The sequence below is a fragment of the Poecilia reticulata genome, linkage group LG17 (assembly GCF_000633615.1).
Source record: "Poecilia reticulata strain Guanapo linkage group LG17, Guppy_female_1.0+MT, whole genome shotgun sequence".
Classification (NCBI taxonomy): domain Eukaryota; kingdom Metazoa; phylum Chordata; class Actinopteri; order Cyprinodontiformes; family Poeciliidae; genus Poecilia; species Poecilia reticulata.
In genome coordinates, this window is record NC_024347.1 from 5,312,731 (window position 1) to 5,384,819 (window position 72,089).

The 72,089-nt window shown below is 39.5% G+C and overlaps 3 protein-coding genes across 4 annotated transcripts; all 3 read left to right on the top strand.

The window, feature by feature from the left end:
• Window positions 1–8,816: 8,816 nt before the first annotated feature.
• Window positions 8,817–30,564, top strand: rgs18 (regulator of G protein signaling 18). The gene is made up of 7 exons (XM_008433247.2): window positions 8,817–9,187; window positions 22,276–22,344; window positions 22,480–22,607; window positions 22,990–23,094; window positions 23,345–23,406; window positions 25,319–25,485; window positions 28,590–30,564. Exons 3-7 carry the CDS (start codon window positions 22,486–22,488, stop codon window positions 28,842–28,844), a joined length of 711 nt encoding a protein of 236 aa, XP_008431469.1. The 5' UTR covers window positions 8,817–9,187; window positions 22,276–22,344; window positions 22,480–22,485; the 3' UTR covers window positions 28,845–30,564.
• A 9,188-nt stretch (window positions 30,565–39,752) lies between these two features.
• On the top strand, window positions 39,753–43,100 carry rgs1 (regulator of G protein signaling 1). The gene is made up of 4 exons (XM_008433242.2): window positions 39,753–40,570; window positions 40,815–40,899; window positions 41,559–41,725; window positions 41,816–43,100. Exons 1-4 carry the CDS (start codon window positions 40,361–40,363, stop codon window positions 41,990–41,992), a joined length of 639 nt encoding a protein of 212 aa, XP_008431464.1. The 5' UTR covers window positions 39,753–40,360; the 3' UTR covers window positions 41,993–43,100.
• A 14,203-nt stretch (window positions 43,101–57,303) lies between these two features.
• LOC103479039 (regulator of G-protein signaling 13-like) lies at window positions 57,304–59,006 on the top strand. Of its 2 annotated transcripts, none has more exons than XM_008433248.1 (5): window positions 57,304–57,443; window positions 57,548–57,610; window positions 57,699–57,760; window positions 57,857–58,023; window positions 58,135–59,006. In XM_008433248.1, the coding sequence occupies exons 1-5, from the start codon at window positions 57,304–57,306 to the stop codon at window positions 58,318–58,320; spliced, it is 618 nt and encodes a 205-aa protein (XP_008431470.1). In that variant the 3' UTR covers window positions 58,321–59,006. The 2 variants fall into 2 exon arrangements, with proteins under 2 accessions (XP_008431470.1, XP_008431471.2); XM_008433249.2 differs by having other exon boundaries at window positions 57,551–57,610.
• The last annotated feature ends 13,083 nt before the right edge of the window (window positions 59,007–72,089 follow it).

Here is a 72,089-nt window from a genome sequence, read left to right on the forward strand (position 1 = left end):
GAATAAATTAAAGAAAGGGAGATAAAACTTTCCACACAGAGTAACAAATCAGATTTGCGCTTGCAATTCTCCAAAGACGTCTTTGCTGTCTGTTTGTTGTTTCCATTTTTTGTCTTTTTCCTTTTCTCAGGTAAATTCATGTGTTTGTGCTCTGAGGTTTCTGATGCTTTGTGATGTGCTTTTCTGGTGATAGTCTGCATCTGTCTTGAATAAAGGCTGATTATTGTGACGCTGTCATCTCTGTGTGGTCTCAGTCCATGCGTGCAGCATTTTCTGAATCCGGGCATAGAGAGGATATAACGAGTCAAAAGGTTTTTAAAGTTTTAGAATAACTTTTCCTCTCTTAATACTAGTTATCTACCTACATATCTATCTACCTCGCTAGCCATTTGCCTATCTGTCTGCCTTTTCACTTAAATCTTTATTTTTCATCAAATGAAGAAGCAAGAGGAAGTAGAAAAATCCACATAGCTTTACATAAGCACTTCAACAAGTAGGTTAGAACATAAGTATACACACATATAAACAGCAGGAGGCAGCAGATAGCTAGCTAGTTACCTACCTAGCTAGCTATTCAGCTAGCTAACAACTTCGTGTCTGACAGCAGTGAAATCCTGTATTTTCATGTTGTTTTAATTCATGTCTTGCTCTGTTTTCCCTCAAATATTCTGTGGACATGGCAGACTATACGCCGTTCTGATTGGCCAGCGCTCTGTGCCTTTGTACAGACACCCTGAGTGATGTGGTTCTAAAGAGGCCCGGACAGAGTTCTTTATCATAGCTCTATGAGACTTTCAGAGTCTCTCCAGTAATCAGCTCCACATGCCAATAATGATGGATTCCTCTCTGCAGCGGCCCTACAGACGACGCGCACATACAGATCAGAATTTACATGCCCAAGTCTCTATTGATCAATAAACATTTACTCTTGAGGAGTGACTGAAAGTGCAGGCCCTGTTGTCATAATCAGATCCAACTTTTGTATCGATAAACGCGTAAACCGGGTGATGCTTCAGTATTTTCGTCATGCTGCCTATGTATGCATATATTTTATTGCTTTGGCTCGTTTCTCTCATGGTAAACATACTTGCACATCTCATAGGAAAAAAAAAATTAAATCTCAAGCAGCCAGGCATTTTGGCTGCAGCTGCCGGGATTATAGGCATGCAAAAGACATTGTTGTAAATCGCAGAGATCATTTTATGTAATTAGCTGGGAGATTAAGCCAAAGAGCCAAACAACAAATGGCTGTAATACACACATTTGATGAGGTTTAGCTCTTGCTGCTTCAGCTAAAAAAAATAATAATAACAATAATAAAAAAGTTCTCTTGAACAAGGGTGTTCGTAGACGCATCAATTCAGAACTTTGTCCACTTTTAATGTGGCAGTCAACCTGTATCGTTAAACTGAAAACAAATATCTGTGGGAAAAAAATGCAATCCTGCTCTCCTGTAGTTAAATAAAATTCATTTGTATAACACTTTTCAGCAACCAGGCGGTTCAAAGTGCTTCGCTTCATAAAAATGTCACAGTCTTCAATTGTGGAACAAGCAATAAACATGACATTTTGTCAAACGTCATCATCAAAATCATCAATACACAACAAATATGTCGATCAATGATAAACCTGCCACAAATCAAGAGCAAACCCAAACAGGAGGGTTTCTAGTATTCATTTAAAGGAGCTCAGAGTCTTTCAGCTGCTTTGGAGTTTTCAGGAAGTTTTTTCCAAATTTGGAAGACGAGGCCTCAAGGGTTTCTGGATTCATAGTCAGGTTAAACAAACTGCAGGTGGATTTTTTTTTCTTTCTAATTAGTTGACTTTTGAAGGCTGCATTCAATACATTTCATTTCGGGGCATCAGAGTAAAGAAGGCCAAGCGCAAAAGCTCTTCACCCCTTTCAGATTTCTTTTTCTGTTCAACGTTTTGAAAACCATCAGACTTTTTCCAGTTAACTTTACTACTATGCACTACTTTGTGTTGGTCAGTCAGATACACCCCCAACAAAACACATTCAAGGTAGCGGTTTTGACATGAAAATGTGTAGAAAAGTTAAAGTCAGAGTGAATCACTTCCGTGGACAACATCTACTTATTCTGGAAAAGTGAGAGATTTTCCAGAACTACTTGCTCCTACACCCATTGCTGGGTGTTGGAGCTAGCTAGTAGTACCACAGCACACAGTAAGTGGTGCAACACTGATTACATCCATACTGCCTCCACAGCCTTATCAGCACAGATGCGCCTCCTTTTCTTATTGGCTAAATAAGCTCAGGTGTAGCCCTGTAATGAGAAAAAAAAACTGACAGAGATGAGCCTAATTAACTGACTGATTAATTGGTTGATCCATTGTCGCTGCCGTCGACAATTTATTCATGGGATCAGTGGGACGGTCTGTCCTGACGTAAAACAATATGCCAGAACAAAAACAAATGTCAGAATCGAACAGTCCGGCAGCGAGCGCGATAACAATGATGGAGCTGATCTTTTGCAACAATGAGGAGAAAAGCTGTCTGACTGAGCGCACTCCGTGGAGCAAAGTAAAGACACGAGATTCAATGTTCCAGATGATAACATTTTATGATAACGGCTAGCATAATTGTGTCAATCTGTTCGGAGCGTGCGTCCAGCATTTAAATTGAAAAATCTCCTGTATTTATTTTCCACAGCTGGTACTGAAAGCTGTAGCTAGATTTCTAATTAGTCTGTCCAACTGTCCAGCTTATTGTGCTGATGACATCCAGCTTCTGGTTGTACTGTGTTTTTTGTTGTTGTTGTTGCCAAAATGAATCACTGGGTGGCGACATTGAGCCAGGTCAAAGTATCAGTCGCACAGTCATTCAAAACCACTTAGGAAACCCTGTTAGAAATAATCACTTCTTTCATAAGAGAGAGAGGTTGGCGTATCAAAAGAAAGTGTATTCCAGCAAAAATGTTTTGACATCCTTTGTTCTTAGAGCAAGTATTACCTAATTTGGTTCAGATGCTTCTTGTTTACATCTAGCAGTCTCTGATGTCAGTCTGAGGAAAGTTTTGCCTGCTCCTTACTTTAAGATGGGAGAGGCCTGAAGGGTTTATTTGTATGTACAGACAGTTTTAAGTCACCCCATAGGATCTCAATAAGATCAAGATCTGGGCTTTCCATTTCAAAGAAAGAAGCGAACCAGACGGCTTTTCATGTTAATTCAATATTTGGAGGCGTGGATAACACGAACTGAACAACTTTGTTCACTTCATCCGTTGAAATCGTTAAAACTACCAGCAGAATCCGATTCTAAAATGTCATCATTCAAAATTTCTCCTTCTGTTCAGTGATTGGTTGAAATTCTACTGGAGAAATCCAGGTAAATGGGAGAAATACCAGAGAAAAGTCAAGGGACATGAGAATCAAACTGAATTTCGTAGGAAGGCAATGGCCAGGTTAGTTTGTTGTCATGTTGTAGGATCCACTTCTACTTCAGCTCTAATCTTTACAGCATGACTTTTGTTTGACATAGAACCTACTTCAGAGGTTCTATGTCCTGTCTGGAGAACCAACCTACATTTCATCCTTTCCTAAAATAATGACCTAAGTCATGTTTTTGCCAAAAGTTTTTTTTTTTTTTGTACCTGAGACATTTTTTGGAAAGAAAGAGGTGGTGATTTTTAAAATTTTTTATTTATTTTTTTGTGCCAAAAAAATGATTTTTGTCAAAAAATGGCCATTATTTTAGGAAAGTGACAGTATCTGAAGCTTTAATGAGACAAAGTTTCGCTGACGAGTAATGGTGTCGTCATGGCAACCTGATGTCGTTTCCCTTTGTGTGATTTCACTCCTTTTACATGGGAATAACTGTAGTGAATATCTTAAAATTTGAAATTTATTAGTTATCCAAATTCTGAATTAGATTAAAAAAAAATTACAAGTTAAAAAAACACTCATATTATGTTCACTCTGCTGAACATAATATGTTCAGCAGATAAAACATGTTGTTCATTAGAAATCTATAAGGTTACAGTAAAGGAGCTTATCTTTTAATAACAGAAGTTTTTCACAGTGTGGTTTGGAAATGTTTATGAGAATAACAAAAATAGATTACAAAAACAGTTATTAAAAAAAAAGAAAGGTTCATTTTATATCAAGATATTTTTTGTTTTGCTTGCCATACCCTCATACTTTATTGTAAACAGCCTTCTTTTTATGTACGAAACATTTACAGTAACAGTGTGGTAATCATTCCTAAATCTATCGCTGCTGCATCAGCTCAGACAAGTCAACACATCCTGAATACGTACTTATGAGAAGTTACTCGTATCACAGCCATAAAACCACACATTAAACCAAACCGAGACTTTTTTTTTTCTTTTTGTGCATTCCCCATTCAGCCAGATGCTGTGAACCAGCGATTTTCACCAGAATGCAAGCGCTCGTTTCATGTGTGGAGACAGCACCTGGGTGACAACCAGAAAGGGAAGTGATGTCACAGGTGTTGCTGTTCACGGGTCTGCGTCCTCTGCTTCTCAGAGACACTAGCTAAACGTGGAAGTCGCTTCCAGGAAGCGTTGGGCCTTCCTGTAAGGCGGCAGCAGGGAGAGCCCAGGCCTGACAGCGAGCTGTGAACCAGCAGAGAGGTGTGAAAACTTTTTCAAACGACAGAACGCTCAAAGCCGCTTGAGAGGGTTTTATCAACCAAAACATAATTCGTTTGGATTTCACATTTTCAGACGTACGGCGGCGGAAATATACACCGCATGTAAATGTTTCTCTCAGGAAATGTAAAATTCACAGTTTGCCATCAGAACAATAACCAACCATGCATGTTTTTGGGTCACAGGAGGACGACGGGGTGTTCAAAGTGAGGCTCGGGGGCTGTTTTGTGACCCCTGGTTTGATAATATGTTGCCCATGACTTTATTTCGAGAACAATACACTGGAGGTTGATGCAGGTGGAGACTTTTTAAATTTAATCAGCTCAAAATTTTAACAGACAAATTAAAATCTTACAATAAAAATAAATAAATAAAAATTTGGCTACAAATCAAAGTATTCAACAGTCAGGCTTTGATGCACCCAGATCAGCTATTAATGAATTTATGAAACATGGCTATATATTTTTCAATAAAAGTGACTTAAATCTTGTTTTTAATGCTTAGCAGTGGCATATTCTGATATGGGTTACATGGGCAACCGCCCAGGGTGGCGTCTCGTGGGGGGCAGTCCCACCCCCACCGTGTGACAACCCCTGTTCTTACAATTGGAGGTTCTGATTGTCAATGCAAGCAAACCCGCCCCCCTCCCCATTCCACCACCGGAAAGGCGGCTCGCTCAGGGCGTTTCAGTTGAAACCTTTAAAAATGAGCAAAGTGAAAACCTTTTTTCATGAGCTAAATTTGCAAAACCTTTTTACATTTTGACTCTACAGTAATTTACACATCCCTTACCAATGACAACGAAAAAGATTACTTGACTCATTTAAAGTACTGCAGCTCAGTTTATTGTTGAGAGCTCAACAATAAACTTTACCCCTTTCTTTCTTCTTTTTTCTATTGTAATTTCTTTCTTTCTTTCTTTTTAATGGCCCATGAGTCCTTTTAACTTGACGATCTTGGCCCATGTCACAAAAAAGTTTGGACACCTCAAAGTATCTGTTGTAAAGTCATTAGAGCTTACAGGAACAGATGGACAATGCTTACTGTACTGTTTAAGCTGTTTGTTACTGGTTGGAAAATCAAGTATAATACCTAAACTCAAAGCAAACAAGCGCTACATTAGATGCAAAATAAAGGCATTTTGCTGAGAAGCAAAATGAGAAAAAATTGGACAGGCCCCAGGCGTTTTACCTTCGCACACTTTTCCAGATAGTTTCACCCATTTGGTACAGGCTGTAAGCGCCTGTATCACTACGCCGGCTGTCAGCTTGGATTTGTTTCTACACTGCGAGTGCTAAATTAATTTTACACTCACCAGAATGAAAATGTCAAAGGCACATTTTTTTTAACAATCTTACACTGCAGAATAACCCAATATCAGTACATCTTGCAGCTGATAACCCAGTCATCCATTTTCTCCTTGTCACATCATCAGACACTTCATTCTGCCTTCCTGACAGGGATACTTTCAAATAATTGTCTCGTGCTGCGCACCAGCGCTAATGAATGAAATAAATCGTGAATCCAACTCCAGAGTCCAAATTAAAGACGAGACAGAGGAACTTTTAAACTGAAGCCTGATCCAGTCATTTCCTGAAAAAACTGTCAATAACGTTTTAGTAAACCATGTAAAGATGAGGGAAGAGAAACTCCAAACACATAGTGTCGGGGCTAGAGGTAGAGACAACACTTGTTTGTTTTTTTTCATTGATGGTCATGAGATTAGATGGTATTGCAATTTTTTTTCTTCAAGGGTCAAAAATATACAATGAAAGTGCGTTTTTTTTTTCCACAGCTGATCTCACATTTACTCATGGTGGATTTAAGTAGTTACAAGCTTTATTTTCTAGGAACAGGAAGACATTAACTTTTTTGTGTAACAACTACAAAAATAATACAGAAATCCATTTGCACATGTGCAATAGCATTTAGTTTGTATTGTTCAACTTTATTTTATGCTAGCTTGGTGCTCCTGGGGGCCCCCTGGTGGTGAGGGGGCCCTAAGCAGCCACGTAACTCTCATATGCCGAAGGCTGGCTCAGTATTTTGTGATATTAGGACTGGACAATATATCAATATCAATATACATTGTGATAGACACGCGAATCAATAGGTAACAAATTTGATGCAATTTTCAGTAATTTCACTGAACAATCCAGAGCCTCACAGCATTCTGGGGAATGTAGGCAGAGGAAAGGCTTTAACCGCTCAACCTCTCAATGCCAGCTAAGAAACATTAGTGGCATAATGAACTAATTACCTCACTCTTTGGCTACCTAGCAACAACTTGAGTAACTTCTACCTAGCAACAACTTGATGAGCAACTTGCGCAGCATCTGTTTCATGTTTTGAAACGGTATAAAAACTGTGGATAAAGTATATTTGATATTTAAAGCAAAAAACTAATCAATTATTATCGACTGACATGAAACGCTGATATCGTAATACATCAGTCAGCCATATTATCCAGCCCTAATGATGATTATTCTTGATTATTTTGATGCTGGCATTTAGCAAAATGTAATGTTGGTTACTAGTTTCAAATCTTGTAATTGAGTTATTTATTTATTTTACATTCCTGCAGTCCAGCCAGATCAGAAATCTGTATTCTAAGAAATGACATACAATTCACTCTCTCTTCTGCTGTCAGGAAGTATCCTCCTGAAGTTCAAGATGTTCTGCTGCTTTGTTTTGTCCAGTTGACCACCGGGTTGTTATCTCTGCATCAGCCCTCGTCTCCGCGCCTTAATTCATAAGTTATATTTAGTCACCAGGTCTCCTCAGGTGCATAACTGTGTACTAGCTGTGTGACTAAAAACCAACCCTACGCAGCACGATGAACAATGGTGATGTTTCAACCATTGGTGAGTGACTTTAGTCTCTCAGAAGAAGTTCAACGCCCATGGCAGCACCATGCAGAGGATGTTTCTCTATTAGTTTAAGGGTAATTATGATATTAAATGCCAGGATTTAGTCTGCATACAGACTAACACTCGTGTGTTTATGGTTCACACGAGTGAGTATTTGAAGGTTATTGCATTCTCTGTCAAGCGGTTGGCGTAATGGTTATAACCACAAGAAAATGTGCACACACTATTAGCTTTACTCCGTTTACATCTTGCATATGCATCCTGCATGTGCATCGCACAACTGATTCATTCCATGCACAATGTTTGGTAAAATGCCAACATTTGGTAAAAGTGAATCTCAAACTTTTCTGGAAACCGAAAGCTTTGTGCATTACCAATAACCACTGCCACATCCCTTAGAGAGGCAGAAATTCATGCTCATTGACAATTCACCTTAGATCAAGCAACTACAAGTTGCCTCAGAAACAACAAAGATACAAAAACAAACAGGGCTGTTCATCAGTCACCCTGAGCCACTAAGGAAAATCCTTAGATGTTCCATGCCCATAATATTTCTTGGTGTTCCAGATGTGGGTACAAAGCATTACGGTCCAATCAAAGTCAAATGTGGGAAGGTGGCCTTTATGTACACGTTTTGGTTTTTCTTGATCCGTAAGTTTGTTGTGTAGCATGTTTAGTATTTCCTGTTTGTATGCATGTGTATTTATTGAAGGTAGGCCACTTGCCATATTGTCACCTTCCTAATAATTCTGTATGAATTATTTAATTATTATTTTGGAACTTATTATTTTTTGTGTTTATATGATATAAAGTACTCTAAACTCCCTTTTTGCTTAAATGTAGTATACAAATAAACTTGATTGATTGGATTAAAATAATGGGCTAAATAATTTTAGTTTTTTATACTTTTATAATTTTAGCTTTTTATATCACTTTTAATAAAAGTGACTTTTTAAATTTATTTATTTATTTTTGTCCAAATAAACTTTTGGCCAAAAAAACCCCACCTAGGTCATTATTGTAGGAAGGTGACAACATGAAACGGCTCTGAGCCAGAAACGGCCAGGACAGACTGACCAGGTTCTTCCCATCCACCTTGATGGGCGGTTGGACGAAACAGAGCATATTCTTTTTCTTCTTCTTCTTTAGATTTTAACGGCAGCTTGCATCCATTATTGTTGCACTACTGTCATCTGTTGGATCCTAATATATATACCTCAAATTCTCATAATGAGCCCAGTGTTTTTTTAAAAACAAAAAACAAAAAATCTTCTTTTTCCCCTTAATACTATTTAACTGATCAACCACATTCTCGAAATTTCAATTACGAACCAGAACAGCTCTCGAGTAGCTCTGTTATTCGGTGACGGACCAGCAGAGACGATACCGGTTGGCCATTGTGAGCAGCAGAGTGGAGTAGCGAGGACGCTAAGGACTAGTTCACCCCGGAAATCGGCAAATGGCGAGGCTGTAGTGGAACAGATGTTCCAGCAAAATCAGGTGTTAACGGGTTTTACCGTAACACCTGTTCCCAGGACTCGACGAATGGGCCGGACGACTGGATTCGTCCAGGCTGGAATGAGGACGGGAAGGAGAGGCTCGGAAGGGAGATGCCGGCGGCAGAAAGACTGAGCTGAGTCAAAAGCCGAGAGTCGAGCGCTGAGTGACGCCCCGGGAGGAGTTACGGTAAGATTTCGCGTCTTGAAGGTCGCCACTTTGGGGACTCTAGTTGGATCCTTAGGATCCTTAGTTAGAAAGTTGTTTTAGTAAAGGTTTTTGTTTGTTTGTTTGTTTGTTAGGAATGTCTTCGGGACTAGTAGTGACAAGAATGGGACAAAGAGGGGGTGGTAGGAGCGGGGGACATGCGGCACAGGAACTGAGGCCGGAAGTCAAACTCGGGACACCTCGTTGGGGTCACGACCCTCTTTTTATGTGGTGCCCACTATAACTGCGCCACGCGACTCCCTTAGTAGCTGTTTTATCATTTTATCATAATTGAACTTCTAACCTGCTTACTTTTCTATATCAAACCTGCATTTTTTATTTATTTAAATATTTCTAATCTGACTTGATGAGGTTGCTGGACAGTAGTATTTATTCCTGTTAAATGACTTAAAAATATCAGCACCACTTGGTCACCACACCAAAACCCTTCCTATCTTTTCTTCTTACTTTGACGTTTGTGTGACTAATGCGGAAAATTCACTTTACCGTCAATCAAGTTTACAGCTCAGATAGTTTCGTCGGTCCTTTACAGAAGGTCTTTGGAGGTGGCCCGTGGTATCCGCCGACTGAAACCAGCATCGCTGTGATTGTCTCTGCTAGCACAGTGGCTCTGTAGCGGCCTTGACCGTCTGGTTGCCAAACAGAACACGTGAATCGAGCTCAGTCCCCCAGACGGGCTGTTTTTATGTAAAACTAATTAAACTCAAGAGACAAGACAGGGCTCCATTTCACCCATCAGGTTATATATAAAATGTGTGAGTTTTTTTTTTTTTTTTTTCGGTTAGTATTCTCTATGCAGCAACCACCCAGCAGGAGTCATTAAACCTGCGCCGCCATCTGCGCAACTGCAAGCTAAAGCCCCCACAGCTGGATACGGACCTTAGCTTCCTGCAGTGGTGGGCAGTTTTCTCTGCATTACTCAAGCATGGGCCCATAAGTAAGCGGAGCACTTGTCCAGGTTATTAATATTAAATACCATCTTGGATGGGAGTGGTAGGGAATTGCAAATTAAAGTCGATTTACATTTTATACTTAAGAGCATGCCGAGTCTTGTTTAACCCACATGGTAATCAGGAAAAATCTCTTCCCTGATCAGTTTTTTTTTTTTTTTTTCCCTGCTAAGAGTCACAACTGCTTATTCTCATCACCGGCCCACATAAACAAGAATTTTATTACACAATTAATGTACATTTGTACCTTTTAATCCAGTCAAGCAAAACTGTTCTACAATAAAGTGTGCTTTTATCACATCTATAACTTACTTTAGACATTTACTCTTTTTTCCATATACATGTTTTACCTTTTAAAATAACATATTGACGACCTACATGCACATTACACGGGCACACAAGAAAACTTAACACAGATAGAGAATCTCTATGATGCAATAGATATACCACTCAATGCCCACTGTCGGAAACATCAGTCTGCTGACATGCAATGAATTGTTATGATCTCTGATCTCCGGTATTAAAGTCACATGTGATTCATGCCCATCTGCTCCAAACGGCACACTGCTCTCTGCACTGCTGCTGAACGCTGGCACAGCATATAAATCGCGAGGCGCATAATCGCCCAAAAGCAACATCATTCCCAGACTTCCTCTCACGCTGGTCATTTTTATTCTAATATCGACCCTTCTTTTTTTTTTTCTTTATCTCATTCCTAAATGCTCTCAGACGGCTCGGTTCACTCACCACCCTTCTGGCTAAGATCATTTGTGGCTACATATAGTGAAGTTTCTTTTTGTTCTTATCTTCACATACACAACATTATAACCACTGACAGGTGACGGGAATAGCAGTTATTATTTCAGCGTGGTGTGTTAGTGGGTGGTGTGTGTACATGAGGCAGTGAGTGAACCTTTTTGTCCTTAACAAACTGATGTGTTCAATGCAGAGAAAGTTAGCAAATGCTAAGATTTGAGTGGGTTTGACGGCAACCAAACTGTAGTAGCTAGTAGAGGTGTGCGATGCTGCCTTTTTATGGTATTAATTCAATTCCAAGTAAGTATAGCACCAGTTTAGCCTGTTCCGATCTCGGCGGTACTTTTATCCCAGTTTAATATCTTCAAACTTCTGACCCGTGTTTGTAGATTTTCCAATAAAAGATTTTGTTAAAGAATTCGACAGAATTTGGACAAAGTTTGTAGGAGTCTGCAAAATACTTTCATATCATTTTACAGGGTTTAACCTGGAGTATTACAAGCCTGGTGGGCCACCAGGCTTTACTTGCAACCCCACCAGGCTAAGCATTGTTTGTTTGTTTTAGTTTCTTTTTAACGTTTGCCTTTTCTAAGACTTCATAATTGGTGTTTGGGTTTTGTTAATGTCTTCCAGTAACACATTTATAGTTGCCTAGTCATAATTTCAAATTTCCTGTCAACTTTAAAAAAAATTTAGCTCAGAAACATGACTGTCCTAATGCCATTACCACCAGGCTTGGCCACTTTTCATGGGGAAACCCTATGACATGATGAACAGCAGAACAACAAAAGTGCAAAAAATGAGAACAAATTGAAGCAAAACCTTGGTTTGAGGTAGATTTGAAAAACTAAAACACAAAAATCCAAAAAGAAAATCTGAAACTAAAGTATCGATCGTTTCCATCTATCGGTCTGATACTGATACCGACTTGGTATCGATGTTATTGATATCAATTTTTTTAATCGATCCACCCATCTGTAGTGGCAGGATGGGTCAGAGTACGTCCAAACTGCATCTACTCGTCGTACGCACTGGTCAGTACCTATCAAAAGTAAAGATTATTGGTATGCAACTCAATGTTGACATCACTCTTGGATCAGATATGTGCATAAAGTCATATATCCACACAGCACCGTTTTGTCTCCCTGGAGGTCATATTTTAACAAATTTTATACAAGATGTCAAAAAAATAGTTGTGCTGTTAAATAAAATGCAATTCTCTTGAGTTGCATATAAACAAAGTATGCCAATAGATTATTATTGTTATCTGTTATAGATTTGGCAGATAGTTGCAATGCGAGGCTGCAGCCTGCTGTCAGTGGGCAGACTGCTGCTGTAGGCAGAGCTCTGATGCTCTGCTTTAGCTTTTGGAGATACATTATTGTCGAAAAGGAGAAAAGCTTGAGTTTTATGCAATACTTTCAAGAGGTTAACGTTAATTCAAATTATTACAGTAATAATAACTGAGGTGTGAACTCGGCCAACTGGAATTAGAAAGTTGCTTTATTGTTTATCTACCATGGAGCCTAGGGGATTTATTAACATTGGCAGACTGATAGAGGAATTTGATAGAGGGTATGGATATGAGATTTTTAATGGACAAGCTGCTGTTGTTCTAAGTGATGCTAAAAGTGCTAATGATGCTAATTGCTAATAAAAGTTGCTAAAAATGTTGTTTTAATTCTTTTGATTGAAATGGGAAACTATTTTACTGAGCTGCTTTGGTGGAACTTCTCCCAATCTGTTATGTACACACACTTACAGCTAAACAAGTTTATTAATAAACAGATTTAGTAGCTCTGAATGATAATATTAATATGGTCATGCTGTGGCTTATTGAGAATGATGAATATTGTAAATATTTAAACGTAAGGGCACAAATTGGAGCTGTGAAATTGAGAGTAATGTTTCTTCCTATATATCTGCTTACAATGCCGCATCAAAAACGCTAAATGTTTGTGTTCGGATCAGTTGCAAGAAATCCTGCACTGTAACACCTCTAATCATAAGTGTACCGAGGGAGAAACTGGGGTAAACAAATCGTGAGCAGTTAAGGCTCACTGGTTCTCATGGAGAGTGAAGGCTGGCCTGAACGGCCCAGTCCAAGGATCCACATCCACTGGAGCTCAAACTGCTGAAGACGTTAAGAGAGAAAAAATGCACAGAATTCAACACGAAAACACACACAAACATTTACCACACAAAGAACAGAACATTTAATCTGTTACTGTACAATCCTTCTCAGGGTTGGTGTTTACGTTGCGACTAGTAAGAAGTGATCATCTGAACACAGCATTGGTTAATTGGCTAATTTAACCTTCTTTTTAACTGAATCGAAACATAACGAGTTCCACAGCACATCTACATGTTGAGGTAGTCAAAGTCAAGCTAGCATAACTGACCCGTTTCCCTGCCTTACTTTAATTAAAACTTTTATCTGGCCTGTGAAATGTGACACCTTGGACCTTGTTCTAGTTGTCGTGGCGTTGGCGATCGGTCGCAAAGCACTTTCTCATGTCTTTCTTATATCACGCGTACAAATAAGCCGTAAAGCAGTCTGTTGACAACTTGACAGCTAAAATCAATGGTAGTCATCATTGGTGAGAAGTTTTTTTTTTTTGCACACTTGATGTCGTGTTGCTGTGTTAGTCTTAGCACATCAGAGTTGCAGTGACCTTTGACCCTTAAAATGTGACAAATGATTCAATTGGGGATCAAAATTGCAATGAACCTACTGGACTATCAGGCGTGAAGACAGCCTCAGGCATTAACTCGTAATGTCTTAGGCATTTGGTGTAAATTTGTTATTAACTGAGTGGCGAAACATGAGAGACATGCACTGCTTTTAAACTGGTGTCATTAAATGGAATGTCTAAAGCTGCAAATGATGAAAACGAAGAGCTTCCTCAGCCGTGTGGCTGATCTGACGGACGGTGCCCTCTGGAGAAGGATCAAGGTCTTCCCACTGCCCTGCTTCTCTGCTGAGTGCTCATCTAATTTCCTTTATCACAAATGCGTCTTACTTTTAGATAAAAGTAAACCCGCAGAGCCCTCCTGTCGCGCACATAAGAACACAATGATACGGCAGAAAACTCTGTGCATTTGATTGAAGTTTCCCAGCCTTATCTTTGTTTCTTTGTCTGCATGCGTTTGACGTTGCCTCTCTGCAAACCCCGTTGATCGTCTGCAGGGGAGTCCTTGATACACCCGACGTGACATTTGGCTTCATTTTTCTCTCTGGATTTCACCGGGTTTTCAGCCCGACTTTAGACGGAGCAGGCGGAACCAGCCTGCCTAAACAGATGTTTACAAAAAGGAAGTAGCTACTGCCCTCCTTCCCCTTCAACCATGTCAGCACTTTGCCGTTTCAACTTCATCACTTCCCCCTTTTTTGTTTTTTGCCAAGCAACATCTCAATCACCCTCATAAGTGTTTATTTGCATATTATCGCTGCTCACAGATGCACACTTCTGTTTACTGATGCTGCCATACAGGAACAAAACGGGGGTATTTCCCGCATTGCTGGAGCGACATGTAAAGTGAACCAATATGCATCAATCATGTGATTTTTAAATAAGTAGAACTGCTGCACGCTGATAGTAAAAGCCTCCATAGTTGAGTGATACTTCTGACAAGCAGATTATCCTGTGAGGAAAATTACTTTAGCACAAGCCTGTTTTGTTTTTTTTTTTGATATAGGCTATATAAATAAATCTATTTATTCCACTCTGTGCCAACAATGTGATTTGGTAGAATGGAGGGGGAAAAACACAAAGCTGGTGAAAGTTTGGAGTAATTACTAATGAATATTTTAAAATGGTGTTCCAATAATTAAGCAGGGTTCATTTTTAGAGCTCAGCCAAGGCAAAAACTGCATCTGCTGTTTTTGTCCAATCTGCTTTTTAAAATAGATTCAGTCCTTTTGTGATGCAGGAGTTTGAATAAAATACAAAATGTATTTATTCCACAAAAAAATCAGAATATTGTAAAGAAAATTAAAAAAAATAAAAAAATATTTTCACAGTGATGCATGTATTTCTATTAGATTTAAAGTGATGATGTCATTTCAATGTTACGTGAGTGAGTCATTATGTCTTACTCGGCATATTTAATATTGTGCTCGTGACTCTTGACATTTATTGTATGTCAGTCATAAACACATTTTGGATCCCAACTAAATTTTTTGTCTGCTTTAATTTCCCACTTCAGTTTGGTCTGTGTTCATTCACCCATTGGGAATACCGTAAGAAACACAGAATAGAATAAAAAGTGTGCACAGCAGCTTTATTGTGACATCTCCTGCAATTACTGAGTGAAAAATGCAAAATTATTTACAAAAACCTGCTTGTGCATTTGTATTTTTTCGCATTCTAACTTGGAAAAGTTCTCTGAATCCTTCAGATTCTGTGAGCATCTCTTCTCAATCTCTTCTTTTGGGTGACACATTGGTTTTGGAGTCTAACATTAAAATGTTTTTCTGCTGAGGCCTCTCTTTTGTTGATTGGATGTGTGCTTGGACTCTCAACAACAAAACCGCTGAAGGTTTAGGGTCAAAATTGGATCAGTATTTCACTTTTTTTTTTTTCTTGTCCAGCTTGATCAAACACTCAGCTGCATCTGAATTAAAATCACCCCAGAGCAAGACTCAGTCAGCAGATTTGGTTTCTTCAGACCATAAATTAATCCAAACCCTTGAGTTTTTCCAGTGGAGAATCCAGGAGACTGTTATGCAGAACATGACAGCACCTACCAGAACCTCCTGAAGCTTCTTCAGTGTCCCAGCCTCCCTGACCAGTTACTGTCTCTTTTGAATGTTTAAGTTTGGTAACATAACTGCTGTCCTGTTTTTCTATTTTTACTTTTATGCAGTTTGTTTTGATCCTTCAAATTGTCTTTGGCAAAAGGATTCAAACACGCTAATCTCTCTAGGCTAGCTGAACTTTATTTACAGCGAACCAGATTCTTTAAAGTAGATAGAAACGTTTAGCCTGTCCAGGATGTATGTTGCTGTGAAGGTAGAGAAAGTTATGAAATGACTTCTCATGCCGTCATATTTTTACATCAGGAAGAGCTGGCATTTCACCAGCGGTTTGTAGACGTTTGCGTCCACTGGATTTGTTCGTCCAGCATTGTAGAGCATGTGTTTTGTGGGGTAATTGGATCAGATTTGGTTCTTGTTGGGACTCTAATAGTGATGGCGGTAGCAGTTCGTCCCTAAATTGGTCGATTGGGTTGTCGGTTCGTTCACAGCTCCATCCAAATCTTACCTTTGTATCCTCGGGCGAGACACTTTGAGATCCTCTGAACATGATATTACCACTACTCTACAAGTTCAAACCATTTACCATATAACATCTGACCAAAAAAAAAAAAATGGTTTGGCCAATTTGATCAGAAGAAACCCATCCAACGCTCGTAAACAAAGACGTGACACTCGTTGGCAAGAAATGGTTAAGCAACCATAATGATTTGGTCATAATTTAAAACGCATGGAGGCCAGTAACAGGTTTCTAATTAATCCGATTTGCACAGAACCTGCAGTTGTACCACGGTGTTTAGCGGGTTTTAGGGATGACATCATGTTGTCTCCGGGCAGATCATTCAGAAAGGTAAGCAGACACGGAGCGTGCTCTGTATGTACCGGCAACAGGCAGAGACCAAATCCGGTTGTGTTTGGGGTTTGCACAAGGCCAGATGGTTGCATCGTGCGTTTTCTCAGCAGGTGTGGTGGACAGATGTCACAGCTGCGTGATACTGGAACCGACTGCAGCACCAGAACCCGCTCAGTCATCCAGCACTGGGATAGAAAGACTGGAGCATTGCACGGGGCTTTTTAATGTTTACCACACAATGTAACGATCCCTCCATGATGTGGACCAACGGAGATACTGTTTTGCGTGAGAACCAAATGATCAAAATCAGACATAATTGATCTGGGTGCCTGATTATTATTATTTTTTGTATTTTTTTTTTATGCTGCACATAAAAAAAATTGAACTAAACCTTTATGTTTGGTAATTATGAACACATTATGTACTTCTGATCATAAATGATAGATTTAGTTATGTAAATCTGATGGAGCATGTTTGTTAGAAACACAGACCTGGCTTGCTTCAAAACTGCTCTGTTTAAACGTTTTAAAGTTTTCTCCTACTAGCTCACCCAGTAAACACCCTGCGTTGTTTTTGTGATGTTACAGAAGAGAAAGTTAGAGTGGCCTGTGGTGCTGAGGTAAAACAGGGGCTCTACATGTAGACGCTATTGGTTCTCACCACATTCGTGAGGACCTCAGCACCTCTGTTGCTCATCTCTCTCCCCGTCTCTCTCTGCCCATTTCCTGTCTAAAGCTCTGTGATTAAAGGCCACCAGAGCCACAAAGTTAAAAAAATAAATAAATAAATAAAAAAATAAAAAAAATGAAAGTCAGAGAAAAGCTAACTTATTGCTGCCAGCATAAATGACACAATTTCTTTTTATGCAAACTTCACATTTTATGGGAGAGCAACATGAGTCAGAACATGAACAGTCGCATGAGAAAATGAGGACACCATGAGTTTTTATTTATTTATTCATTCTACCTACATATATTTGAACATGTGGATATTTAATACCCATTTCAGCAATACTGAGAGGTTAAAGTGTTTGTTTTTTTTAATGATCATCAAAAACTGAACAAATATTATTTTAAAGTTTTCTAAAGAATATAGTGTGTATTTTCTTGTAACGAATAAATGTGAAGATCCTGACATTTACACCAATTTTAAAAGGTTAAAATTACCTGCAATCGTATCACATTTTGTGTCCATGGTTAGAACATTTCATTATGCCTGGTTAGGGATTTACTGCTTTTGATATGAAAGTGCAAAGATGATTTGCAAGCCTAATTTTCATGGTAGGTGTGGAAGGAGGAACTCTTTGTTCTGAAATAAAGAGATGATAGCCACATTGACGTTTCCCTGAAAGAACCTAAACAAAGGCCAGGATGAGGGCAGCTAGCATCTCTGCAGATCCCAAACATCCTTGAGACAAATTGTTTAAACGTTTACCTCCAGGTCAGCAGTACAGAGAGCTGCTGGCAAACACCAGCAGCCACAGAGACGGTTTCCTCCCTCAGACTGTCTCTGATGAACACAATCAGCACCTTATAGTCAGAGTACGCAGCTAGTAGATGGTGAAAACATAAGCATATTTGGTCTGTAGCAATTCTCCTTTTTTATATAAATAAAAAAGGCAGGCAATATATGCACATATCCTTATTTCATTTAATCTAAATTTTATGTATTTACTTTGTGTGCAGTTAGAATTTGAAAACTGCAGTCAGATTTATTGTTTCTGCACATAATCTCAGCCAGTAAAGATTATTCTGATTTGCAAAGTAATGATCTCAGGACAACTGAGTGGGACATTTAATTGTTAAAACATCCAGATAGAGGACATGCTGTTAGTAAACCAGATGCAGCTCTCCAGGAAAAATGGTTTGGGGGAAAAAGAACACATCAACACATCTAATGTATATTGTCTCTTCTAGCTATTGTATATCACACATTTTTCCCCCATCAAGTTTTCTTTAAAGAAAACTTTAAAGACAGACAGATGACCAGCCTAGGCATGATAGTTGCTAGCCTATCCAATGCTAATGCTAGCCTACTCTTGCTAAGGGAAGATGGAGGAAGAAGTCAATTCAGTACTTGAAATAGGCACTGTATGCCTTGGTTGGTCGCCCTAGGAACATAATAGCATCTAGCTAGCAACTGGCATGTTTCTAGGCATGCTAGCTGCTACTGTGTTAAATAAAAAAAAAAACGACAAAAAAACAAACAAAACAAACACTCGTTGCTGCCAACGAGTTAGCTTTTATGGATAATGCTTTTCGTTATCCATGCTAATGAAAAGCAGAGGAAGATGGCAATGCAGTGATTGACCAGCCTAGATATGTCAGTCATTAGCCTCTCTAGTCGAGGCATGCTAGTTGCTAGCCTATTCAATAGTAATGCTAGCCTACCCATGCTCATGTACAGAGAACGTAGGCAGTTCAATGGGTGACCAACCTAGACATGCTAGTCATCAGCCTCTCTAGGCTAGACATGCTAGTTGCTAGCCCATCCAATGCTAATGCTAGCCTATTTGTGCTCATGTACATCATAGGGAGAAGGCAGCCCAATGGGTAAGCAGCTTAGATATACTAGTCAACAGCCTCTACAAAGCTAAAGCAAGTGATTAGTCTAATTTTCATTTGTGAGTAATGGTCACAAATGACCATTACTCACAAACCTTACTGACAATTGTCAGTAAGGTTCAGATGATGGCTTCATCATCTGAACCATGATTGATGAAGCCAGTCATCAATCAGATCAGTAGCTAGCTTCAGAATGGATATAGTAAGGAAGTGGCTGACATTACTTCCAAATTAACACTAAATTAGTGTTAATTTTGGCACTAATACTGTGCCATAAAAAACTACCAGGTACCAGAAGGTGCTTTATAAAAACATGAGACAGTAGAAATATAAAACCTGAAGCTGAACTGGACCTTCCAACATAACAAGGACTCAAACATCCCATTAAATCCATCACTGACTAGAAGTTTCTCACAGATGTAATTTGAGTTGTTAGCGGTTGGGTGTTTCTCATTTTGAATACACATTTTTGTCTATTTGTTGAATAAGTAACTAAACAGAATATGTGTAATTAAACCACTTTGTAATAAAAAACACAAGACATTGATTTTTTTTTCCACACGGCTATGTAATGCTTTGCCTTCACATCACTTTAAGGCATTATCTTCCCATAAGAATTAAGTGTTGGTGAATAAATCTCAAAATGTCATCCTTTTCATGTTTTATACATCTTAAGTGTTTTCGGTGTGTGTGTGTGTGTGTGTGCGTGTGCGTGTGCGTGTGCGTGCGTGTGCGTGTGTGTGTGTGTGTGTGTGTGTGTGCGCGCGTGTGTGTGCGTGCGTGCGTGCGCGTGTGTGTGTGTGTGTATAAATGCTCGCTACATCGCACAAAGCAGACCCAAGCTAAATCACACTAGAAAAGGCCACATCAACAAGAACAGCCTTTCCCATATATCACTTTAGCTTTATGCTCCATGTCTATAAATGCTTGCATATCTTTTCATATGAACATTTCAAAGGGTGGAAACTAATAAACGGAAGCTGATTGATGCCATTTTATCTCTTGTGGGGTTTTATTAGCTTTGTGTCAGCTCCTCTGTAGGTTGTTCAAAAGAAACCAATAGTTGTTGGAACTAAAGAAAAGCTCCTATTGACTTTCTCTAATCAAATCATCACAATAATTTATGATAAATCTATTACTTGTAGATTTTCAGTGGATTGTTGAATTTGATGCACATACACATGAGGTAAATTTAAGTTCATATTTTTAAAATTGATGCAATATTTTGTTCTTTTTGATGGTGCTAACAGTGTAAGGGGAATTGTTGAAGAAGCGCTTGCTCGCACTTCCTTCCAGAAGTCTTCACATCCCTTGAACTTTTCCACTTCTGGTCATGTTGCAGCCACAAACCTCAATGTGTTTCATTTGGATTTTCTTTGATAGACCAACACACGATATTGCATAAATACGAAGTGAAATGAAATGAGATGTGGTTTTCAAATATATAAATCTAGAAAGTGTGGTGTGCCTCTGTATTGTGAGCCTTTTACTCCAATTCCCCTTAATATAACCTGTAGCAACCAGGGAATAATTTGATCTCAGTATATATCCAGTTGTTGTATGAAGTCTAAAGCAGGTTTTGCTTATTTAACTGTGGGACATGTGCAGAGATTATTCAGAAACACACAAAGTTTAAATGAGGTTTCACATTTCCAAAGCTCAGTGGAATAACATGAACACGTGAGGAGGAAGTGTTCAGAGGGTGGTTCCTTTAAACACTCCTTCAGCCTGTGTGGCATCTGTCTATGGGCGTCACAGACACTGAAACACTCCTCAGTCATAGATGCAGTCTAATCCCGTGGTTATTAAACAGTCAGTGGACATATAGTAAGGCTGAGGTGGGAGGATTGGACTTGAAGACCTGTCCCAACCGATTCTCATCCAGATATCAGATGTGCAGTCACAATCTGTTGTGGGCAAGGGAGGGAAGGTGTATTCCGGGGAAATTGACTTAATCAGACACATGGAACGCAAGAGCAGGGAAAAGGTTCAGTGGATTTCTACTGGCAAACACGATTGACGTTCTGGTAGAGTTAGAGGAACTCGGGAGGGATTAAATAGTGGAGGGTACAGGTAAAACGGAGAGACAGAGGATTAGGCATGGCTGAATAAAACTGATTAGGAATGAAATACTTTGTATGGAGACATGAAAACATGAGCGACATACAGGCATGGCAAGGCAGAAACGCTTCATTACATTGGCATGGATTCCTTAGAGAATCTCTAGAAGACCATTGAAGGTTTTCTTTGAGGAAAACAGAAAAGCCATGAGGTAAGAACAGGAAGTATTAAGAAAGATTAGAGATTGAAACTCGATGCTATCATGTGGGTTGACACTCGGGTAGAGAACCATTTGGTTGCTCGTCAGTAGAGGTGGCCTTATGAGGAAGTGGAGACTCGAGGTTGGTGAAAAAGCACAACACAAACACAACAACAGCCCACAGTCAAAACATAATCCCAATGTTTGGACGTCTAACTTGTCAGTGTTTAGTCCACCATCTAAAAATAAAAAATCTGGCATTTAGCAAACACTACCAAGACATTACCATCTTGGTAGTGTTTACCGAGTCCTTTACCATACAAAGTCCTTCACTATTCTAGTTGTTCCTGGGAGGGAAATCATCCACACTGTTGATCTCTTTTTGGTCCCCTTTTCATGATTTCACCCAGTTATATCTTTATCTGCCGTGTGTCTGATAGTATTATTGTCACCTTTGGCGTTTCCCAGTCAGCTGGACGTTGGCAGAAACCGGTTGAGGACATGGAGATTACATAATATGGCCTTGCTTGGCCTTGAGTAACAGTACAGCAGACTAGGGAGTACAAATCAGGCCTTTACCAGAGAAGCAACCAAGAGTCCCATGGTAACTCTGGAGGAGCTGCAGAGATCCACAGCCCAGAAAATCTATCAACTAGATAACTTATAATTTTTGCACCCAAATACAAAACTCTTCAAGAGGCATAACTACTTCTACATCACTGATCATTCGCCCTATAATGTATCTAAAAAGAACATTTCCCTGAAATCACCTCAGCTATTTTTTTCACTGGCAAATAAAAAAAATGTCCAAGATGTTGCCTTCCCCCGAAAAAGAAGAAAAAAAAATTCTGTTAATTAGCGTAACCATGTTTCTTTGTCAAAAAGACTTTAAGCAATCTGTCGACAGGATGTTGAACCCGAGGGGATTTTCCGTGTCACTGATGGAGCTGCTGGCCCGTTACAGGAAGTGGAGCAGGTATGGGAAATTAAATGTGAGCAGGGTTTATAAAAGATGAGGTGGCTCATCAACTGATGGGTTAAACAGTTTTTTTGTTTTTTTTTCACGGCTCTATTTGTGGCCTACGGCTTTGCACGACACTCACACTGACAGACGAGCATGGAGACGCTGCTTTTTCTATTTCCTCAATTTAACTACATGGCCCCAAAGGAGGAAGCATATTTCAGAATGTTTGCTGTAGAGGACTTGCAGTCACCAGCGATGAAGGACGACAGCAGCAGGTTGGTGTCTGAACTCCACTCCTTTTCAGTCATCTAAAGACTAATTTAGAGCAGATTTACTGAAGATGTTTATTAATATACGTGTGGAACTGGAACTGCAAGGCAGCAGATTGATTTTAATCAACACTACCACTTTTACAGCTTTAAGTCGTTCCCAGCGAGCCTCTCTGCTTTTTATTAAGACTTGTCAGCTAACCTGACTTATCTTTTAGGTCATTCTTTACCACGAGCAAGCGGTGTAATTAATTGTGTGTCATGTCAACCACCGCAAAATGTGTCAGAGAGGAAAAGTCTCCAAATAAGTTGCTGATTTGCTAAATAGTGCCACAAGTGCGGCGCCGAGTGTTTTGGAGCTTGATGTATTTTCTGCCTTGTTTTGCAGACAGAAAGACAAAGAGAGGAAGAGCCGACTAAGCCTTTTTCTCACCAAGTCGGGCTCCCATGAAAACGTCAGTCCCCATAAAAAGACAAACACGACAACGAGCAAGTGAGGCACAATTCATTATTTTCACGTTACAGCCGCTATTATGCCAGGCGACCGTGATTCATTTTTAACCTCCCAGAGTTTCCAGCGGGCCCTGCGTCGACTCATTAGGCGGCATGCAGAAAACCTGGCGAGGAGACGGCTCTCTGAGAATCCCCACAAAAACATTGCTCGCTGCATCATTAGGGAGGATCTGACCGTTCGTCTGACTCTTTTGTCCTGTCTTTTTTTTTATTTTTTTTTTTATCTGCAGCATCTCACCAGAGGCAGCCTTGCAGTGGAGCGACTCCTTTGAAGAGCTGCTGAAGCACACAGGTCAGTCTGAGCCTCGGAAACTTTCACGGCAGCGCTCGTTTAAATTGCTGTCCGAAACAGTCGACTCGACTGTCAGACGCTTTTGCTTTATATGGGCTCAAAACTGGAACAGAGCGCTCGCAGCAATAAATAGACAATGGAGACGACAGCGGGAGTTTCACTACATCTTTTAATGTTTTGTCAGAACAGACAGCAATACAGAAACTGTGCAACTTCCTCCTAATCACAGAAGTAAGACTAGGGGCCACACTGAAACCCTGTGTGCTGTTTTGGAAACATTTTTAAAGATGCCTTTATAGTTACTTGTAGACCTGCTGTGAATATTTTTAATGTTTTTTACTGAAGTTACTCGCGTACATGGGGCTGGTGGTGGTAAATACCAAGGTTTTAAAAAGTTCCAGTTTGAAATTGGTAGTTTTCCATCATACCAGCAACAAAAATCACATTTGGTGAAAGGTATTAATGTTCAGAACATAAATATCAACATGGAAAATGTTTTCTAGAGATTGTTGAAGGACAATCACAGTTACCAGTTAATGCTTATTTATCACAGACCAACTAAAAGCTAAGGAAATTAGATGGACATAAACTCCTGATGAATTCTAATCTTAGTAGACCTACTTTCCACTAGTCACTAATTGTTGATGACGCAGTCAAAAGATGGTGCTATTTTCAGTAAGAATTAAAGTTGGGGTATGTAACTTTTATACAAAACACCTGTTTTACATATTAAAACTGTCACTGTGTCGTGATAGTTTAGCATGAAACAGATAATCTGAAAAAAAAATCAACCATCTCCCAGTGTTCCCTTATATGAATGCTAATGCTAATTAGCATAGCTTACAGATGACTGTAGGTAACTAGTTTTCCTGGAACGGTGAGTTGTTCTGCTGCCATTAGCACATTGAGCAGCGCGCACACGAGGTTGATTGACAACATTAAGACCCTCCTCCTGGATCTGATGGGTTGTTTCTGCAGATGGCAATAGTAGCTAAGGTAGGAGGCAGAGGATCTGTCTTAGCATCTGTCTTGTCATGTACCATCAGGACAAGGTGACAGTTTCACAAATACGTGACAAAGCATGGAAAACATGACATAACACATATTGTGAACATGATTGTTTATGACTGATGTCCTGAAGTGTCATTCGGTAAATAATGACACTTTTAATGCAAAGTTGACACTTAATGGACTTTTAATGCAACTTTTAGTACAACTTTGCATTAAAAGCATCATTGTTTACTGGTCTTGTTCAACTTATTTTAAATCAGAATGGGGAAAAACGGGTTAAGAATTACATTTCTGAGGTGTGCTGTGGTGGTGCAGGGGTTAAGCACAGTCCACATATGGAGTCCTCAGTCCTCGACGTGGCTGTCACAGGCTCGATTCCCGGCCTGGTGACCTTTGCCGCATGTCTTCCCATTCTCTCATTACCCACTTTCCTCTTAACTAACTATCAAATAAAGGCCACTATAGCCAATAAAACCGTTTTTGTTTTTTTTAAAGAATTAAATTTCAGAGAGAACAAATTAAAGAATCCACCAGCATTTACATCAGAATCTACTCAGGATTATGAGAAAGCCGTGTCATTTCTATTGGTCACAGAACAGGCCATGTTCTCTTACACCAGTATCTTTAGCTTACAGACCGCCGTGAACACCAAAGAGTTAATTGTTGGCCAAAGAGCTGACTTTTAAACAGGAAGTCACACTGATCTCTTTTAGTCAGAGTTGGGAAGTTTGGACTTTCTGTCATGCTAACATGCCAATATAATAAAACAACCAATACAGTATTTGACAGAATTTCCCCCAAATTATAGAAAAGTTGATCGACAGTCCCTGTATGTCCAGTAGTAGAACATCTCTCCTTTTACCACATGTTGTTCTAACAGTTTGTGTTTCTGTTTTTTCAGATGGGGTGGAAACCTTCTCTCAGTTCCTCAGGACGGAGTTCAGTGAGGAAAACATCGAGTTCTGGTTGGCCTGCGAAGAATACAAGACCATCGATTCAGAAACCAAGCGGCTGTCCAAAGCCAAATATATTTATACCGTTTATATTGAATCGGAGGCTCCTAAAGAGGTACGGTGGTGGCATCTTTATGTTCTCCAGAACTGCGCAGATTTAATGGCACGGAGCTGTGAACGCGCCAGTGACATTTAGCATTTTCTTAGCTTATCTGTCACTGAGGGCTGATTGAGATGAAATATTTATGTCACCGTTATAAAAATAACCGTGGGCGAGGACTAACACACTCCATAGACATGAGCCTGCGGCGAGCTGACCTTTGTGAACAATCATTAGGTGCAGCAGCTTGCTGAGGTCATGTGCATGCATGCTGCAAAAAGCAGGCCGAGTTATTTCTGTGTGTGAGACAGTTGCGGTTTCCAGACAATTTGCGCTTGATGATGCGACCACCATCTGATGCGCCGTTCAAAGCCTGCAGCAGTTCAGGCTGCTGAGGAGTCTGCTCGTCTGGTTTGAGGTTTTGAACTGTCTTTGCAAAGCTAAAGAGAGCATCTCCCACACACTTTCAGTCTAGAATGAGCACACATTTAAGAGGGTGAAAGGCTTTTTTTTCTCTTCTTTTTTAGCATGGCAGCTTGGCTGACATGAGCATTGTAGTTCCTGTTGTGGACGGTTCGTTTGCAGAAGAGATAAACTTCTACACCAGCATGTAGGATAATAATGCAAGATATGACGAGCGCATTTCACAAAGGGCATGTCTAAAATCATAAAAATGTACCAACACTCTTCCTCGAGCAAATGTGGGACTTCCCCCGTCTTTCTTTGGGGAACCTTTCTCAGCCCTTTATCTGTTGATGTTTTCCAAATTGTGAATCACAGAAATAACTTTCTGATGGTTTTACTACTCCTCACAGAGTTATTAATAGTAGGGCTGCAGCTCACGATGCTTTTAGTAATTCACTATTCTGACCATAAATAATCATTGGTACACTGCAGATTTTTCATTTAACCATTTAAGCTTATTTTATACAGACAAAGAAGGGTTATTTAATCAAAAATGCAAAATGTATATATTTTTTGTACAGAGCATACTCAGAGCAGCTCAATGCTGCTCTGAGTATGTTGCTATTTTCTCAAATTGCATGTTTTAGAGTCTATAATCTAATTAGCGATTAGTAAATTAGTTGACAATTATTACAATCACAATTAATCCCATTAATTGTTTCGACCCTGATTCATGGACGGCATTCATTATTACGACTTTGTGTGATTGGCCAATTCAAAGTACTGCAAAGTTAGGAAGTGTCAGTAAAATTACACATGATTTAAAGTCTTTTTCTTTTTCTTTTTTACAAATACAATATGGTCTCTATTAGAGATGTGCCGATCAGRTTTTTTCTTGCCGATACCGATTCCGATCACCCATGAGGGCCCATCACCGATACCGATCACATAATTATTATTATTTTTTTAATCATAAACACTACCGGTTACATTATGTGGAAAAAGGAACCATGAATTCATCTTAATTTAGACAAAAACTTGTTTTTAATAACTTTTTCCAAGAAGAAAACTAAACAAAACAGGTATTGTGCAAATTGTACTGCTATCAATAATACTATCTTTAACAGACTGAAAACATATGAAGGTTCTGAAGAGGCTAAATAATGCAAAGAGCCAAAATAAAACTTCTCAACATTGCCAAAAAAATTCCAAGTATAAAATGTAACATTCAAAGGCAAATACAGGATCCATTACAATAAACAATCCAGAGTTACTGAATGAAAACTTCCTGATAGCATGGCGGCTAGCTGATTACTGCTAGTTCTGATTGGCTGTTTCTGACTGAGTGGAGTAATTATGCAGAACTGGGAAGAGATCGATATTTTTTTTGAGAGATCTGTCTCATGTTAGGACAGCGAAAGTTTTAATACATATGTAAAATTTATTTTTTTAAGTTAGATGCTGCAGCTTTAAACAGAGGTTCGGTGTGAGAGTCACTACCAGGTGGAGCAGAAGCGGCGCTCCGTCTGAAATATTACTACCTGTAGCACGTAGCAGCGGTTCAACAGCGAGAATAGAACCACATCGCAGCTCGAAGACTTAAATAATTTTGCGGGTTATTTGTTTAGCTTTCTGACCGTCATGCTAATCCGGGTGAGTGTTTGTAGCTGTGCCCTGCTTTACCTGCTATCTGATCCTCCATATGTCTTTTTACTGCAGTGAGCCTCGATGTAGCCAAACTCCGTCAAGTATGGCATTGTTTTTATGCCACATTAGTTTCGTCGTGTCGATGCATTTTGACGTGCTTCAATTTTCCGCCGCAACACGCAAAYTTCCCCAGTCACTCAGTGCGTTATAGTTTCACATCGCTTAGGATTTGTTGCTGCGCGTTTGCGCAGAGTGAAAGAAAGAGGAGACCAGCTGCACAGGCAGACTGCGAAATGAGATGCAGGTAATCGGCAACAAGAGACCGTGATCGGTGATCACCGATCATGCACTTTTTCACGGAAATCGGCCGATTATGATCGGTGGCCGATCGATTGGCACACCTCTAGTCTCTATGCTATGGTGAGAGTAGGGAAGCCATAAGAAGTTTGCAGTTTGCCCCAAGCTGTGGAGGAAACACAGCAAACACATGAAGCAATCTCCACTGGTTGGTTCAGACCTGAATGTGTCTGTCTGGCCTTTAAGCAAAGACTTCACACCGCAATGAAACGCACCAACCCCACCGTTAGGAATGGCTGAATCAAAAGTCCAGTTCTGAATCAAGTTTGAGAATCTGTGGCAAAACCAGAAAACAGATTTTCACTCACTGAGTTTGAGCCATTTGGCAAAAAAAATTGAAAAAATTTCAGACTCTAGGCATGGAAGGCTGGTAGTGAGTCCAAAAGACCTGCGGCTGTAATTACAGTAAAATATGATTTGTTGGATATAAATATATGCCCGCTTTTACAAATTTTATTGTGAAACTTCTCAAATATACACTACTTTTTGTTGGCTGTAACCCATAAAATAGGAAATTTGAGGTTATAATATGACAAAACCTGATAAGTTCGAGGGCTGTCGATTGTTTTGCAAGCTACTCTAAATCTTGACCAACGAAGCTAAAATCATTCGCGTCACTCTGCTGGATATTTGTTTTTAATGCACCGCCTACAAGCCGTGTCTCCTGTTCTAACTGGTTATACTTGATGTTTGACTTTGCTTTAACTCAGGTCAACATCGACTACAACACAAAGATGGCCATCCAGAAAAACATGGAGCACCCAACGAGGGGCTGCTTTGACGCAGCCCAGATGAAAGTCTTCAGCCTGATGAAAAAGGACTCCTACCCAAGGTTCCTGCACTCTGACATTTACATGCGCATCACTCGGAGGAAGGGCCCCGGCGCCACCATGTTCCGTAGAAGGTCACGCTCCTGTGTGTTTAACGAGCGGGGGGAAGCCAAAACCGAGCCCTCTGCTTGGTAATCGCAAACATTGCACAGCTGTGTGGAATGGATTCGCCATCATCCGGGGGACCGTCTCTGATTTGCAACACAACTGTTGAGACACGATGTGGTGTCTTAATTTAGGCCCCACAGGTTCTGATATGTAGAGTGCAATATTTTTGTGTAACCACACTGCTGATGACTTCTCAGACGCAGCACCACAGTGAATTGACATTAATAGTAATTTAAATGTACAATTTGGGAAATATTTCCTTCCATTAGTTTTTGTAAGATTTCTATTCTCGTTTCAGCTTGGTAAATTTCATCCCGTGGTTTTCTCGTTTTACCTTAGAAACGGCTAACAGGGAAGGACAGAAACTGTTGTTGTTTTAATTTAGCTATCTTTATTTTCCTGACGGTTTATGTTTCGTTTTTTTATTTGCCTTGGAAGTTAGAGCCTGGATCTGGGTTAATAATCATCCCTGAACCTTACTGGGTTCCAGACACAGTTTTATAAAAACCACTATGGTTTGCTAACTGTTGTGCTACATTACCATGCTAATAACTATTAGCCTCCCCAGCTAATAATGATGGTATTCCTCGGAGGTTTATTCATCCAAACACTGTAGCAATGTTATCATTAGAATTAATTTATTAACTTTATGAAACAGACGTTAGCATAGCATGGCTGCCATATTGGATTTTCAGGCCAGATTGTGTGAGAAACGTCTGACCTTTCAAGATGGAATTCCAACTTTATGATGGAAGTAATTTTTTCTAATATTAAAGTTGGACATTGTGACATGCAATTTCAGTTTGTGAATTAAAAAGGTAAAACAATTAATCAAAGTAATGGGCTTTTTTGAGACTTGCCATGTTTTTGTATGCCTGCTACCCATTTGTTTCCTAGCAACTTAAAGCCAGCACAGACAGCTGTATTTTATTTGTATTTTTTTGCTTTCCCACGGTGTTTTTCGCTAAGCTAGGGGTAACTTCATGCAGACACGAGCTTGTTAACAGCGCTGTTGTTTCACGCTTGCCTTGAAAACAAAAAGGCATTATTACCAGAAATGTGGATGTATGTATTCTGATTATTCACTTAGCACCAACAGCCCGAATCCATCCTGGGAGGTTATTTAGCAGCGGTAACATTTTCTGCTCCATCGGCTAAAATATACTGAGCCCAGAAAGGGGATTGCTCCGCTGGATGCTTCGTGGATGCGTTGCCTTTGTGATGCACTGAATCACAGCAGCCTTCAGTGAGGATTTTCTTTAAGACTTTCTTAAACCTTCCGAAACTTGAAGGAAAGTGGAAACAGTTGAGGAAGGGATGCAGTTAAAAGTGCTTGTTGAGGCACATTCAACACTTTGTCCTCCCTCTGTACAGCCACGGTATGTTACAGATTCATACCGTTATGCTTAAGTTTTCATTAAAACTGATGATTTGTGTCTCTTACACTGTCGACCCCCAACCCTCTATGTGAATAATAAGCAGTGAAAGCCTGAGGTCGTATTGACTGCGAAGCACCTAACTGTTTTCTTAACATTCGATTAGATCATACATGTCTGCTTGTCGTGATCAGATTCCCTTCTCACACACACCGCGTCTTCTCTGAATACTAATATTATGTCATATAAAGATTGCTGTTTTTTCAGTTGCCATCTAATATAATTTATGTATTATTTGATCTCCTTTGGTATTCAACTGCTGTAAAATGTACATACTCTATGTGGACAACATCAAATAAAAAAACTTTCTTGTAAAATCTGTGTTAATGAGGCCATAAATGACATTAATTGCTTTGAATGAGCGCATAAACAGGACAAATAGAGCTGTAATGTGCACATATTAAGCCAGTGGGAAACACCGGTTGCATGTAGCTCCCTATACTAAATCACTGAAAAATTAATGACCCATATCAGCTCTAACCACTCTGGTGTGGAATTATTTATGTTACTGTATACGGACGGGGCGAGCTGTGCTTTTCGCAAATGGAAGTAAGTATCAACCCAGACGTGCCTCTGCAGAACATCTGCATATTTCCAGCACGCCGAGATTATGTATGGACAGCATTGGGGTTCGCCTCATTTGCGCTGAGGTTTCTAGTAGCCTTCACAAGGTGGAAGTCCTTCGGAGAACATGTTGGTGTCAATCTCCTCAAAATCTCTGCAGAATATCTGAAAAATTCACATTATTTATTCATCCCACTGGAAGACGGCGGCACATGCGCTGGGCTTCGGCAGGGTGAAGGTGTGGGTGGCGCTGGGGTCATGATTTCCTCTAATTGCCTGCTAGCATTAACAAACGTGGATCCGAAAGTTTCCCTGTCAAACAAGTCACAACTCCTCTTAAAGGGATAGCACCGGTGGAAGAAATCTCCCAACGGTGTCTTCATGTAATTGAAATCCAGTTGAGTTTTTCCCCTAAGCCTGAAGCTTCTGGCTGTTCTGAGAAGAGCTAACAGCAAAGCCGACTTCTGCCACCTTTAAATGAAAGCTGTGCTGAGGTTAGAACATTTAAAACATTTCCTCTGAGCTACTAATAGAAAGTAAGGCAGCCTGGAAGGAAGTCTCATCAATTTACTCAAATTGATGAGACTTTTAAAAAATGTAACGCTACTTTACCACAGTGATCATAATGTCTATTCTGTGTCTAAATGGTGCAGAAAAGCCTAGGTTAAAATTGGATTTTATATACATGTATCTATATATTTTTTTCTTTGTTTTTTCAGGTTTTTTAGTGTCATTAAAGGTAAAAATGTTTCATTCCTGAGAGAGAACCATAAAAATAAGAGCAGAAAGAGCTGGGCTGAAACTCTGGAGCCAACACCTTTTTATTTTTCAAAAGAAAATCCCCCTCCCCCCCCCGCACACATGTAAAAATATATATCATCTGTCCCAGTCTGAAATTATTACTACTATGAAATTTTCTTTTCTTTTTTTTTTTTTTTTTTTTACAAATACAAGCTCCTCCTCAGAGCTGCAGTTTCCAAGCAGAGCTTCCGTCTCACAGAGCAGCCCTCCCCCACAGCTCACAGTCAGCTCCTTCAGACTAGCCAGCAGCAATTTGTAAACACCTGGTAGAACTGATCATCAGTGGCACTTATTATATGAACTATTTCTGAGTTCAACGCTCAGGCAAACATTTCTAAACGCTTAATCGAGGAATGCTGATGTGATGACATGCTGAAGGCGGCATGTGAGAACGAGCAGGAGCTTCTGAAAGGGACAAAGTCAAATTTCAAGGCGTTAAATTACAAAGTCAAATTTCTTCTAAGTCATGTTTGGCATATGCAACTTTTTATAACAACTGACTATAACATAGTTACTGGATTGTGTTATAAAAGGATACTATGTGGCTGGAAAACACATAATACACCCCATTTAATAATTTCTGTTTGCACATTCTGCTGTTTATTTAATTTGTTTGAGTTTTTCTTGGCTCTAGTGGCCTTTATTTGAAAGTAGTCTGACAGGAAAGAAGGTAAAGAGAGAGGGGGAAGACATGTCGCCAGGCTGGGAATCAAACCTGTGACCACCACCACAAGGAGGACCACGGTTCTCCATACATGGGTCATGTTTTGCCCCTGCGCCACCACAGCACCCCATTCTGCTGTTTTTTGGGATGATATTCAGGCCCCTTTGTGGCATTTCTGAATTTCTAATTGTCTAATTTTAGGCCCCAGTGCGACCAGGCAGTTTGAATCTAAACTCAAGACTGCATACACTTAACACTGACTCACGGGAGTGAAGTGTGTGAGTTAGCCTCAATGTCATTATTAGGTCTAATGCTCAGTAGGAGTTTTTATATCCTCTAGTTAATAGTTACCCAGAGTGGCACGCTTGACATTTATTAATCTAAGTAGTTGTTTCACTCAGGAAGATCACTGCTGGCGCACAGGGCCAACCTCACTTTCTCATTCAAGTCATCATCGGCTTGTTTTTAAATACCAATTTAAACCTGACACGGGTTTAAAGATTAATTAAAAACAACTTCTACACAAACCACTTTGATGCTGTTGTGATTGGACTCGCTTTAAGATGATGAAGTCCGCTTTGGTCTTGGCCCCTCTCGGATTAGCCTCTAGCTTAAGCCTCCATGGCCGACCACTCTGGATTTGTATCAAAAAGACTTATCCATTTCAGGTAACGTTTTTTCTTACAACCTTTTAATAGAACCTGACTTCAAAAGTCCTAAAGTACTTACGAAGCAGAAATCAGTTTGGCTGAAGAAATAAACATGAAAATGGAGATAAATGCTAGTATGAGGAGACCTAAAAGCAAAATAACTTGTTTATAGATTGGCTTTTTCAAGCTTTACATGATGTTATAATGTTATTCCTTCATTAGAAACGTACCTGGAGGGTTGCCTTGACTCTTTCTATGTATGTTTGAGAAATCCTCGAAACTCCTATGGCAACCATTCAGCTGTGGTTGGACTTAGCACCGCCTTTGGTTTCCAAGTTTTTGTACTTCCGCCTCCCCCACTCAGTTCCTTCAGACTAGCCAGCAGCAATTAGCAACACCTGGTGGATCAGCTGAGCTCATTATGCTAGCTACTTCTCAGTATAGCGCTGGTAAAAATGTTGTTAAAGGGTTAATAGAGGAATATTGTGATGACTTCCTGAAGGCGGAGATTCAGGAAGAGCAGGAGCTTCTTAAAGAGACAGAGGCCCAATTTCAAGGTGTTAAATTACAAAATCAAATTTCTTTAACTGAAGTTAACATAGTTACTTGATTGTGCTATAAAATGCCACTATGTGCCAGGGAAATATATAGTGCTGACCCTTTAAAGTATCCAAATAGCAAGCTTAGCTCATAATTTCTCAAATACATGAACTAAAAGATTCTAATTCCACTCAGATAATCAGGAGTGTTGAGTCCCCGGGCTAAATACTCCGCAAGCTTTACGCAGGTTGATCACATCTCAGAAGCTCTTTTATCTGACCCCATGTGAGACAAATCTAGAGATTATTTGACTACCAGACTCAGATATCGAGCTGTGAAATCCACCCCCTTGAAAATCTGTTTTCGCTCGACGCCCGCAACCATATCGACGAACCTGGATAAATCTCAGAGCAACTGCAGACACAAGGCCACATTAAGTTTTGAAAGACTCAAGGTGAGTACCTCCTCCCTTCCAATGCAATGAAGCCCTCACCGAAGCAGCACAAACGTATTCAGAGGATGCAGTTAAAAAGACCCAACTCGACGCCAAGTTCCCTCCACTTCCTAAAGTGTGTGAATGTTGTACCTAGAACAGGTGGCAGGTTTCTTTTTCAGCCAGCTGCACACTAAATATCAGGATTCTGAGAGGCTGCCAGCAGCGTGAGATCTGTAGAGTAGAGCTGTGCTGGAAATGAATCATTATTAAAAGGATTTTTTTTTCTTTTTTTTTTCACCGCCATTTTCCTCATCTCCTTATCCCATCTAAGTAAACAAAAGCCGTGCAAAATTGTATAGAAATATTCAAAACAAATGCTTACTGAATTACTTTAAAGGTATTTTTCGGCTCTCTGGGCTTTTATTTAACCGTGGTCAGACAGGAAGAGGGTTAGGAAAGAGGGGGTTAGATACGGAACAAGGACAACGGGCTGGGAATCGAACCTCTGACGGCCACGGCGAGAGCGAAGGCATCCGTATATGGGTATCTTCCCCTGCGTCACGCCGCGCCCGGTTCTTTTTTTTTTTTTTCTCGTTTTGTTGCCGCCTCCTCTCCACCTTCAACCTCCATCCTGCTGCCTGTAGCCTCAGTGGAGGAATCAAAACCCCGTTCAGGTTCAAATGAATAAACCCAGCAAAACCAACAACAAAGGGAGAGTCTGACGAATCCAGGGCTGTTGTAATTACACAACATAATGGAGTTTAGAGAAGCGAAGAGAGAGAACAGCTGGGGAGGACTACAGTGCCACCGTGTGTACGGTGAAGGTAGTGCAGCCCTTTCTAGTGAAACTATGAAAACAAATTAGGTGCTCTTTAACAAAATGTGCCTTTTTAGATAGTTGGGAAGCACTCTGCTATCTGTAACCTCTAATGGCGGTGGGAGGGGAACAGTACGCTTTGAAATGCCCAAAATAAAAAAAGAAGAAGAAAAAGGCTTAATCTGGACAGAAACACCACAGCCACTCTGCAGTGGCTGCGCGCACCCGGTCGCCCTTTTTTGAAAAACAAATTCCTCGACTTGCCGCGTCTCCTCACATGCAAATGGGGGTTAGCCTGGGTGTTTTCCATCATCTGCTGTGATTTACATTCTCGCCTTGTTTTGGTTCTGTCACATTTCAGCCAATGGTCAAGAAGGTCAGCGAAGGCGGGGGGAAGAGAGGGAGAGAGAGAAAAAAGAGGCACTATTTGTATGTGTAATGTGTGTGTGTGCGTGCGTGTGTGTGCGTGTGTGCGTGTGTGTGTGTGTGTGTGCGTGTGCATGTGCGTGTACAACCAGCAAACCCAGAGGAGAAGTGAACACTCATATATAGCCAATGATCTGTTATGCTAATGTCTGCTGCAGCAAATGACACTGCAACTGTCTGTGGCTCTGGAGAGAAAAGAGAGAGAGACTCAGATATTCTTAAAATCATGTTAGAAACAGTGGAAATGCACTGAGATGTATAGCTTACACAAGCTAAAGCTGAGGCTAATGGAACTGAAACAAAAGCTTCATATAGAGGCGATATGGATTCTGCTGCGTTACCCCCCTCCTGGGGAATGCTGAATCAAACTATGAACATGTGGGCTGGAAAAAACATTTAATTGTTTCATTTCATTCTTTGTTTAAAATGCTTCAGCTGCTCTGTACAGAAAGCCAATAAGCCAATTAACCGTGTTTCTGTCAAGCTCGTGGTTGTTTGGTTTTACGTCTGTGCTGTTGGATGTTTAGCGTTCATTTAAAACTTTGAGAAATAGTCTGGCCCTTCAGAAGTGAGATTTTAGAAACTTTGAATGCCTGATGATTAGTTAATTCCTGTGGTAGATAGGTGTCTGGTCACTGTGAGCATGCAGAAAAGTGAAGACGTTTCTGAGTTTTAGCTGCTTAAAACATAAGCTGAAAATGTTTCTAATTGGCAGATATTCCTAATCAGGTGAGACTCATCAGTCCACTTTAAGCTCAACAAGAGTGGAGTAAGCTTCTTAGATTTTGAGACAGGTGCAGCAGATGGTTTGTTTGTGTTTTCTTTTCGTCTTTTAAGGGTTTTATTGGAAATTTATTTGGTGAGTTGGACTGGTGGCGCACACTAATCAAGAACTACTACAAAGCTCAGTTCACACACCATTAACGCTGAACTACTTATGCTCATAGCTCACCTCAAGTATGGATTAGTTCTCATTTACTTGTCGATCTTTTTGTGATAGCATGGTTTAGCATTTTAATTATTCGGACTCAGAGAATATGGAACCTGGTTGTGTGAGCACACCTCTTTGGTTCTTTTTTTTATGGTTTTACTGGCACTAGTTGCATTTATGTGATTGGTCACATAGGAAGGTGGGTAACAAGAGAGAGGGAAGACGGGCAGCAAAGGTCATCAGGCTGGAAATCAAACCTGTGACAGCTGAATCAAGGACTGTGGTTTCACCTCTGCTCCACTGCAGCATCACATATCTTTAATTCTCTGTTGTCCTCTTTGTATTTGTCTCTACAGAGTATCAGGACCTTATATAAACTTATATGGGAATAGCTATAACATTACGAGAATAAAGTACTTCGGTTAAAAGTCAAAATAATTCATAGTCATAATATTTCACAAACAAAGTCCTAGTATTATGAAAACTGTCGTATTGCGAGAATAATAAGTCGTACGAGAGTAAAGTTGTAACGTAGCTAAAGGTAATGTTTCAGTTGTTGGCTGTATGTTCTATGACTTTGTGTTTTTATGATGTAAAACACTTTGAAATACCTTGTTGCTAAAATAAAATTTGATTGATTGATTGATTTGGTAATAATATGAGAACAGAGTCATAGAATTAAAAAAATTGTCATGTTATGAGAATAGTCATAGTATCTCGCGAATAGTCATATTGTTACAAAAACAGTCATAATACAAGAATAAAATCATAATATTTCGAGAATAAAGCTACATTATTACAAAAATAGTCATAACACGAGAATAAAGTCAAAGTAATATGAGAATAGTTTTAATATCATGACTTTATTGTCATTCCACTTCAATTTTGTTTTATTAAAATGGCCCTGATATTCAGTCATACTACACAAACTGTAGTTTGCATAATTTCATGCTTCAGTTGTCAGAAACCAACATAGAGTTGAAATCTGGCCCATCAAGACCAAATCTTTAAACTTCTACGATGCTGACATTCCTTTTTGACCCCGACTGTGTTCAAACATCAGCTACGTTAAAGACAAAATCTAATCTTGGCTATATTTAACTCTGCAAATGTCAAAGAGTGAAGTTAGAAGTGGCAAAATTCATTAAGCTGTGAATCATTCCCTTGTTTGTTTTGCCTGCACCTGCAAAGCCTCACGTCTCGCTTCCTGCCTGCATCAGACTCCCACTATGTCTCAGAAACAGAAGGTCATGACCTTTCCTCTGATATTGTTGCATTTGAAGCAAAAAAAAAAAAGAATGTATTAGAGTCCAGCTTAAAGCAGAGAGAGGCCAGGCTCCACCAGAAACAGAATGTGTTCAACAGCTTGAACACACTCACCCACATGAACACGTATCTACTCACAAAGGCACAGCAGTCACCATGGCCTTACCTTTGAGGGTAAATGTCACGACCCACGCTGATTAAAGACGCTAAAGTCTGTCCCAAAAGTTTCTCAGTTCGCCACTTTCTTTCCCTCTCTAATAGAATGTAATAAGCAGGAGGATCTGTGGGAGATTCTTTATGTAAGAAAAAACTGTATTGTTAAATTCAAAGTGCAACATAAAGTTAAATTTTCTTGTGTAGACGATACCAAACTTTATAAATGTCTCTTGCAAAAGTAAAGACATTTCATATCCAATAACATGGTGTCATCCTACTCATATAAACGGTTTTGGCTGGAGTTATCATAAATTGCTAATATCGACTAAAACACAGGCGGTTAGCTTTCTGCTAACCAAAGTTCAGGCACCTATTACCAGGAACAGCTTTACAGAACCTCAACAGAAAAAAATCCAAACCAACCATTTACAGTCTGGGTTGACTGAAACTTTAAGACGTTAACACTTTTCCATTTTATCTCTTTTCCTCCACAGCCAACCTAGGAAGGAAGAGACATGTTGAATGAATCACTCCTACAAATTTACTCAACTCTCTTACTATTCCTCTGCGCAGCCTGACTTCCTTAATACATCTCAACAAAAATCTCTACACACCATTCGGATAACTTCATGTCATAGAGGTGAACTTGTCAGCCTTATTAGCAGACCATGAGGCAAGGACAGGTGTAGTTGTTGTCATTGTCTTCTTACTTCAGCAAGGCTTTGCCTGAAGCTGAAAGAAAGGATTTCTGACTGATCAAGAACTTCATGCTGAGATGTCTGACTGCAGTGAAGAAAGTTTCAAACGCCCATGAGGGTTCATCATCACCTTTCAGTCTTCTTACTGAACATGTATGCTACAGGACTGCTTACAAAATGAGGACGATGCACAAGAGCTGAATGTATTCGGACAGCAGCAGGACTCCTGCAAAGCTCCTGGCAACTGAAAAAAAAGACATTGGTGAATGGAGGAAATTCTCCTGAACACATTTCTTGTATATTGCTACTGAGTTTGAATCCTTTTCGTTCCATAATCCTGGAATCACACACCAAATTCCACCATGTATTTGACTCTTAATGAATCAAAGATGAAGCCACACTGGAAAGGTTTCTGAAAATTTTAGTACAACCAAAAATATAATGTTGCGGTGAGACGTTTGCATACTTTTTTAATAATTTTGAAGGTGCTCTTAATTTAGCTCTTTCCACATGCATGATTATGCAGCATACAGCTTCAATTAATGTTCCCTAATCGACAAAAGATCAAAATTATACAGACATTCACCTAAGTCTTTAAAGAGATCATCCTGACTGTTATCTCTTTAATAGCCAAGGCCAAAGACTCTTGACTTTATATAATAAATCATCATTGACTGCAGTTTGTATTTTTGTCTTTGGTACTCAAGAGAGTCACTTGTACTCATACAGTTAAGAAGCTTGTGGAAAGTAATAAAGCTACTCGGTCACACGTTGGCGAAAGTCTTATGGTAGCGTTTCTTCACACCTGCTGAGTTCACAATCAGTTGTTTGAAAATACAACATTACTTGAATGTTTGCTATTGTTTTGAAAAATGCCACGTCAATGATTGCTGCAACTGTGACAATGTACAACTGCTCACACGGTCAAATTAAATTCCCTTTTAGTAAAGATTTAACAAGGTTTGAGCTATTTGGCTTCTATGACACCTAAATAAACTTAGCTCACCTCAAAGAAACTTTTAAATTGTTGTAACTTGGGCACAACAATGTGTTCCAACAGGACCATTAACCTGTTCACACCAAACCTGATTTTTAATTGGATAAAACTGGCTAAACTTCTGAAACTGTCTACTCAAAACCCGCCCATGCCCAAACAATAGATAATTGTGGATGATGTTTAAAAGTTTGGCCTGTAGCATGAAACTTGCAGAAGTTATAAACAAGAAACACTAACAGTGTAAGTATGAAGTTTTTGCGCAAACTGGAAGCATTTGCCCTCGCCATCATATAAAACATATGAAATGTTTATAGTTGTTCTTCATTGTACCGCTGAATGGTTTGATCCCTGAACTCTGAGATCTAAAACTGAAATGACTAGTGGCGCATTAATTCATCGGCTCAAATGACAAAGCGAATAATATGTGAGGTTGATCAAAAAATTTTTATTCTGCATCTGGAAATATAATTTATTAAGCAAGAGCAGCAAAGCAGAAGCGCTTTAAACAGAATTATTCACGTGAAATGTGAGCCTGCTCTCCTGTAGTAAATGTGACTCTTTGCAGTCAGTCTTGCTCTTTTCAAACTCCACATATTCTCACACAAGTGTTTGCCTTTTTTTTAACGCTCCCCGTCTTTCAGTCGGCGCGGAGGAGCCCCAGGAGCTTCGGTGATCTCTTTAATGCTCCAAACTTCTGTCACGCCGTGTGAAGGCGGATGATAAATCGGTGCATTTGGCGCTTTTGTCTCCTAAGTAACGCCGCGCGGATGCAAAAACTGCAGGCATGACGAGCTCCGTCCCTCGTCGGCCGATTTGTTTACGGCCATTTGCGTACGGTCATGATCTTTTTACTCTGTGCTTCCTGATCGCTTGCTTGTTGTTTTAAGTAGGTTTGGTCTTTAAGCTCAAAAATCTTGAGCTCCACCGCAGGAATACTGACACTCAAGACTGAAATCTGGCTGAATGCTTGTCGTCAAAGCCTTAGAGAACTTTGCTTGACCCCATCCTGACCTTAAACGCTGGAATTATCCAGTCGAGTCATGCAGTTATTCCTTATTAACACAACCACATGTCCATATTAGCGATAACCACCGCTGTGGCCCAACAGGTGAGGTCAGCCTAAATCACGGCTGAGCTCTCTCTTCCTCATGTTGTGGTAGGATGCCCTGGTTCTCCCAACAACAACACTTTGCATGCCCATTTCCATATATTCCATCCACACTGGGTGGGGTGCGTCGACGGAGTGGGGGAGATTTAGATTTGCTCAGTCACTCGACTCCAATCATTTGCGAACGGTCACAGCCCCAAACTCAACCTGGCAGGACCTCGTCCCCGTCGCCTGTAGCAGAAGACGAAGGAGATGGCAATAAAGTGAGTTTCTGCATGTATCATTATTGGGCCTTTAGCACATTTCAGCAGGGAACTTCACACAGCAGCCATGTGGAAAACACCAAGGAGTTTTTCACTCACTGTAAGTCAAATTTTTTACTTTGGGGCGTTAGTTAGCCTCACGTTGTGAAAATGTTTTAGCAGGATTTATCAGGATGTTGTAGATGTTTACACGTAGCGGTCGCAGATAACTTGGCTAGTCATGGCTCTTGATGCTCTTTTCAAGGGTAGATTTTGTTGCTTTCCCAAGGATCCGCTGGACGATGTTGAGACTTGGAGCGAATCCGTGGATAAAGTCCTCGGTTGCAAAGGTGAGGATCTTCAAATTTTGCTCCTTGAGTCGTTGACAAGGGGTAACCAGAGGCAAAGTCAGTGGAGACTGCAAATCTTCAAAGTACAAAACATCATTTGGTCAAGAAAGCTTCTCAATCAGAGGTCCTCATTCAACTCGGTTCAAAAATACTACATGGATCCCAAAGGGAAATGTTGCTGCAACTCACCTTAACTCAAATTGTTCAAAGAGTTATAATGATGGCTGTTGGTAGGAAACATCTTTTCTAACAGTTTGTATATCTGGAAAAGTTCATCATCAGTAATAAAGATAGTAACAGATCTTAGAGTTTTTAATTCCCAGTTGAAACAGTGGCTTAAACACTGATCAATACCAACCTACGCTGTTGTAGAGAGTTAGCTTTCTCTGATATGTGTTTTCATGTTTTTCTTGTTAAGTTCCAAAAATTTTACATATGTGTCTGTGTGTGTGTGTGTGTGTGTGACAGGAATCTTCAATTGTAATTTTGCTGTCTTTTAATAAAGGTCCAATCAAGGACTGGGTTTGCAAATTAGCCTGTGGCTAGAAAACAACAATTGCTTTGTTTTTAACATGTAAAATTGTTTAATGTTCTGTCCCTGATTAAACAAATCTGAATTGACTTGACGTGACACAAATCTCCTGACCCATGATTTTCAGCCGGACAGATAGCGTTCCGGGAGTTTCTGAAGTCGGAGTACAGCGAGGAGAACATCCTGTTTTGGCTCGCCTGCGAGGACTACAAGAAAATCAAGACGGTCCCGGAGATGATCTCGTCCGCCAACAGGATCTACTCTGAGTTTGTCCACTCAGAAGCACCCAGACAGGTAAAAAAAAACAAACATGTCGGACTGAGTCGCTTCCATTCAGAACCCCGCCACTCTAACGACACTCTGGGTCATATTGTTCGATTCCAGATCAACATCGACTGCACTTCCAGAGAAAACATCACAAAGAACATCTCCCAGCCGACTCTGACGTCTTTTGACACGGCGCAGAAGCTCGTCTACAGCCTGATGGCCAGGGATTGCTACCCACGCTTCCTAAAATCTGACATCTATCAGGGACTCCTGAAGAAAGCCGACTCCAGGTGACTGTTCCGATGGAAAAGGTCCCGTGAAAACCTCCTGCTGGGCTGCGATGAAGCGTGGATAACCGGTTTATCCTGCACCGTCCCCATCCTGGAGCATAGGGAATGAATCTTTACTTCTTCTCAGCCTGTGTGGTTCCGTAGTGAGTTGCAGCTCTAGAGAATTTACTGTTTATTTATGTTTAGACGAAGCTAATCCTGTAGGAAACTGTGCACATACATCTTCCACAATTATCTATTTCACTAGCCTAGGACTATACAGAATCAGTTCCTTTATTGTAAAGTATTATCACAACTTTTATTGATTATGCGGAAAGAAATGCTGATTTGTTCTGCAGGTTTTTCTCTCCATTTTAATATGCAAACACAGTTATATCTGTCTGCTTTACCCTCTATTTAAAGTTTATTTCTGTTTGCAGCTTTAAAACATCTTACAAACTAAATCTGTTCAGCTTGGGTGTGGTCTTTCTGAGTACAATGCAAATGAACATTAATGATCTGCAGGGTGCAAAAAGGTCATTTGAACACCAGGTGGCAGCAAAGGTCTTGAAGTAACAAATGCCTCCACGTTTTCCTCTATGGAAGTCCAAAAGTGTCACAATTCGGATTTAGTGCGATAAGTTGAATAAACATTTTTTCTCGTGTAAATTTAAAACCTTTAAAAACACACATTAATCAGATAAATACACAAATCAACAATTATTTAATGTTCTAATGTTTAACTCAATTCCTGGATGAATGTGTGAATAATTCTATAAGATTTTAATGCATTATTTGATTATTTATTTCATTATTTCATTATCTTGTTTGTGAGACAGAAAAATCAGAGTCAGTGGGAGGGGCAAACATTACTGTAGATGCATTTTTATTATTGTGGAAGTTAAACAATCCAGATCTCGATTCAATTCAATAATCATAATATTTTTGATTATTTCAAGAAATATGAAACCACGAATAAGTGAAATGATTGTAAATACTTTTAGAGCACAATGAATTTACTCTTAAATTAACAATACTAATATTTCCTTATTTGGTAATTTATTGACCCATTTACATATTGGTTATGATTTTTTTAAATCATATGTACTTATTTCAATTTGACTTAAGTTATCACATTTAATAATTTTTTATTTTTTATTTTTATTTAATTTTTTTACAATTTTTGTTTGGCACTACTGGCCTTCCATACATTTCACTCAATCTGCCCTAGAAGCTCCATTTATTGGAGAAGTGCATGAATCATCTCATGTTAAACTTAGAGCTGCAGTCAGACAGCAGACGGTGGGCGGGTCGGGGGGAGAACTGCTCACTCATTGCGAAAATGTATCTGAGGACAGTCAGAGCGCAACGTCTGACCTAATCTGATCTGGCGACTCATGCCACGCATCAAAAACCCGAAATTTAGTTTTTAAGTGAATCAAAGGTAGAGAGAAGGGATGACTGTAGCTAACATGTGTTTTGTTTTTGCTTTTCACTTCTCATTGGGACATGATGGATTTTACAAGCTGATGGAATAGTTCATGCAAACAGATGCAAATACAAAAAGAGCGCAACCTCCTCCCCATCACAGTCAAGCACAAAATCTCCATCTTAACTTCAGGTTATACTGTATAAAAGTTTCAAAGAATAAAGTAATGTGCATCTTATCTTTATTGTCAAGTGGTTTTCTTTTTGTTGTTTTTTTTGTTTTTGTTTGGAAAGTAGAAGTAGTTCCCGGCCTGGTTTCACCTTGTGACTGCTGCGTGCTTCGTGAACATGCTGTTCAGTGTTTGTTGGTGGTACTGAATGTACGGGGAGTTTTATCTAAAGAGGTGTTCCACGTGTTTGACAGAGCGTCGTGACACCCCGCCACAACTTCCTCTGCCTGAGACGACCGCGGCTGCCACCCCAGCCAGAGGAATCTGGCGGAGGCCGGTTCGTTTTTGTTTGGGCCTCTGTTTATCAAAAGAACAGGACAGAAATAGTGACCATTAGATGCTCTTTTTCTAACGCTCCGTCAAGCTGCTGCATGCAAAACCCCTGAAAACGTCACTAATGACAACAGCCGACGGAGGAACTGGTGAGGTGTTGCAACCGATAAAGACAAGAACAAACTTGATAACACTTAATGTCACCGCTGCAAGTCATCAACATGTACAAAGCATTTCCTGTTAGAAACACACAGATGGAGACAGGGAGATAAAGTGCTGCTTACATCAGTAGCAACATGCCAGATATCCTGAAATCACTTGGGCATATTTTGAGATTATGTACGTCTTCGCATTGAGTGTGTGGACTCTTTCGACGCTCACAGCGTCAGAAGTTCCACTGATAAAAATATCCATAGCCTGTTATGCAAACGTTGCCTGACCCCCATGAATTGTTTTTTTTCGTGTTGTCTGCAGCCTCGAGCTTCAGCGTTCCATTGGGATTTTATTCAATACACCAACACAGTCTAAGATAACAGCAGCTCTCTTCGTCCAATGTGACGAAAACTTTCTAGATTTTTATCTTTAAAGTATTAGGTGTTTTCCAGCCACATAGTGACATTAAGTAGCACAATCAAGTAACTGTGTTCATTTCAGTTGTTATAAAATTCTATAAATATCAAATAAGACTGAAAAGAAATTTTACTTTGTAATTTAACACCTTGAAATTGGGCCTCTGTCTCTTTAAAACCTCCTGCTCTGTCTGGAGCTCCGACTTCAGGAAGTCAAAACAACATGGCTCCTCTATTAACTCTAGCAAGGATTTTGCCAGCGTTTCACTGATGAGTAGCTCCTATAATGAGCTCAGTTGATGCACAGTTCCACCAGGTGTTTGCTAATTGCTGCTGGCTAGTCCGAAGGAGCTCAGTGAGGAAGTTCAGTGAGGCAGAAGCTTGAGAAATGCAGCTCCAAGGAGAAAATGTCCTAGAAGGCGGAGCTAGGTCCACCCAGGCGTTTTGCACAGCTGAATGGGAAATTAAAGAAATTGTCAAACATGTATGACAGAGTCAAAGCAGCATACCAAGTATGTTATTAAAGAGGGAATAACATAATGTGAAGCTCAAAGGCAGTTTTACATGATACTGTCCCTTCAAGAAATAAAATATGCATTACTTCCCTTCCACTTCTCAATTATGTACTTACGGTTAATAAAATCATGATATTTAAGATTAGAATATTATATTAAACATTTTAATACATAAATGTGGGATTAATGAAAGGTGTAAGATCTAAAAGTGACTTTTTATCTGACAACCAAAACTCATCGGTGCACATATACTAGTTTATCAAATATGACTATAAATCCACACTGAACAACTTGCACACACTATAATGGAAAAGTTTGAAACGCTTCTTTAATTATTCATATTTGGCTCCTTGGATGCCCAGACTGCAGAGGAAAAATCAAATAGAGAGGGGAAAAAGGGCCAGTTTTGAAACTGGAAAAAAAAAATCTTTCTCAATGAACATGATTTAAAAGTTATGACTTAAAAAAAAACCAGAAAAATCCAGCAAAAATCAGAAACTGGACCAGAGGGAGGCATTACCATCCACTGCCTTCCAAACCCTGCTGCAGTTAAAATAGTGTTTTCTGTCTGCCCAACAGTTTTATCTGTGGCATTCATCTTGGATGCAGCCGAGGAGATGGGAACAAATTGTGTCTTTGTGACAAGCTGTTAGTAACAAAGAGCCCCAATATGCCATTTAAAACAAATTATCCGCTAAGTTCCCTTTGTAGAAACGGCACAGGTTAATCCCTGGAGTTTAGAAGACTTTGTATTCCTGGATGATGTAAATGTCAGAGTTAAGAGGCTTAGCAAACAAAAACATTCGTCTGAAAATGAAAATGATTTTATATATATAAGTGATCATATATATGGATTTTATGATCACTTAGATTATAAGAAAGCCTAAACTGAAAAACATAGAGAATCTATGGATGGAAATAAAGACTTTAACATCCACTAACACAGGGGGTGTCAAAGTCATTTTCCTTTAGCGCCCAATCCACATCACCAATGTTCTTAAAGGGCCAGTTGTACCAGAATGTATTAATAAAAGCCGTTAAAATGCTAAAAAGTAAATCCATTCTTAAAATTAAATAATATTGCACATCTTTCCAGACCCTCCAGGATTTTGCGATTGTTTTTGGTGGGTTTTTTGTAATAAAAAAGTGTTCATGGTAGTTATTTAGAAATATTTGTGCTCGTGTATGACTTTATACGCGACTTTTTATTACTGGCCATCGGCCGGATGATTATGGATTATAATTCAACATCAAGTAAGGCTGGAACAGCTGTTCAGTGGAAGTAGGACATACTGCCTCCTGCAGGTGGGAGTAAACTGTCTCTCAGATCCAAGTATTTCACCATTTTTGTGAAAAATCTGCAATAAAATCCCTATTATGCATTAGTGCATAATAGGGATTTGTTGATTTTGCGTGAATATCCACAATAATTCCCAAGGAAGTGGAGGGGACTAATTTATGCAATTAGGGAGTAAACAGATAAAAAACCGATTTGAGTTGATGAAATAATGTTTAAGCAAGTTTGACGGTTCTATTTAAAGCACATAAAAAGCTATGGCGGGCCAGATTTGGCCCCCAGGCCTTGAGTTTGACATAAAACTAAGAGGTTTTCTTCCAGGCCTGCATCCCACCCAGCACTGTTCTGCTGCCACTGTGTCTCACATGGATAATGTTGTGTTTAAGGTGATTCTGCAAAGTCTAAAACTCTCAAGTTTGCATATTTAGCTTCTACCTCAGCCGAGCAGGAACAGGAAAGTTTTGAGTTTGCTTTGAATGTTGACACTGTGGTTTTTTTTGTTTAATGAAAATTATTCTGATTACTTCCCTAGAATTATCCCAAGGCCTCACAACTCTAATAACAAGCATGTGTTCAGTGATATATAGTTACTAACCTGATTTATGACTAAATCAACGTTACACAAGGATTAAAAAAAAAAAGTGCTTTTAATTCCAATTTTGCATTTTGGGTTAAGTGGTGATTTTAGATGTAGTTCAGTGTTGGTCTGTGCATGTCGGCCAGGTCTGCTTCTAGGTTTGTCCTGTGACTTGTTCAGGCTGCATCCCATATCCCATCTCTATGTCACTGAACTGCTGGGAAAGTTTCCCTAAAATAGATATGAAGACACAAACTGAGTGACCTTCTTTTGCGGTAAGTTTTTTTTTTTTTCCCAGCTCTGCAGATGTAGCCTAATTTCCATTTCACTTCTGTTTATTACCGATAAATCCTGTTTGACCACATCAGAGAAGTGACACACCTGCAAGGTTCAGTCTAATCAGAAAGCATTTCCAGTTACTCTCCTTTGGTACTTTTGTTGCATGCAGGCCAGACCATTTCATCCAACCCTGCCTTCCATTCATCCCTGAATCCCGACTAATGTGATGCATGTACCTCGCATTACATTTATAGTTTTTATGCTTTTGGTAGAAAGTGATTTCACAGACTAAAATTTAGGATCTCCGGCTCTGTAATCCAGTTAGCAATAGCAGGGGTCCTGGTTGCCTTCACCCATCAGCTGGTTCACCTGTAAGCTTCCATGTTCAGTAATGGAAAGGCATCACTGGAGCAGCAGGTGATGCTCACAGTTTCCGCTCCTTCATCACAAAGGTACGCTATCGTTTGTAGGTCAGGACTCTTCGACATGAAGTTCACTCATCCGTATCTTTACAGACTTTACAACTTTGAAAGCATAAAATTGCCCCAAATGTCACAGCATTCTGAATTATCAATAGATCCTTTTCACTAGAACTAAGAACAATACCGTGACATCATAATCCCTTCTGCACTAATCGTTATATTTGACACAATAGAGCTATAAAATCGTTGAAATTCTTGGTAACTGCTGAACTGAGGCTTGCTTGTTTGAATGTCAGACAGAGACGCGATTTATCACACTTTAGTAACACTTCCCCATTGGTCTAGAATCTAGTCATGCTTTTTACACCATTGCATCCAAGGCTTTGCGTTGTCTTTGGTGAGGTAAGGCTTGCCGGTGGAAACCCAGTCTGAAGGCCACGTGAAAGTTTGAAGGGTTCTGAAGAAAGTGGCCGACCTCTTCACACGCTGTTGCGGAACGCACTGGGCCCGCTCTGTGATTGTACCGGGCCTACCGCTTTTTGGTCAGGCTGCTCCCAACACTTTCTGCTTTGCTATGATGCAGCAGACCGCTGTAGAATAATTAATTGTGAGGAAATTTCATGACTTGCCTTATTGCACAAGCGACATCATATCACCGTACCATGCTGCAGTTTATCTCCTGAGAGCTGTTTGAAGAGATGTTTATAGAAGTACTCTGCATGTCTAAGTGCTGATGTTTACACCTGTGACTGTGGACGTGATCTGATCACCTGAGGTAAATTATTTCAACACATCTGGCAGCACAGGGTGCCATCCAGTTACTACTGCTGCCTTGCAGCAAGAGGTTCCCGGGTTCAAATCCATCTCATCTCAAAATCCATGTTTTTGGCCACATTGAGTTTAGTTAGAAACCTTTGAGCAATGCTGGTGACGGTGGTAAGAGTTTGCGAAACAACTTTATGTTTTCCATCAAGCAGTTTTTAACCATTTTTTTTAACAAAGATTGGTTTTTAACCAGTCTTTATAGGTACTGTGAAGAATCGTCCAAATGTACATAATTCCTCACCGCGTTTTATAAACGCTCCCTTAAACGTATTCATGTCACCTGCAGACACAAAAACTGGGCAGTAGCACATTTCTGCATAGCACACAAACTTGTGACCAATCACAGCACACAACTGAGCTCCATGCCATGTAGTTTGACCCGGGCCTGGTGTAGAGAACAGGAGGACGGCGCAATTTTCATCATTCGACTCTCAATAAGAGCCAATTTTGATGTTTTGGAAGAAGTATGAGAGAACCTTTACTTGTATGTGTGTGTACGTGTGTGTGTGTGTGTGTGTGTGTGTGTGTGTGTGTGTGTGTGTGTGTGTGTGTGTGTGTGTGTGTGTGTGTGTGTGTGTGTGTGTGCCCAGGTTTGTCCTATGAGTCTGTGTGTTCCCCTGTGACGTACCGAGAAACTACCGGGGTTCCACGTGTCTCGTCTCATGGAAATTGAAGGACGGATGAAATGATGGTGTTACTTGTGGTTTTTCATGTTTTAATGTGTAATTCTGTGATGGTTCATCCTGACGACAAATGAGAGATGATGACCTCTGATCCAGATCATATATCTGACCAACCTCCTGCTGCTGGACATGATATCTTAGAGGAGTTTAATGACTCAGATTCCAAACAGGACCAGACCTTCATGGGCCACCAGGCCTTCTCTCCTCTCAGCAACTTCTCCTTTATTTAAGTCACTTTCAGACGACCTGATGGCTCGACAAACCACAGAGACCTTTCAGTAAAAGAACTGAAATCTTTTGTGTTTCTCAGTATTTACAGATACATCTATTGGTCATACCTTTGACTGTTTTTGTGATTGTTTTAGCACTTTGAGATTTTTAAAATGCAAGGTACACTACAAATAAAATGTATGTGTTGTAGCATTTATCTAAAGAGTTTTTCATTGTAGTTCCTTTTTTACAGAGTTTTTTTAGGGACATATAAAGTAGCTACTGGAATCGTAGGCCTTAAAAATAAAACAAATTTGCCACGCGCCAATTCACAACATATTGTCTCAAGGCACTTTACAAATAAAGGTAATTCAATCCAATCATACATACATTCCACTTGAATCTAGTTATCAAACAGAGCATCAAGTTAAGTTCATTATTCAAATGTTTTCTCTCTGAGGAAACCCAGCAGATTGCATCGAGTCAGTGGATTGCAGCATTCACCCTCCAGGGCGAGCATGCAGCGGCGGTAGATAATGACTTGCACCATGAGGTAGAATTGCAGCAATTCCTCATACTGAATATGCATGTAGCGACAGCGGAGAGCGAAAGTTTCCCTGTAAGAGGAAAAAACCTGGGGATTGAGAAGACAGAAGACCTGATGTAGAAGTGCTTTCTTTGTTTGAGAGGTTAATGGCAGCAGTGGCTCCTTTAGCAGCTCATTTAGCAGCTTCCTCTGCTCAGAGTAACAAATGCATGGATTAGTTTTGCAACACCTCTCCTGTACAGCATGTTTCTAAGGTTAGCCGCATTCTTTAGGTGGGAGAAGTAAATCCCGGAAACCTGTTTAGTTTGGGATTTAAATGACATGTCCTGGTTAAAAGAAAGAGCGAAGTTCTTTATGCTATTCCCAGAGGCCAGTTTAATGCCATCACTGTCAGAATTTAAAAGCTGAAATTTTACTGTCGTCCAGTTTATGTCTTCAAGACATCCCTGTAGTCTGCCTAACTGATCGGATTCATTTATGGATGTATGGATAAATATAGTTGAGTATCATCAGCATAACAGTGAACACTTATTCTGTGCTGTCTGATGATTTTATACATTATTATATACAAAAAAGAACTGGACAAAGCACAGAGCCCTGTGGCACTCCACAAGTAATCCTGTTGTGTGAAGATTCATCATTCATATGAACAAACTGGACAGTTTAAACCAGCATTGTTCTATTCCTTCGATACCCACATGTTCAGGCTGTTATGAGAGAATATTGTGGTCAACTGTGTGAAAAGCGGCACTGAGATCTAGCAAAACCAGAACAGATACAAGGCCATTATCTGAGGCCAGGAGAATATAATTCATAGCAAAGTGAAATGGCCCGAGCACTGGACCCTGTGGCTCTCCATATCAACCCTACAATGTGAAGATGATTTACCACCATGTGAAAACCAGCATGTTCAGGTTGATGTTCTCAAAAATGTGAGCTTCACGCTAACACTGTTCAACAGCTGGGGATTTTCAAACCCAGCAAAGTATTAAAAATAAGTTAAATCAGGATTACTATGCAAGTAAAAAATAAAATAAAAAATAGATTCTGAATTAAAAAAATTTTTTTAAAAGATATAATACAACATTAGAAAGTCTGGAAATATCTTAATTGAAAATAAGTTTACTTGGATAACACTGAAATGTTTATTGACAGTGTAATATATATTTGGTCAAAGTGAAAATGTCAAACAGCTAGCATTAGCACATGCTAGCTACTTAGCCTGCCACTGACTGGCGACCTGTCCTTTAGTGTGAACTAAAGTAAACTGCACAAGCACTTTCTCAACAGCATAAATGTCACATTTGGATTAAAAATATATATATTTTTTAAACTACAACCCAGCAGTTGCTGTGTGTGATAAATAGCAAATCAAAAGCTAACAAGGGTTCCTAAAAATTCCACCCATCTGTTTAAGGGAGTAAAAATCATAAGTCAACATGAAATGCAACATTACACATGAAGACACAGTAAAGTGTCCAGTAGTTCTTCTTCTTTGGACATAAAAAATGTATGAGGGGAAATTCCTATAACTAAATCCTAACAGAGGCGTAAAGCCAAATGTTACTGAAGAAAAACAAACAGAAAAAAAAAACAGAACTTCTATGAAAAAATTCAGTGTAAGATGGAAATGTTGAAGTTCAACTCATTGTCATTTTGCCTACAGCACTGGAACTGAGCTGCAGAATAACAAAGGAACTTCAGTTGACAGGTGTTGTGCAGCAGAGGAAAACACACCGGGTGACTGTTCCTCTGGAATTTTAGAAGCATGTTGGAAATCCAGAGAAATGACCAGCGGAGAGAGGAGCTCATGTTCAGCAGAGGAAGCAGCAGGAAGTGAAAAGTAGATCCAATCTCCACCCCACCACAGCTGAGACGTTGTAATGTAAGAAGCAGCCGCCATGACCCAGCTCAACAAATTGAAGAACTGAACTGTGTTTTACACAACTGAGTTGAGTAATTTGGTCAGGTCGCTGCTTCTTTTATTCCTCATTAACTTTTCCCCTAATTTTACACCCGTATATTTCATTTGGGTTTCATTTCACATAAAGTGATGTATAGCTGTTACAGTGAAATGGAAGAAATAGTACTCAGTTTACTTACAAGTAAGAATCTCATAAGTGTTTTCTATGTATTTAGATTGTCTGTGGCAGTACATGGCAAAACCATCTTACAGTGCAACTCAAAAGTCCAAAGTGCTTCGAGGAATGCGTCTACCACTAGCTTAGCTGCGTTTGCATTGACCTTAAATCGGAATTACGACAATAAATTTGCTCAATGTAAGTGTTTTTGTCAATTTTGAAAAAAGCTATTTACACCAGGATGAGGTGGCTGTTTCGGCTACATTGAAATGTGATCAACAACCGGATGTTACTACTGGCGAACAAGGTGAAGAAGACGATGGGAAGTAGTAGAAGGATCATTGAAGCGGCATGTGTTTTAAACGATTTATCGTGTGAACAGACTTATTCATATGTGATTTTAATTGGCATTTGGTTGTATTGGATTTTATTTGGGGGTCTCAGGGTAAAGGGGGTTGCTTGGTTACAAACTTTCACATTTGTACTTGTTAAAACAAAATTAACCACTGTATCTATGTCACTTTGTGTTGGCATATCACTTAGAACCCCTGCAAAAATAAACAGTTTTAACACTGTTCAAATAAATTTAAAGCCATTGTATTGACCTCGAAGCTCAAGGTTACCTCACTTTGTGCAAACCCCACCAGAGATCAACTCGGCTTTAGCAACAACAATCTTCAGCCTTGTTAAATATGGAAACACTGACATGTGTTGGTGGTCTAAGAGTCAGACCACATAACCACACTGCCCCGGTTTAGTTCCGATGATTGACCTTTGTTAGATGTCTCCCCCCTGCCGGTTCACCCCCATGTTTCCTGTCTGCCTCCGCTGGCACAGATTTAAGCCTCCAAAGAAGAATTAGAATGGAAACAAAGAGCAGTCACAGAAAGAATAGGCCCACACAGGGTGGGACGCAGTAATGAATGGGGGGGGGGAGCGCAACCCAAGAGTTCCGGTGCAACCTTCAAGACTTGAAGTGACATAACCCCAACAGATGTGGGTTCAACATTGACATTTACAAAGCTTGAAGTCATGGGGAGGACAAGCTGGGGATCTGTGGAAGTAAATAATACACTTACCTTTATATGCATTAGGACTAAAATCTAAAAACTCGATAGCTAATCATGCAGAACCTGAGCACCCCCGAATCCCTCATACCGCCCACCAACCACCCCAACCACTGCCCCAACAGAAACGCTCATGCTAGCAAAGTAAGAAAATAGGTCGTAGTTGCAAAGGCCAAAGTCTTCTCACAGCTTAACTAATGTAACACTTTGATGTCTACGAAATTAACCACCCATTTTGCTGCAGACAGCACAACCGCACGGTCTATTTACGTTTCAGCACAAATAGATCACAGAACATTTACGGCAACGGTTTCGTCAATTAAACGAATGTTACTACCAGTTACTTTGAAAAAAATAGAACCAAGTGGACTTTTTTTTTTAAGCAGCATCAACATGAATGACAGCATGAAGATTTCTTTATAATAATCATGCAGAAAGTGTTTGGGCATTGGTACAACGTAGGAAAAACAGTTTAATAAGATTAACTTACAACTCTATTTGGATGAATTCAGTAACAATCTGTCCTTATGTCCTCAGACGTTTCCTTGTGACTGACCTCCCCTGTGTTTTAGAGTTTTTCTTGCACAATTTTAGTAACTTTCGACAAACTTAATAAAAACTACAAAATGTTGTTTCAAGTTTTTGTAACCTGCCACTGGAGACAATGTACCACCTGCTGCGCTAAGATGTTTGCCGCAGCGGCTAAATTAGTGAGAATACCTCACAGAAAACACAGAGAACAAACTTTTTACAACAAAATGCAATGCAATTAGTTGATATAATAGTCAATTGGACTATTATATCAACTAATAGTTGATATTAGTTGATATATACGCTTCCTATGATGTAAGCGTTCTAATTTTGACCTTTTTTTTTCTCAGAACTGCCCTAACAAACATCACTCATACAAAACAACATAGAAACAAGCTTGTAGAAGACCAAATCTACCGTTTGGTTCTTTCACATGAACGATGGGAACCAAAGAGCAGTTTCGTGCTGTTCTTTGTTTTTGTTTTTTTGTTTGTTCCCAAGCTCCTCCTTTGATACCCCACTGAGTGAGAGTGAGATCAGACTAAAGATAAGTAACATGCAAATAACGGATGACATCCAAGTTGGCCAGTTCATGTGAGTGCGTACTACACACCGGTCTCACACGGTAACACGATACACAACATTTCATTCGGAGTGGCTCATGACTCAAAACGTATCAGTGTCAGTATCCATTTATTCCAGATTCCCTTTTCGGTTCAACAAATAACTCGCAGTATGAAAGAATACAATTATTTATATAAAACTGAACATTAAAATCTCCTCCACATGTTGTATGGAATTACAATCAATATTTCCGAATTAGTCAAACCAGAATGAATGTATTTTTGGTACAATGTTTAGAATTCTGCAACGAGTGATTATTTCCTGAATTAAATGAGTTGTCAAAGTTAACTTGTTGCTTTTTTAAAAATAAACATAAAAGTGATTCAGTCTTTGAAACGTTTCTTTGAAAAGAATAACACTTTCGTGCCAAATTTTGCACAAACTTAGCAGGACGAAAGAAACTCCATTTATGTAGGTTGGAGTTTTAAACGAGTACCTTCAGAAAACACATGTACCATTTTCATTAACACATTATCTGGAAATATCATTTTAACAACCAAAAAAAATGCTGAGAAATATATTGCTAAAGCTTGTATTGCTAACTGAAGTTAGCATGGTGAATTAGAAAATCAGTTAAACTATCTATGGTTCAACAAATGTTTTCATTTTTACCATCTTCACAAATATTTACCATCTTCACAAATATTTTACCCTTTTGCTTTCAAACCTAGACATTATCATTATATTATATATATGTTCTTATTTGGATAGAACATGAAGGAAAATGAAGCCGTCTGCTATTAGACGTTTCATACATGTCAATTCAACTTTTGAAACTAGCACCAAGTTGCTAATATTTTAACAGACATTTTTGACTTTTGAATTTTTCTTATACTTCATTTTTGCAGAATGAGAGCATTCATTGCCTTATTGTCTTTAGTTTCAGTATGTCCTCATAGTTCTACTCATATTTGTTGCCGTCACTGCTTGCAAATTACCAGCTGACATCGTTCAGCTTGTCCTGTTTGTCTACCTCATATGCAAAGTACCTTTCAGACAACACTAATGTTTTTGCCTCTTCAGCTGGAGAAAGTCACAAAGATTCTGACCCAGAAATAGTTGCCAAGCTACAAAACCTTTAAAGATCCACCACCAGCTTTCTGTGTTGATGGGTCAGTCATCAAATCATTAAAGATGAAAACGACTCACTTCACATGGGTTGGAGTTACAAATAAGTACCTTCTGAAAAATCATTCATCATTTTCATTATCATATTATACTGAGATATTGAACAACACCCCCTCAAAATGCAGAGAGATGTATTGCTTTTAGATTGCATTGCTAATAGTAGTTAGCATGGTAAATTAGCAAATCGGATTGTTCTTTTTGTGATATTTTTGTGAAGCTTAAGTTCACATCTACTTAGCAAAACACCTTAAAATAATTTGCCAAAAATGTCCCTGTTGGCAGATTTTCTGTAGCTCATATAGATAATTGTATTTTTTAAATTGCATTTTGGGAAGCTGAAATATGTGGATGTAATGCTATTAGCAAAGAAGCTAATTCAGGGGTGACATTCATTTTCTTTGGAGCTAATTGGTTGTAACCCCATTAGCTGAGTCCTGCATAATAAGACATATTTGATATTATTGAAATAGTGGTTTTAGAGGGAATCTGACGTCTTTGTGCATTGCAGCTACTCGGTTATAATCCCTAACATACACGAATACGCTGTCCAACGTAAACAGCCACCAGCAATTCTTTCTTATCAAGGATTCAAGGATTTTTTTATTGTGATACCATTTTGCTTGCTTGTGGTACGAAATTTGGACTCAGTTCCCAGATTAAGAAATTTACTACACAAAACAATAAATAAATGAATAAATAAATAATAAAGTCATTTATGTGACGTGTAGATATTTGTGAGAGTGAATAATTTATGAAATGAAGCTGTACTTGGTGCAGCTTGAGTTCAGGAGTCTGATGGCTGAAGGGAAAACTATTTTAAATTTAAAACTATTTTCTGCTTCTGTTCACACAGCAACTTCTTCAAATTTGACAAAGTTTTGCCTACTGGTGGTCAGTAACCCTGCCTTACAGCTGATTCATATATAACAATTTTTGTGCGTTAGTTTTCTTTTTTTCTTTTTTTGTAGTTTGCTCAGGGCCTTCTCCAGATAACAGGAGGGCTCAGTGCCAGTGAGCAGAAAATGAACTGACAAGCAGAAGCTTATGCTTTTAAGTAGAACACAACTTGTTGGGCCCCATACGGCTTTCCTTTGGTACTTGAGGCTCAGACACAGGCAGGCTGTGCACAGCTGCAGACTCAGACTTTGGGTTACATGAAGTTTTGTTTTTTTTCTTTAAGCATTTGACCTAGAAAGGCAGACTTTCTAGAAAATGTGCCACCAAGTTTGACTGCTGAGAAAATACAAGCTCATAAAGCTGGCATTGCATTTTCACAAAATTATCCAACACCTTGACTAAAGCAAACAAAAATAAATTATTACCTTCTGCTGCAGGTTAGCTAACAGTTAGCAACCAGAAGCTAAAGTTCAAAACGTGACTTGCAAAATTACTTTTTGGTCTAAGTGAGGTTTAAAGTCATTTCTTGTAGTTTCACTCACATGTTGATTTCACTTCAGAAAAGAAAAAGCTATGAGAGAAACACAACCAAACAGTCAGTAGGGTTGCAAACAGCTGGCAACCAGAAGCTAAAATTCAAAACAGGACCTGCAAAATGACTGAATAATTTTGGGCAAAGTGAGGCTTAAAGTCACTTCTTGTTGATGCGCTATCATTTGCAAATAAAAAGTAAGTTATTTCCACTAAAGAAAAAATAAAACCCTGAGAGAAACATTAGTGGTCAAGTATGAAGGGGTTTAGATATCTCTCATTCAAATTTAACAGTAGATTTAGGTGCTGGAATGACTTCAGTATCTTGTTGTCCAAATCCTATAATAGTGACACTGCCTCCGAAGGCAAAGCAACAGAGATACTGAAGCATTTGCCTATGCTGCTGAATGTTCCACCTGCGAATTTGCATCTCCAGACCTTAAGCCAAACAATGCAGGTTGGAGTACAGTTCAGTCAGACAGCTGAAGCTCTATGCCGCACGTTTTGCGCGGATGTTTGCGTCATCCACAACTTCCTCTTTGCGTGTGGTTTGTTCAGAGTTGCAGCTCTGACGTTGACTTCTGTACATATATAGAGTTGCTGCGCGGGCTCAGGGAAACAGATGCAGTTGGAGAACTCTGAGAGCAGCCTACTGAAAGAAACTGCACATGTACAAAGCGCTGTTGCCATGCCAAGTCTAGCCACATTGACACCGCCGCAACACCTGAACATGGACATCGACAAGAAAGCTATTGGATACAGGTAACTATTTTATTCCAAATGAGGGTTTCTCTTTACATTTCTGCTGATCACATGTGATTTTTCAGTGAAGTGACTCTTGCTGTCTTATGTTTCTCATTGTTTAGCAGTGGAGGAAACCTAAAGTCTCGGCTTCAGTGTAAATTATCTCAATCATCCAACACAGAGGAGTAAGTTAAGAAATCTTTCACCGTGAAACTCAACATCTTCATTATTGCTCCTTTCACGTGTTAGTAACAACACGCTCTCCTTTTGCAGGCTCTGTTTTGAAGAGATGTCCCAGTGGTCACAGTCACTGGAGAGACTTCTGTCCTCCAAATGTAAGTTGGCCAATAAGACATCTGGTACGCAAATCCTCTACTTAGTATCCCTCTTGAACGTTGACTCATTGCTGCTTGCTTTCCCAACCCGTGCAGATGGGATGAAAATATTCCAGGCCTTCCTGAAGTCGGAGTTCAGTGATGAAAACCTGGAGTTCTGGGTGGTGTGTGAGGACTACAAGAAGATCAAGTCTTCCTTCAGAATGTCCTCAAGGGCCAAAAAGATTTTCAAACTCTACATCCAAGCCGAAGCTCCCAGAGAGGTATGCAGAGTTTTTTTTTTTTCTTTTAACTGGAAGAAGTTTTCTTTTTAGTACTTTTCTTAAAAGCCAGCACTGCTTCAGCAACTTATGTTATGTTTCTTTAAATTCCAGATCAACATCGATCACAAGACCAGGGAGGTAATCAGGACCAACATGAAGGTTGCGTCCGCAGTGTGTTTCGAAGAGGCCCAGAATATTGTCTACGGGTTAATGGAGAAGGACTCATACCCACGCTTCCTAAAGTCGGACATTTACAGGACTTTGCTGGACTCTACATCGACCCCAATGAGGATGTAAAGAAAACACACGCCAGAGGCTTCGCTGTACTGTAAAGCAGTGTGAAATGCTTGGACGGACTGAGAAGAAGTGCTATCGAGATCCGGGGGTTCGTCGACCCGTCAGACTCGATCTAACACGTTCACCGAAATGCCTGGACTTTCCTCTATAGTCTGAGAGCTACTTAGGGATTCTCTTTACCACGTATCACTCTGCTTGGGCCATGTTTGCTTGTAAAAACAGTTACGTATGCAGATCTGAACTGTCTCCTAAGCTAATATGGGTCTCTGCTCAAAATGCGACTCTGAAACCGCAGCTGATCCGGATGGAGCTGGAAAGCAAGAGACTTCCCGAAGAGGCGATGACTGTGCAATGAAAATGCTGGGGACTTTCTGAGAGTGACAGTTGAAACTAGACAGAACCCCTTCCACCCAAAATGAAAGCGCACACTGGGGTAGTTATCTACAATTTGCACTTCCATTCAGGTTTTTTATCGCACTAAAGCAATAGCTAAGTAGATGCTATCAGAGGTGTGTTTTTTTGGGGTTTTTTTATCTTTATGCACAATTTTATGCATTCAAAATGTTTCCATTCTGACATCAGACTCACTGAGCTGATATGTAACAACTGTAATGAAATGATATAAGCTATTTGTTTTATATGTACTTGGGGGATGTGGGGGTGTAAATGTAAATATTCAAAAATATTTGTGGTGTTTAATAAAAAAATTTAAAAAACATACTTGGACTCAAAGGCAGGTGTTCTGAAGTGCACTCTGATTCAAATCTGTATTCATCAGACAGGCGGCCGCAAAACGAGGTCAGGCGTAAGAATCGCATCGCCTCAACACAACACAGGAAGCAACCCAGTCGCTAATTCATTCAGTTCTTTCTCCTCATTCATTCATTCATCTACTTACTCATCCGCAGAGTTTTTACCACCCAGCAGTTTAGAATTGTTCAAAGTGGCAGAATGTACAGAAGTGACGTGACTGGTACATCCGGAACAACGAAACAAGCTAGTACAAAAAAAAAAAAACCCAGAAAAAAACTAAACAAAACACTGATTTCAGTGATAAATTCAGTTTGTGTTGACCCAGTTTTCACATTTGAGTTCTTAACGTCTCAACACTCCTGCTTTGTTGTTGCCTTTTCTAAAGTAAGAAGATACCAGTCCTATCAGCCCCGCTAGCATCACACACCTCTCTGTGTGCTGGTTAAACAAATACTGCGGCGCCGCCGCCAGGCTAGCATGAAGCTGATACGACCCGTTACAGACATAAACAGATTCAATTTACTGCCGCACAAAAACAAAACTGCAGATATACACTTAAAGATACTTCACTCCACCCAGAGCAGGAATTAGAACAAACTTAGTATTCAGAGAGATTCCTACTAGCTTCTAGAGAAACTACTCTACCTTAGATCAAATTTAGCTTTAAGCTAATAACATCGGAGCAAGACGTAGAGAAACTGCTGTTAGTTTACAAATCTAGAACAAACTTAGAAAGTACCATCTAATTTTATCAGAACAAGAATCCAGATAAACTCATACTAGTCTATAAATTACAGTCTACTTATTCTTATTTTTATTAAACCAATATGTAGTTTTATATGTTTTTTTCTTTTGCTCTTTCCTTTGGTTTGTTGTCTTGTTGTATTTCCTTCTAATCATTTGAAGCACTTTGAAATGCCTTGTTACTGAAGATGTCCTATATAAATAGAATTACTTTACCTTACGTCTTCTGGGGCCGACGAATCTGGAGTCCCCACTTTAAACCTGTCCTACATTTGAGCATTTTGCTACCGTTTCAAAAGATGAGCATTGTTGTTAAAATGTTTCGTTGCTTCTGCAATAGCTTCCGATATTAAAGCGCCTCAAAACTGCAAAATCGAGGCATTTTTAAATAATGCTGTTCTCTAGGCAAGCACAAATGATACAGAAGTAAAACAAAAACATTAACTTTTATTTTAGGATGTTTCCTTTCAACAGAAACGCTAACAGCATACCCATGAGATTAAATAAATATACACATATGACTTCTTGGAAAAACCCTCCCAAACCCACTGAGGGACAAAGGTGTCAAGAAGATGGATGGATGGATGGATGGATGGATGGATGGATGGATGGATGGATGGATGGATGGATGGATGGATGGATGGATGGATGGATGGACGGACTTCTTGGGGAAAAAAAAGTTGTCATGTTGCCACATTAAAAATGAATCATTTGAATTTACCTCTTAGACTGCAACCCAACATTCTCCATTATTATTATTATTATTATTATTATTATTATTATTATTATTATTATTATTATTATTATATTCACAGTTGTGATTAGAGCTGGGTATGTTTTCCAGAGCAAACCTGAGCATTATTTTGAGTTTTCTTAAAGGAAACTTTAAGCTACATAACAAGTTAAATACTTGAATTATATATGAATATATATATGAATTTTTTAATTCATATATTCAGATTATATGAATTAAAAAATTGAAATATTCTGACCCGACTGAACACTATCCAACAGCGTGAACTCACACGGCTTTCTCACCAACTAATTACTCCACATTCCAACCCTAGTGGTATGAAGCCATGCTCTCCATGCAGTTGAGGTTGAGCTAATCGCTTTAGCGCGTTGCTCTGTGGGAAGAGTGTCATGCTGCCTTCCTTGAAAGTAAAAGTTGGCTTCTCTTTTGAGCAATCTTGCTCTCACTTCATCACCCCCAAGATTACAGGTGGCTCGTTTCTTAGACAACACATTATTTGGAGTTTTATTTTTGTAGGATCACATCTCACACTCCTTCTGAACTGCTGGTGGAACCTGGATTCTGTCCCTCATGGAGTTAAAGGGTCATGTGTATCTGGAAAAAAAATGTTTGTGGCTGTCTCAGGTGACTTTCATCATTTTCTATTTTTTTACTCCTGGTTGACCTGACCTTGTGGGGTTATGACATAGAGCTGTTTGACACAAATTGCATTTTATCAAACCACCATTTTATACCCACCAGGGGAACATTTCATACCTGATTTGGCAACTAATGATTTTAAATACTTTTTATGATCTCAACAGTTTATTATAAGGAAATATGGTTAAATAATTGAATCCTTTCTACCAGTAGGAAAGTAATTTGGTTTGATTGGGGGTCAAATTCTGTAATTTAAAAGTTATCTGTGCTGAGGGGGAATCACAACCAAAACTGGGTAAATTATAAGGTTTTCAAGAAATGAATTACTGTCTCAATAATTCATAAAAAAAAAAAAAATTTAAATGAATTAACCACAAAGAAAAAGAGTTTGGTTGTCATTAGCTGCATTTCCATTAAGCATAAAATTGCAAATTACTAACATAAATTCGCAGAGTGAAAACGGCAATTTAAAAAAAAAACTCGCGATTTTTGATGAAGCATTTTTGCACTAGGATGAGGTTGTTTTAAGGTGTATCAAAATTTCTATATTTCACAAAACTGCAGCACAAACACTTTTTCGCATCACACAATTCACGTTGCTACTGGCGAAAAGAAGATGACAGGAAGTGGCAGGATGATATTTTTGGACATTAGCGGAATACTGACAATGTTTTGTGAACATTTCTAGTGGAAACACAGCTAATGGCTCAGGGCACGTGTATCAAACTCAAGGCCTGGGAGAAAAATCTGGCCAGCTGTAGCTTCATATGTGGCCCTCCAGACTCCAAATTACATCAATAAGTCCTTCCAGTTTTTAACAAATCTGCAAAATTCACACATCAACAAATCTCCAATTGGCTGCAAATTTTCTCAAAATTAGTCAAAAACATGGAGCTCAAGTGCTTCAACCTCACTGGATGTCAAGTTATAATCCATAATCGATAAACCAAATAAAAAGTCACATTTAACATCATACATTACAGCAAATATCCTAAAAAATTCCTTAGAAACATTTCTATATCGGCACCGCAAAATGTACTATTTTGATTGCAAAAAACACTGAAAGAATAACACGGAGCAGTTTAATTGGTTTTATTAAGATATTCTGGCACAACTGACCCTGGTTTAGGACATAACCTTCAACATTTTTCCACCCTGGGAAACTGATGGAATGGCGGAGCAAAACCCCATAGCTCATAGTTGCTCACTAACCAAAATACAGTGTTTCATGCCTCCTTCTATCAGTTCGTTTTGTTTTATATTAATGCCAATGTGTATTTAAAGACACAACTTTTGAATTTTGAAAACCTTTACAAAAAACATCATCAGAAATTTCGCAGCCCCCAGGTTGAAGACCTGTGGTTGAGGGTCATGTTTTCCTCAAAAGTAAAAAAACAGACAGGACAAGGTGTGGAGTGGAGCTTCTCCATCTTTAAACATATAGATAGTGTTGATACATTTCTGTTTTTTAGAATGGTCACAGCTTAAAAATTATAACTTTTGTGTTGCACTCTGTCAAAGTGCTCCGTATTTGCCTAATAAATAGTTTTGTCTTTCTTAATGCTTCCGCCTACACAGGATCTGTTATCACATCAGCTTTGCTGTAATGCTTCTTTTTTTTGCTTTGTTTTTTTGGGGGCTTCATGTTTCTGAATGGGCTTTATTCCTCACTACGCTACAGACCTGCTCGGTTGGTTTACCATTCAGTCTCCTGTTTATCAGAACAGGAAACAAGCCTCATCTTCACAAATTTTTGTCTTTGTACAGCAGAAAGGATTAAAACTGAAACTGCATCTATATGAGATGGGGGGGGGAACACCAAAAAGGAAGTTTATCTGTGAGAACGCAGCAGGTATCAGTCTGTAAAAGGTTACAAAAAAAACTTAAAGAGGAAGTGTTTCGGGCCTGACTGTTTCACCACATCCTCTTTTGATCTTGTTCATGTACTTTTGAACGAGCGCAGACGACGACAGTCACATACGCAAGTTTTCAAAAAATATGTATACATTCCAGAAACACTTTTATACTGAAATGAGCAAAAAAAATCGTAGCATTGAAAGCCCCTCAGTCATTCATGTTCTTGCCAAGCGAGGTTTCAGAGATGTTAAAATCGTCCTCGAGGTAAAAATAAAAAAAGTCCAGCACATGAGATGGAAAGTGCTACAAAAATTTGAAGTGTTTTTGGTCGTCACTTCAATCGAGACAAAGTATTTACTGGGATCAAATTACCTGTAAGTACGATGCGGCTGGGATGCTGTCGGACCAGTTAGACAAAGCGGCCTTTGTTCTAGGTGTGTTTCACAGGCAGGTGAGAGTTGCCAGGTGGAAACTTGGTGCCAGATAAAGATCAGCCTCGATCAGTCAGGATTAGAAATGTGTATTTTCAGGGATAGCAGGTGAAAAGTGGGGAGTTAGATGTAGCAGAGACAGACAGAAAGAATAAACAGTAAGGAAACGAGATGGAATGATTAAACTAAAGGCGATATCACAGTATGCAACAAGTTCTTTAAAAGACAGAGTTAGTTAAAGTAAGATAAAAGCAACGTAATGAGTTGCATTCCCAACCAAACCTTTGGGGTTTTTGGACATTTTTTTTAAATGCAGTTGCTTTATTTTAGCCAGTTTTTGCTGGCTGTCTCATGCCCCCACCAACACAAACACCAAAAACAAAAAACAGAAGTGCCTCTTTTTCATATTTTCACTTTCTGTTCCAGCTAAAATCAGTCCAGACTCCACAGGCAGACGTCCGTCTATCAGAACATGAAATGTTAGCGATATCTGCTTTAATCAGTTTTTTTTTTCTAAAGACCATCCTGCAGCAGCTCTTAAAAACAATTCTAAAATCTGTGAAGCAGTCAGAGTTCATGCTTCAACATAAACACGATGTCTTCTGCATGCGGAGCAGAAAATGCAACGACCGAAGTCTTGAGTACCTTACAAAGGTATTCCAACACTTTAAACTTCTACGTTCAGTCATGTTACAACCACAGACAGGCCTCTGCATATCTGCCTCTGCTGCCAGGCACGTGCACAAAGCATCGTTTGCATCTTCTGACCTTTACGCAATGTTTTGAATAGCTGTTGAGCACTTTCCCAACATTTTGCAACACTTTGTCTGGCCATGTTGTGTGTGTTGTTTGGTCACATGGTACAGTATATTTTGTCATTTAACCATAAACCAGTACAAAATTTCACATAATTGAAGATTTTATGTGGGATGATTTTCTTCAACAGGGCATAGAGAAGATGGTCAGAGTTGGTACGAAATGAAGCTAAAGTGCATACAAGGCAATAGTGCAAGAAAATCAGGTAGAACTAGACACTTCAAATTGGCACAGACATTCACAATTAAATGTAGAGCGCATCCAGAAAGTATTCAAAGTGTTATCCAAGTTTGGAACCAGCAGGAGTCTTCCTACAGCTGGAAGTCTAAGCTAGGTGACTCGGGGAGGAAGGAGACCAAGAACCCAATGGTGTCTCTGTCAGAGCTCCAGAGTTCCTCTGTGGAGAGAAGAGAACCTTCCAGAGGGACAAACATCTCTGCACCGTTCTACCAATCAGGCCTGTATGGTAGAGTTGCCAGATGAAAGCCAAAGGCTTAATAAAAGTCACAGGGTAGCTCGTCTGGAGTTTGCCTACAGTCAAATAAAGGACTCTCGGACCAGAGGAAGCGAGATGCTCTGGTCTGATGAGACACAGATTAAACTCTTTGGCGTGTTTGGAGGAAACCAGACACAGATCATCTCCAGGCCAGCACCGTCCCTACAGTGGAACATGGTGGTTCTGGCAACATGGTATGGGTAAGTTTTGCAGCAGCGCTAAAAGACTGACTCGTCAGGACAGACGAATTAGTCAGATGGACTGGTCAGACGAATGCAGCGTCCAGAGACATCCTGGATAAAAACCTGCACTCTTGACCTCCAACTGGGGCGACGGTTCATTGTTCAGCAGGACAACGACCCAAAGCACTTGGACAAGGTCTCTAAGAAGTGACCTTAGAACCTCTCTGGGAACATACTGGTGGGTCTAAGCCAGGGTCCAGACTTGAATCCGATTGAACATCTCTGGAAAATGGCAGACAGCTGTCTCTGATGGAAACTAGCAGCAAAAAGAAACAGACCAAACTGCCTAATGGTAGCTGATCTAAGCTGGTGGCTTTATATTCAAAAAGACTTGAGGCTGTCAAAGGTGGATCAGCAACATATTAAGAAAGGGTTGTGAAGGCTTAATTCAGGGGTCTCAAACTCAATTTACCTGGGCTGCTGGAGGCAGTTTGGGTGAGAGTGGGCCGCATAAAGGATTCCACAAAAAACATTTTAAAATATCCTCAAATGTCATCAACATTTAATTATTTCTCCAAAACATGAACTGCAGACTTTGGCTTTGACAAAGACATGATGAGGATGTGACAAAATTTAGTTATTCCACATGGCGTCGCTCTTGTTCTACGTTTCATAGAAGTCTTTACCCAGCTAGCAACGTATGGAGAATGTCTCGACGGGTGACGTCATTACCGCTTCTCCTTGTCACAACAGCACGGCGGATCAGCCCGGTTTGATCGTGGCATTTATTAATGTTAGAAAGTACCGGAATGGTGACTGCAAAAACAGGCAACTGGTACCGGAATGGTCCATCGTCCGCCACACTGTTGTTACAAGCGTAGTGTGCATGAAGTCAGTGTAGCTTAGCCAGGCACCGAATGTCAGCCATGACGAGGAACGGTGCTTGGGACTTCCTTCAGAGGTCTGCTCACCCTGTGGGCCGCACTAATATTATATTTTCATATCACGGTGGGGGCCACGAGACATCGTCCTGCTGGCCGCAGTTGGCCCGCGGGCCGCGAGAATGAGACCTCTGGCTTAACTGAATGTGATTTCTTGGTTTTTTTATTTTTAATAACTACAAATCACTCAAAAGTTTTTTATCCACATTGCCATAAAGAAGTACTTGTCAAACTTTGATATCTTTATAATAAGGCTGTACTCTTGAAATTGCTTGCTGGGCATCACACCGTTGGGTTGTAAATGAGGCTACTCGGTCCTATTGAGCAACTGTTCACTCGGGGTGTGCTTTTCACAACACCGTTTTGCAAAACAAGTGTTGTTTCCGTTCACATACCCACCGGTCTAAACCTCAGGCCTTGAGGAGTTGCTCAAAGCAGCCTGACGTTACGCAACAAAAATGTGAGAGGTGTCAAATTCGGTCAAATTCTGGGAAAAAGCTTATATTGTCCTGTGTCAGGTAACGTTGCTTTGTCAATGACAAAGAACATCCGACGATGTTTTGTCGGATGTTCTAGATCATGTAGGGTTTCATGCCGGTCCTGTAGAGATTGTGTCTGATATATTCCGGATCAGTGTTTCCCAGGCCTGGTCGTCAACGCACATTGCCCTGCATGTCTGAGGTGTTTCCCTGTTTCAACACAGTAGTTGCTAGAGGCAATGGGTATCAATTAACAGATTTATAAATGCCCCAGAATTAGCCAAAAGGCTGGACAATTAATAATTTGACTGGCTAAAAACAAAGGTTGTAGAAACAAGGTTAAAATGACTTAACTATGTACATTTTGTCAGTAAATACAATCAATACAAACAGTAAATACAAAGCACTATAAGTGCAACACAATTATTATACAAAGTATAAGAAATAATTAAGACTAAATTAATCCTTCATCTAGATGGCAAACCAGATGGTGGGACTAGGAAAAGATACTTATTATTTCAAATGTTTTTACCTATCAGTTCTTTAATGGGGCAACATTATGTGTATTCCAGCCAAAATAAGTGCAATTTTATAGCACAGTCAAGTAACCATGTTAACTTCAGAATTTATTTTATTTTATTTTTTTGCCTAACCCACTTTTGACTGATGATTTTTCAGAGGTGATGATATTTCAACATTGATCCTTTCTTTACCAAGAAAATAATAATCTCTGAATCTACTGCGGCCTACATCAGGTGGAAAACACATGAACTACCCAGACTTCTGTCCAGCTGACTGGCAGAAAGAGCGCACATTAATGTTACCATGGAAACCCTGCCATAAAACGCCAGGCTCCGATGTGAATTGCAAATGAAAACTTGTAAAACTTTTCTTTCTCCCTCCGTAACCAGAGGTATATTACTGTGACCTTAATTGTCATGCAAATATGGCTTCTATATTTATTTCTGCAACAGGGATAATAAAATGTCTTATTTTAGAGCCATGCAGCTTTTATGTGCTGGCAAATTTTCCATACAGGCCAGAAAAGCTGACGCTGCAGGTTTCAGTTTTTCTGAGCCTTTGTTGGGCTCACACATGAAGCAGCAAACTTTTATCAAATGTTCTGATGTTAGATTATTTGCCAAGCTTTAATGTGGATATTTACATACAAAATAAATATATTCTAGTTTTGCTTGTCTTTCACTCTTGGGTTTTCATATCAGACACAAATAATTAGCATGCTTAATGTGCAACTAAACCCCAAAACAACTTTTTTTCTTTTGCTAATAAAATGTCTAAATATGGTTCTATCTTTGTTTCTGTGCAAATTTCGATATTTCTGTGTAAATTTGCTTGTACTTCTAGATTGAGATCAGTTAGACGTTATAAAATCCACTTATCTTCCAAAACCCTTGAGATGTATAAAAAACCTTTCAACAACCTGGGTTATAATATAAAAACATAATTGGATCTTAAAAAAGGCAACATTAATAAGCCATGACCAAAGATCTCGCTGGTGACTAAAATTCTTTGTGCCAGTCTAAGGTCAGGTCAGTGTGTGTGCTGTTGTCTGTCAGTCTTGGTCATGAAGGACGTCATAAAGAGCCTCTAGTTGAATTTATTTTGATGAAAAGCAAAAATCCATCTAAAAGATATATTTTTAAAAACCCTTACAGTTAAAGCTTCTTATACATCTATAGACCCGCAGTTCAGTTTATGACCTTAGCAATAATAAGAGTTACTTTAAAATGAAATTTTCTCATAGATCTGCCGTGACTAAGCATGTTTCCATCAACGTTTTTTTTTTATTCATTTTTGAAGTATCGCATTAGAAAGGTTTTATAGAAAAGGCATAATTTAAGAAAACTTGAATTGTGCAATAGGTGTTTTTTTTTTTTACATATCTGTTCAAATTATCACCATGTCGTGTCGTGACAGTACAAGACAGATAATCTGTGAACCACTTAGTCAGAAACAACCAATCAGTCAGAGGGAGGGTCTACAGCTGGTTCACCACCACATAATAACCGTAGAACCATAACCAAGAATGCTAATGCTAGTTAGCACGGCCACAGATGACTACAGATAAACGGTTTTCCTGGAAGTTGTTTCTCTGCCGTCAGCTCACTGAACAGCATTTACTGCGTTAATACGTTAAAGGAAATGGATTTGCTTTTGTCATAAAAGTTCTAACCTAAGAAAAAAAATAAAATTTCTAAGTCCGACTCTCCAGTTCTCTGAGATGTTAGCTCCATGCTAGTTTGCAGCCTCTACTTCCTGTTCCATCACAGCCATGTGTAGCATCAACACCTGAGGAAATTACGGTTTGTGCAGCCTGGTTGATTCTTTTCTAATTTGCATTTTTTATTTTATTTTTTTTCACTATTTTGCAAAAGTTGCTCAAAATTCACATAACTGAAGAAGAACAGAGAACTCAGTAGGCCCGTCTGCAGTCGGAGCAGAGAGGAGCCCCACTCCACTCTGCATGTGCAACACCACTAATTACAAAACGGGATGTAGATATAAGTTTTTATGTAGCCTAATATTGTCCTTTTTTCTGTGTATGTATCACAAGTAAATAAATCCCTGCTTTTATTAGCAGTCAGTCAACGTCGTGCCTTCCTAGCAAGTAAGGTTAAGTAAGGTCAGAGGCGTCAAACGGGCGAATCAGGTGTTTAAAACGTGTTTGTTTTGATCACATTTACCAACATCACTAGGGAAATGAATGAGTGATGACAGAAACCAGCATGGATTTAAAAAAAACAAACGGAAAAAAAAGTAATGTCTGGTGCAACTGGTTTTAAATTTGAAACTTATGATTGCATTCTGCTTGCTTGATTTGGATCCCTGTCTTGTGAAATGTCTTGAGAATATATATACATGAATTTTTGCTACAAGCTGATTTTCATTTAACTGAATTAGAAAATGAATGCTTACATCTTCAGAATTTGCATAATTTATTCTCTTTTCTGTTGCAAGGGGCCCATTAGAGTGCAGGATGTCATTTATGTTAGCTTTTTGGTAGATCCAAGACTAATTAAAGTGGAGTTTTAGTAGTTGATCAGTTTAACATAAATACATTATAACAAACTGCAGCCTAAAACCTGCAGCCTGGTTAGCTGGTATTTTAATCAGGAGATGCCTTCACTGATTTCTATCACTGTTGGTCTTTTGCAACTGCTAAAAAAAACAAAAAAAAACTTCCTGATTCAGCAGACGCTGCAGATCTTGATCTGTTTCGCATTTGTCCGTGTTGCTGATCAAGTTCTAGAAAATGCAAGAAAATAAGAAAAATTGAACCTGCTGTATTATTATAATTTTTTTTTACTTGTTTGTTTTTTACGAACCTGGCAGTGCAAACAGTCCCTGCTGTCACTCACCTCTTGATTTTTCTGTTCACTTAGGTTGAGAAATGATTAAACAAATATTACCTAAGTGGTTCATGGAACTGGATTAACTGGTTCAGCTCTCAGGGGCAGAAAAAAATTCACAAGAATCTTTTTATTGTAAGATTCTTCCGTATGGCTCTTGTCTGTGTTTTCTTAGGTTCAAGTCTAAGTTAAGGAGGAAGTAAATACATTTTGAGTTTGTCACTCAACAGAAGAACGTCAACAACGGTTGAACGCTTTCACAGCCGCAGCCGCCAGGCCGGAGAGAGCAGGCAGAAAATAGACAGCAGATTGCTAATTTTAACCAAACCAAACATCTCAGTTGTGAAGTCATAACGTCACGTTGGACGTAGTGTCTGTCGGTTCGTGAAACACAGTAAACAGCCCTGATTAGATCACCGGCTGGAACATCGGGCTGAAGACGAGACGTGAGGCAAACTCTGATGGAGACCAAACGAGGAAACTGAGCGCGCTATTTTGGACGTGGTGCCTCACACAAGTTTGTTTTGCAGCCTCAATTGTTGAGGCGTTTGTGTGAGTTTAAGTCGCAGCAAAACGGCTGAATGAAAAACTGCGGCAAGACTTGAAAACTGTTGAACGGCTGAAGAGAGAGGGTTAAAATGACAGGCCTTATCTGTGCTGAGCTGCTTGAGGGCTGAATGCTCACTGTGCTCAAAATAAAGAAAAAGAAAAGTCCAGCCAACAAGGAAACGTTGAATAAAACTTTGAAGGTGTTGTTTTCTTTGTGACTTTTATCTGGTCCTCACGTCATCGCAGGAGGAATTTTGGCTCTCTGCTCCGCTCCTGTTCGCTCGGCTCTGCAGGCTGGTTTGTTTCTGTGCAGGATTCCAGTTGGGTTGAGGCCTGAACTTTGACTGGTCCACTGCAGCAGCTCGATCCTTATCTTCTTTCAACCCTTCCTGACGTAGATTTGCTGCTGTGTTTGGGATATTTTTGTTTCATTATTTTGCATCACCGAATTAGAGTCACGGTTGGGTTGACAAACCAAATGGTCTCTCAGATGGTTGTTTAAGGTCATGCCTGCTCAGCTTTCCGCTTTGGCTCCGTGTCAAGGTACCTGCTTTCACCAGTAGCCTGCTGAATCTCCTGGTTTGGTGAATGAGGACGGTTCAGTTTGCTGCACAGTGCTGCTACTTTTTTGGCCAAGACCTACAGCAGCACGCCAACAACTCCAAATCAAAACTACAGATATCAACCCCCACTGCCCCCTTTGCGCCAAAAAAAATACAGGTAACTCTTTATTTGACGGAGTGTGCATAAGACTCGCATAACATCTGTCATGAACACGAAGGAGTCTTTATGAATGTCTATGACTGGCGTCATGAAGTGTCATTCGGTAAATAATGACACTTTTAATGCAAAGTTGTACTAAAGGTTTCCTTGAAAGTCCATTAAAAGTGCCAACTTTACATTATTTTGTAAATAATGACATTTTAATGCAAAGTTGGGACTTTTAATGGACTTTCAAGGCAAGTTTTAGAGCAGTCCTTCATGTTCATGACAGATGCTATGTGATGTTTTTGACGGTGTCATATCAGTCTTATGCACACCCTGTTAAATAGAGTGTCACCAAATACACTATGGTCAATAAAGGAAACTGTAAAAATAGAATTTAAATCCAAACTGACCTTAGTCAAGGCATTCTTGTTTTGCCTTGTGGGTTCTGTACCTGGTGGTGGCGCCGTCATGAGTTCAGGCCACAAAATGTCCCGCTAGATAAACTAAGTTAAGGCTCAAGGTGAGCCAGGAATTCAGCTTTGTTTCTCTTGAACTGCTCCAGCGAGGGGCTGGACCAGATGAATGAGTTTGACATGGTCTCCTGAGCCAGCTGGTTACCGAAGGTGAGAGATTTCACAACAAACTGCAGTCTGCAAGGAAAAAGATGTGAATGACCAATGAATACTGCTATCACACAGAGTCAGCCCTGTGTGACGTACGCATCTAGATTTTCTTCTAGAAGAAAGGGTGATGATATTTCCAAGTAGTGTTAGTCAAGGCGTGATGTAGTAAAATTACTTTTATACGTTTTTGGGGATTTTTCAGATGTTGCTAAGTTAAACTTAACTTTCTACCACCCACCTCTGAATTAAACTCTATTTTGGTTTTGGGTGACAAAGCATTGAATAGTTTTCAGGAAATATGAACTTTAATCCCTTACAGTTCTAAAAGAAAACATGTAATTGGACTAAAATTTCTTCTCAAGATGCTTCTGATAAAATTTTTGGATTAAATTCAGTCATCTACTATGAATAAAAAGACAGTTTGGC

Coding starts and splice junctions, on each gene's coding strand:
- rgs18 (XM_008433247.2), top strand. CDS start 22,486: ATGGAGACGCTGCTTTTTCTATTTCCTCAATTTAACTACATGGCCCCA. Junction 23,407..25,318: donor AGAGCTGCTGAAGCACACAG/GTCAGTCTGAGC, acceptor CTGTTTTTTCAG/ATGGGGTGGAAACCTTCTCT. Junction 25,486..28,589: donor AATCGGAGGCTCCTAAAGAG/GTACGGTGGTGG, acceptor GCTTTAACTCAG/GTCAACATCGACTACAACAC.
- rgs1 (XM_008433242.2), top strand. CDS start 40,361: ATGCCCTGGTTCTCCCAACAACAACACTTTGCATGCCCATTTCCATAT. Junction 40,900..41,558: donor TAAAGTCCTCGGTTGCAAAG/GTGAGGATCTTC, acceptor CATGATTTTCAG/CCGGACAGATAGCGTTCCGG. Junction 41,726..41,815: donor ACTCAGAAGCACCCAGACAG/GTAAAAAAAAAC, acceptor GTTCGATTCCAG/ATCAACATCGACTGCACTTC.
- LOC103479039 (XM_008433248.1), top strand. CDS start 57,304: ATGCAGTTGGAGAACTCTGAGAGCAGCCTACTGAAAGAAACTGCACAT. Junction 57,761..57,856: donor GAGACTTCTGTCCTCCAAAT/GTAAGTTGGCCA, acceptor CAACCCGTGCAG/ATGGGATGAAAATATTCCAG. Junction 58,024..58,134: donor AAGCCGAAGCTCCCAGAGAG/GTATGCAGAGTT, acceptor TTTAAATTCCAG/ATCAACATCGATCACAAGAC.